The following is a 72,089-nucleotide window of genomic DNA, read 5'->3' as shown; positions in this document are numbered from 1 at the left end:
ATTATTATTTATATTCCACTTAATTGCAGGGAAGCCAAGCAGATTACAGTATTAAAACAATGTTGGGAAGGGACTCATGAGAAACGCAAGGTCTGAAATGGCATGATGTGTCTTTGCTCACAGAGCACATTCGGATAACCCAAGCTGGTTTTGACTATTTTTTGTACAAACATTTCCTAGTTGTTGTATTATAATATTTAATGCTATTTTTAGGTCTGAAAAATTATATAATTCTGTGTATTAGGGGAGAGGTGCAACAACGTGGTTTTTATAGAAATCCCATTGGATTATGATAAAATTTCAGACACCAGCTTCTTTCCAAAGGAGGCTCAAACCAAGGCTGAATATCCTTGCTGTCTCATCGGGATGCCTTAACTATGTATCCCCTCTGATTAGGGCTAGTGATACCATTAGGATGTTTTTCAGAAGAATTTCATCTCCTAGAGCAAGAGTGGTGAATCTGTGCCTCCAGATATTATAAGGCATCCCTTATGATTGCCCATGCTGGCTGAGGCAGATGGGATCCAGAGTCCAACCATGCATGGAGAGTTCTCCAGTTGTATCCTAGGATGATGATGATGATGATGATGATGATGATGATGATGATGATGATGATGATAGGATTTATTTATATGCTGCCCAATCACTGGGAATCCAGGCGGCTTACAACAGAGGGGATAATAGACAGTTCCCTGCCCTCAGGCTTACAATCTAAAAAGACATGACACAAAAGGAGAAGGGAATGGTAGGGGGGATCAGGTCCAGCAGTTCTTCTCTCCCTCTGAGGCCTGGACCAAGGCAGATGGACTGGAGGGAGGGCTCTTCTTCTTACTGAATACTGAAGTCTTCATATTTTTGGCATTTGAAGTAATGTTCATTTCTCTGTCTGCCTTCTTATACTCCATGCACAGCCCAGGGCAATGTTGATCATTAGAAATCCTGTGGCCCATCAGCTGTTGCTGGGGTCCATTGCCTCAGCCACAAGAAGCAGGTCCAGGACGTGGAACATTTATTGTTTTTAACATAATTTCATACTCACTTGCCACTATTTTTTTTAAAAAAAATTCACCAGTTGCCATTACTTGTTATATTTGGAGCGTCATGTTACTAGCCTGTAGTAAATTACAAAGGGGGCCAGAAGTAACTTCAATTTCCCCCAAATGACTCCCCAGAAGCAAGGTTTTAGGAACAGAAAACAAGTCATTCTCTCTCTCTCTCTCTCTCTCTCTCCCCCCCCCCCCCTCTATATGTGCACACTTTTAGGACACACATATACTACACACAAGGGCAGCTATGGAAGAACTAGAAGAGATCCTAAAGAGCAAAGACATACAAGTAAGCATGAAAGTTAGAATTGTACAAGCCGTTGTATTCTCCATCACCATGTATGGATGTGAGAGCTGGACAGTTAAGAAAGCAGATAGGAGGAAAATCAATTCATTTGAGATGTGGTGCTGGAGAAGAGTGCTGAGGATAGTGTGGACATTGAAAATGACAAATGAATGGTTCTTGAACAGATCAAGTCAGAAATCTCCCTGGAAGCCAAGATTATTAAACTGAGGCTGTCATACTTTGATCACGTCACGAGAAGGCATGAATAACTGGAAAAGGCAATGATGCTAGGAAAAGTGGAAGGAAGGAGAAAGAGAGGAAAGCTGCTTGGTAGATGAATGGATGCTATTAAGGATGCCATGGGTATGAATTTATAGGAACTAAGCAGAGCACTGGAGGATAGGGAGTCTTGGAGATGTCTCATCCACAGGGTCGCCATGAGTCGAGATTGATTTAAGGGTGCTTAACAACAACAACAACAACAACAAACAAACACCAGGGATGAATAACTGTAATTGACCTGGGGCTCTGGGACACTCTGGGGCTGTACATACTGCTAAAAAGGCCCCCAAACCCCACTAAAACCAGAAGTGGCCAGAAATCCACTTTTGGTTTTGAAAACAGATTTTTATTTCATGTTAATCAGTGCATGGGACACAATCCTATTTAAAAGGTGAACTGGTGCTTCTAGAGGCTATTTCTTCCCTTTCTTATGTCACAAAATGGGTGATTTGGGAGTCTAGAGGGGTTGGGAGCCAAAAAAAAAGAGACATGGAGGCTGCCTTTGACCCCAGGGCCATACTCTGTCCCTCTGTATGGGCTGGCAAGGACTGTCCCATGATTCGAGACAGGAGTCTTTCCTAGCCCTTATCAGGAACTGAATCTGCGACTAACTCCCTGAGCTGTGGTCCTTCTCATGACTGATGAGACATCTGGATAAAATCCTCTGAAAGCTGAGAAAAACCTGCTTGTATTTTTAGCACTACATTTTTACCAGACTGGGTTTTTTTTCCCCATAGAGGAGGATGACCCTTGGAAACATCAGCCAATGAAGCTAAGAAAACAGCGTAAAATACTGAGTGCTCTTATATAACTGTGGTTTTGGGTTACATTATTTCAAGAAAATAGTGCCAGAACCATTGCTGTGCATGGCATTAATAATCATTGTGCCCATTAAAACAACAACAACAACAACAACAACACAGGCAATCTTTTCCAACTCTGTGACTTTCATTCCATGTATAATTCATTTGTGACAGCTGGTTCTTTTTAAAGGATAGATTAAGAGAGTCATGCCTTGGTAAAACTTGGCTTTGCCAAAGGACACCACATGCCAATTCATAAGCTAGTTTACAGGCTTCCAGCTAATTCTGTAAAAACATTTTGTTGAGTCAGTTGGACTGGACAAAATGTAGAACCTAGCTTTAATTTAAATGTGCATTTTTGATACTTAAAACTTGAACGTAATAAAACCTACCAAAACAAGTCTGACTGAAAAAATAAACAAAAAGAAATGAGCATGACCATTAAGCCTTCATGGACCACCCCAAAAATATTATTTCCTATGCAGTCAAAATTCTTTGTCAATCTGTAATAGAAAGGAAGCCAGCAATAAAATATTGCAGGACAGAGGTTGGGTCTGCACTGCAGAAATAATCTGGTTTGACACCACTTTAACTGCCATGGCCCAATGCTATGGAATTCTGGAAATTGTAGTTAATTGTGGCACCTGAGCTTTTGTTCTGGTGCCATAACCAGTTACATTTCTCAGAATTCCATAGCATTGAGCCCTGGCAGTTAAAGTGCTGTCAAACTGGATTATTTTTGCAGTGCAGCTCCAGCCAGAGTGTTCTCCTGTTCTGTGTTCCAGCCAACCAGTGATGTTTCTTCCAGGGTACTGTATTTCGCTCCCACCCATCCACCCTTCTGTGGCTACTAAGCATAATCAGGTACCAAAAGATTGCTTGGGAGGTAAGAGTTTCCATTAGAGTGTTATTCCTGAAAAATAATGAGGTACACACATACTTGAAGTTTCTACAAGTACCACAAAAAAGGAGGGTAGGACTTTAAAAATTCAGACAAACAACAAGGCCAATGAAAACTCAGTATGCCACAGTAGCCACAGATTGTTAGTGATTAGTTGGGCAAGTGAAAAAAGAGAAAACTTAAAAGGGAAGCAGATTGGAATGTCCAGTTTTAGAAGCTTATAGTATCCTGGAGGCAAACAAGTCTAGTTGGCTAAAATCCTGAATGTGAGCACTTCTGTTAGGAACTGAGAAGGACACGTTGTTAGCTGCCCTTGTGTCAATCCTGACCCATGGTGAATCCATGGATGAAACATCTCCAAGAATGCCAAAACTCCCTGTCTTCAACTGCTCTGATCAGGTCCTTCAAATTCATGCCCATGACCTCTCCGATTGACTCCATCCATCTGGCATGTGGTCTTCCTGTCCTTCTTCTGCCCTTTACCTTTCTCTGCAATATTGTCTTTTCTACTGATCCATGCCTTCTCATTATGTGGCCAAAGTATAAAAGCCTCAATTTGATAATCTTGGCTTTCAAGGAGACTTCAGGCATCATCTGCTTAAGGATCCATTTGTTTGTCTTTTTGGCTGTCAGTTGTATCCTCAGCACTCTTCTCCAGCACTACATCTCAAAAGAATTTATTTTCTTTCTATCAGATTTCTTCACTATCCAGCTCTCGCATCTGTACATAGTAATGGTGAATGATTCTAACTTTAGCTAGATGGATGATTGGATGATTCTAACTTTAGTGCTCAGTTGTATATCTTTACTCTTCAGGATCTTTTCTAGTTATTTCATAGCTCTTCCCATTCCTAGTCTTCTTATTTCTTGACTGCAGTCACCATTCTGATATATGTTTGATCCTAGATACAAGACTTCTTTAACTATTTTGATATTTCATTGTCTAGGTTGAATTTACATATTTCTTCTGTGGTCATTATTTTTGTTATCTTTATGTTCAGCATTAATCCTGCCTTTGCACTTTCATCCTTGACCTTCCTTATTAACTTTTCCAAATCTGTGATGTCATCCATCAGTATTATGGTGTCATCTGCATATCTTAGGTTGCTGATGTTCCTTTCTCCTATCTTCAGTCCTCCTTCTTCGGAGTCTAACCTTGCTTTTCATATGATATTTTTGGCATATAAATTGAACAGATAGGATGATAGAATGCAGCCTTGCCTAATCTTGCCTATTGGGAACCACTTTGTTTCTCCAAATTCTGTGCTGACAGTAGCCTCTTGTCCTTGGTACAGATTTCCCATCAGGATTATCAAATGTAGTGGCTCTCTCGTGTCTTTGAGAGCATTCCATGGCTTTTCATGATCTATACAGTCAAATGCTTTGCTATAGGACACTGCTTGATTTTGGGCTATACCTGTGTTTAACCCACAGTGACACTGCTTGATGTTGGGAGTATTACATCTCGGTTGGTAAAAAGCTGGGCTTGACCTGAGCTACCTGCAGCTCTGGATGTCGCAAGCACCCATACCAAAGTCTGATGAGAATGTCTAGAAAGGCATAGCCCTAACCCAGATGAGTCAGATAGCTGTAAACTTTGAAATGTTGCTTCAGGGAATGATCAAACCCATCCCCTATTATCTCTAGGCAATTTAACCTGAGCAATGTCCTGATTTCCTAGATGCTGATGATTTAAATCCTGAACCTCCAAGCATGACACTCACACTGTAAGCATGAAACTGAAATTTGCTTACACGCCAGCATAGGTAGCACACAGAGGTTACAGCTCTGTACCAAGAGGACAAGCCCCTTGGTATTAAAGTAACGTAAAGACTGGTGGTGCATATGTTTGTAGGGAGGCGACGCCTGGTTTGGGGAAAGATTAAGAGGCTAAGGAGGCCCAGGTGGCGGAAGGGGGAGGGGAGGAAAGAAAAGGACTGGAGGTGGAGCCTGGAGGGGGTGGAGAGTGGTCCCCAGGGAGAATAAAAGAGGGAGTGGCCAGGCATGCGGGGAAAAGGGACGGACACGGAAGATCTGGGCGCGAAGTGGCGGCTGGAGGAGGGCGAGCGCAGTTATTGAGAAGCCCAAAATGGGACGGGACCCCCGTCTCGCTTCGGCGAAGGTCACAGAGCCGGAGAAGGGGTCCTCATGAGGAAATCCGCCTACATAATCCCTGGGAGGAAGGAGACTTCCCCTTCTCCGACGAAGAAGAACGGACGTCTCGAGGTTTGAAGGACTTGGAGGACGAATGGTGGGACCCAAAAGGGGATCACTGGGAAGTGGGGCCAGAACCCTCTGATGTAGAGAAGTCTGAACAAGAACCCCTGGAGAAGTATTCAGGGGCCCGCTGACCCTGGAGACAAGGCTGGGAACCCAGAGAAAGGGGAGCAGGACTTTAAGGGACGGCGACTCAGAGAAATAGTGGGTTAATAGTTTCTGGTTAGCTGAGTGGTGTAAGTTTGTTGTCCGCGTGGAGAACCCAAGAGGGAGGAGTCAGCGACCGCCATGCAGCCTACTACGCCAGCCCCACCCACAATGTTCTCCATCAATGAAGAATTAAAATTCAATTTTTAAATGTTTTTATTTATTTTATTGTTATCCACAAGCAATGGTTGGTTCCCCTCCCCTCCCACCTTCTTTGCTCGGAGGCAAACATGAAGACACGCACACCCTACTAGCCTTAAAGGGAATTATAATACAGTGAACTCTTGGTATCTGCTGGGGTTTGGTACCAAGACCCCTTGTGAATACCAACATCCATGGATGCTCAAATCTTTTTTTTAATATCTTTATTGAACATATAATCATATATGCATAAAAGAATTACAAAACAAACTCAAATCCTATTAAATACAATGGCATGGGGGGGGGGGGGTGTTACCCAGGCTGTTTTATATAAATTTTGGAATCAATGATAACCCTTAATGACCCCTGGATGAACTCTAGCAGCCTGTCCTCCATTACTGGCAAAGCGAGAGGACATGTACACATCCCCTAAGGGAGCACCCATATTAACATCTTAGAAGGTCTGGGAAGTCGCATGAAGGGATTATCATAGGACCAGGAAGAGCAAATGTTTGCCTTGCCTGAAGCTATCACCCCCTCCTCAAGTCTGTTGTCCGAACAACTTAAGTCATTGATATTATCAGATCCAGACATCCAGGTGAAAAGAAAACAATTAAACACCTTTGTTTCGGCCAAGCCAGCCTCTTTGCCTAAGGCCAGATTTGGCCTATAAAAAGTCCCCACTTTGGCTGCTCAGCGCGCCATTTACAAGGTCTACTTACTCCACGTCAGTTGGACCTCTGTTTTGGTAGCCGGCATTTCTGCTCAAACCCAGGGTGCGGAGCAGGCTTGTCTCACTGTCCATCACCCCATTCGCTTCCCGGAGGGAATCTACATTCTGGTAAGCATCTCCATTAGTAACGCCTGAAATCTGTTCCCATTTTCCAACCCTAATTTTCCTGAGTCCTGAGTGTGTGTGTGAGTGTATGCGCAACGCATGTGTTTTTCCCCTATTCCAATAAATTAGACATCTAGTTATTAATATCTGTCTCAGCTTTATTTATTGGGATCCCCTGGTCTACTCCGTATACATATCGGGAGGGTGATTTCGGTGGGCTCTTGTGGCCAGCCCCCTCTTGCAATATTTGGACCAATAACAACATAATAAAATTCCCCTACGGACCCTTGGCTACAGGGGAAGGGTCCCCTATATAAAATGGCAAAATCAAGGTTTATTTTATATATACGTGAATGCTTGAATCTGTGGATAAAGAATCTCTGCTTACAGAGGGTTAACTATACAGTTCAAATGATGTGTGAAACACAGCCAAAACAGCAGTTAAACAGGCAGGTTTGAATCGAAAGTAGTATCGGCAATGAATTTATAGCCTAGTTAAAATAAAATTCTTGGGGTGTATCTAAAGCAAGGATAAGTATTTGCAAAGAGTTGGGGGGCTGCATTGTGACTGAGCAATCTTGAAGAGCCACAGCTATCCCCACACCATTTTGAAAAGTTTTTAAAAATTAAAAAGTTCAAAAAGTTGGCCCAAAATAGATCTCTCAGGGGATGTAGAGAATACAGTTTTGCCATATTTATAAGGGTATGAGCAGCTTTAAGCCCAGGAAAGGTTGTTTGTTAAATGAGAAATCAGCCAAAAGCCCTGCATCTGCTTGTCCCTCTTTTTCTTACAATATCTAGAGATATCCAACACAGGCTGTGGCACCACTATGCAGGGAGTACATTCCTCATGCTGCAAATAGAAGCCACTATAATTAAATGAGTGGGGAAACCCATGGTGTAGGGTGATGTTGCATCATGTATACAACATTTCCAGTCATCGAAGTGAAAAAGGAAGAGGGAAAGCAGATGTGACACCAAACAGTTGACCTCTGCTGTCACATCTAGTTGTAGCATTGGCCAACCTATGAAGAGGGTGTGAACAAACTTCTCAGACTTATTTCAAAAATGAATTCTAGAAGGCATCACCACTGAGAGAACCTAATTTTCATTAACAAACTTCAGAAGACAGTAGCAGTTGAAGAATGGCTTTCCCAGAAATTCCTTGAATGAATGGGAACTGAAGTAGGATCTTTGATCCCAAATTATTTTTACTCTACCATCTTCCACTATTTTTTCCATTCTAGAATGAAGGGATACACAAATGATGGACTAGATTTCCGCCTGGTTATTTTTACCAGGATGTGTCATCTCATAGTACATGACTTAGTCAGGAGTTAAATATTTTAATGCCAGATCAGTTTCAATGGTCAAGAAACAGGTAAAGTTTAATTCATCATTAATGCTGATAGAACAAAAATGGACAAAAAACACAACTGTCTTTTTAAAAAAAATGCTAGACTAACTATCCTACAAGATACTCAAGTCATCTTTTTTCTTGGAGTAAACATTCAAGATTAACTGCTGAGATTAAGCCTCTGTATTTGGATCCTGTGGTGTTAAAACATCCTGCAGCTACTGTTCAACCAGGCTGTTCTTAGAGTGAAGACAGATGGAACATTTCATCAGGTGGAACAGCGGATTCATTACCTGTGGTGTGAGCTTCTTTTTAATTCAGTGCCCATTGCTAGGCTTACAGATACACATACCAATTAGACAAATACCGGTTCAACAACCAACCTTGGCACTCAGCAAGCCATGCTTCAGGCAGGCAGTTCACCTTTAAAAAATAAATGCACTGTAAGCAGCAGCATATGTACATGTATCCATTCAAACTGATTTGCTCTGAAAAACTTCAGAATTGCTCTCATCCCAGCTTTTACATATAATACAGTCGGCCCTTCTTATACACGGATTTCTTATACACGGATTCAAGCATACACAGTTTGAAAATGTTCAAAAAAAGTATAAATTTCAAATATCAAACCTTGATCTTCCATTTTTTATGTTATGTCATTATATTTAATGGGACTTGAGCATACACGGATTTTGTTATCCACGGGGGATCCTGGAACCAAACCCCAGCGTATAACAAGGGACCACTGTATATATAAAATGCCTGTGTAGAAAATGGTACCTTTGGGCAGAATACAAAGAATATGGTTCCTAATGGCCTTCAGTGCCTTTACTAATGTTACTGCTGTTGTTAGCTTTAGTGTATTCTAAGCATTGGCTTGACTGGCCTAAAGCAGTGATTCCCAACCTTTGGTCCTCCAGGTGTTTTGGACTTCAACTCCCAGAAGACACAGCCACTTTGGCTAACAGTCAGGAATTCTGGGCACGTACATCCAAAACACCTGGAAGACCAAAGTTTGGGAACCACTATCCTAAAGAAAACAGATCCTCCAATGTAACATCAGAAATAAACTCTTCTGGAGCATGGCCACATAGCCCGAAAAACCCACAAAAAACTATGAAACAGGTCCTGTCTGCTCTTGGAAGCTATTAAGGTTGACCGTGGTATTTAGATGAGAAACCACCAAAAATACCAGGTCCTGTAGGCTGTAAAGAAGGAGCTGCCTACAAAACCCCTATGAAATGCATGGGGTCGCCACAAGTTGACAGATGACTTGAAGGCACACACATACACACACACACACACACACATTGACTTTCCCACTATGAAACATAAAACATCAGCACTGATCTACCTGGCTAGTGTTTTTAAGGAAAAGCCTGTTGCAAAGCCACTAAGATATTGCAGTAACAGGTAAACATTAAGAAGGGTATGGACTGAAGAAAACATTCTGTGTACAATAATGGAAATACCTCAACTTCCCTGATTCAGCTGTGACTCTTCTTAGACATTATCTAGCAAAACAGTTTCCTATGTTGCATTCTCTGACTTGTCCTCACTCTCTGATCAAAACTGAGGAAACTTTTGTACACCACAGTTGCCTCTTTGCAATTTCATTTTACTTCTCTTCCTCTTATGGCTACTGATTCGCCATGCAGGAAGCCGCAATCTGGGTTTGAAATCTGCACATCCAAATCATACGTTTGGGGGCGGGGAAAATTGGAATTTAGCATACATGACACTCCAAATCCAGGAACAGCAATTCATGCTCTAAATGGATATTTTTAAAATGCCACAGTTTTTCAAACGTAGACATTTGGCCACTTCCCGTTTCATTTGGTCTTTAATTTTTTGGCATGTTTGACAGTTTGTACAGCCCCTAGAAGGGCCCATGCGACAGAAAATGGATCACTGCACTCACCAAAGTTGCCCACCCCAGGTCTGCATTATATTATCATTCCTATAGTGCAATAAAATAAAATAAAATAAAATATAAAGGGAGAAGTGAAAAGGGACAGTTGCTCATAAATAGGCAAAGAACATTCATCAGGGAGGAAAAGGGCAAGAGGAGAGTCTCAAGGGTAGTAAAGAGAGAGTGCTAGGAAACATACCCTGTTTCCTAAGTCTGTGCTTCACTGTACAGGACAGAAGGATTCAAGGCTAATCCAACCATTAACTGTGGTAGGGATTGGATGCCATCAATAATATTTTGTCAACATGCTGCACTACTTCACTGTGATGTGAGATTTGAGTGGGGATGTGCAATTGCTGGACCAGTGCCTGGATGCCATAACTGTGCAATTGCACAGGCCCATAGGCAGAAGTTGAATACTGATAAGACATATGCTCTGAGGATTGGTGCATCCTGGGTCAGGATATTGGGTTAGTGACCTGTCTTACATGGGAAAAACCAGGCATATAAATTGGAAATACTCTTGGATCCATCTTTGTTAGTGGGCTCCCAGATTGACTTTCTGGCTCAGAATTCCTGAGGCCAGTTTTCATGGAGTGGGATGAACTGGGCACAGGAATTCATTTTGTTACCCAAAAAGGTGGGGGGACTTGGGATCCCCACCAACAGTGACAGTGCCTCCTTGGTATTTGGGGGGTGGGATTTATTAGATGGACAGGAAGCCTGCAAGAGGATGGGTAACTGAAGGGGATCTTTCCACCTATGTATACCAGTATTAATTGCAGAGAGGTTCCAGTTTTGATGAACAAGAGTTGCATTTAGAAATGCACAAAGGTGCACACAAATGCTCAAAACCAATGCACCTTTAAGAACCATACGGAGCTAACAGGAAAAAAAGGTGTGAAAGGTTGGATAGTTAGAAATCGAAAGTTAGAGAGGGTGATAATTACCAGTCCTGAAGTGGGATTCCATGGAAGATGGAGCAGGGATCAGACAGCATCTGCAGGAGACACAGTGAGTGAGAAAGACCCTCTGTGAACACATGAAGCTAGAGCTGGGGCTGATATTTACATCCTATCCTCAAGGGGTACTTGGTGTTATCATGCAGTGTAACAAAGACCTAATGGTCTTCCCATGGAATTCCAGAACAGCTGATGGTTTTAACTTTGGAGAGACAAAACATTGATTGGATTTGAGACAACCCCTGGATGGTTAGAGGAAGGGGTGAATAGGGAAACAGTCCAAGGTGAGAAGGAAATATGATTTTTAACTGCTTTGCGATGGGACTCACTCAGTCTCTATTGAGAAAGGATATGCTGAAAGCCTGGAGGAGGATGGAGTGATCAGCAAACCCATTTCACATTTATTTTGTGCTTTCTAAGCCTTCCACGTGTCTTTGCAAAGCCTCCTAGTGTTTCAAAAGTTGTCGTGATCTCTTAAAAACATGCCTGGCTCTAGATATCAAAATATGAAAATATAAAACCCTATATTCCAGTGAGAGAGGTGTAGGGTATGCTAACAAGCTGCTCATAATTTCCTCCTTAGACTACTACAGTATGCTGTACCTCAGGCTGCTCTTAAAGGTAACTCTGAAGCTGCATCTCGTGCAAATTGCAGCAGCCAGTTTGATGACTGTATCACTTGGTAGAAATGTCTTCCAGTTTTAACTCAAGCTGCTTGTGCCAACATTTAACATCCTAAAAAGCTTGAGAGATTGCTTCTTGAAAGAGCACTTCATCTATCCTGAGGTCTGAGGTCTGCAGGATAGGTCCTCCTCTGCATCTCAGCAATGGGTGGAAACATATGGCAGAGGGTCTTCTTTACTGTTGCACCCCAGTTATAGGATGTCATCTTCTTGGCAGTGATGCTGGATTCTTTCCAGCTCCTAGGTCAAAATAAGGCTTTTTATTAAAGACTTTGGGGTTTAAGATTCTGTCCAAATCTGGAGAACCCATGGATACATAGGGCTAGCTGTAATTCCAAAGGCAAGAGAAGTGAGCAATCTCAGCAATGTAGAAAGAGTCTATGTAAATATTTGTTATTCTAAAAGTCTGAGGGCATATGTTTTCTGGACTGGCCAGAAGATACATCACTATCAGTTGCACTTGAGGAAGTGGTTTTCTCTTCATACCAGGAACATCTCTGTCTTGTATAGTCATTTTCAATAGTACTGGCAGAATTTTATAGGTAGTTGCAGCATTATCCCCCCCCCCCCTTTTTTTTTTTTTTTTTTTTTTACTTCTAAAGATGTTAAAGCACTTTACAGCTTCTTTTATCTCAGTTGCCAAGGGCACACCCAAACACTTTGTCAGCCAGTAACAAGATCAAACTACATGCCATACGGATAATATGTAATTAAAGTGATTCACAAGTCAAGAGAAAAAAATTCCCCTAACTCTCTATGAAAGGGTTCCAGACAGTGATAGTAAAGCAACACCTTCATCAAGAACAATCCAAGTCAGAAGACCAAGTAACATCTTTAGAGGGGGAGTTGCCATTGCTTCTTTGCTCCAGCTTGCCTGAAAACCTTTTGCAGCAAGCACAGTCCATGAACATTCAGCCTGCAAACACTTCTGCCATAATTTTCAATAAAATGCATCAAGAGGCCTTCCTTCCCACCCTGTTCTCTGCTCACATATATTTTCACTTTGTGTACTGCCAAGTCTGAAACAACATGTTAGTATATTCAAAAACCTACCCACTATTTTGTTGCTTTTGGTTACACCTAATAAAAGCATTCTTATGTCCTTCTCCTTTCAAGCTAAATGATGTTCTGGAGTAGTTCTAGAGCAGTGGTTCCCAAACTTCAGTACTCCAGATGTTTGGGATTTCAGCTCCCAGAATTCCTGTGCAGATTTCAGTGATGTAGATTCGAGTCAATTGAATCTGACTTAAGTTGGAGACAAAGGCGGGATACATACCTCCATTTTGTAGCATGGCGGCGGTGGCAGTAGGGTTAGGGAGTGTGCACCATTCACACGCTCCCTAACCCTAGTACATACTGGGAGCAAAAAATGGTGGCGCCCTGTCTACATGGGCGCCGCCATTTTGACATGACGGACGCCTAGCCCTTGCAAGTCCTGGTGCGTTTGTGATGCCACAAGTGCACCTTTGGCGCATTGCAGCGTCACAAGCACGCCGCAAGAAGAACCCCTTTTTGTGGGTTCATTTTGTTCCATGACAGAGCTGCATGGTTTAGCTGCTGCGGCTCCCTCGCAGAGCAAACCAGGGCAGTGGGAGACCGCCCTTTTTGGGCGGTCTGTATCCTGCCAAAGTAAAAATTTAACTCCTAAGTTTTCTGCCTAAGAAAGGGGCCTGTGGCTTTATAGGGATGGAGATATCCTGGATCCAAAGAGAAGTTGCTTTACTGATGATAATGGATTTTAAATTTTACTGCCTTTTGTCCCTGTCCTCACATGGCCAAAAAAAGTGTGCCCTCTGCCTGCCTTGAGATCCCTCCATATCAACTGCTGTATCTTGCTATAGCCTCATTTTACTGTATGGCTACCCCGCTTAAACTGTTAGTAGCATTTACTGTGCAACGTTTTCTTACAGATCCCACTAGTAACACATCTTGATTACTGGATGATGATGAAGAGTTCAAGGGCAAGATGGGTATATATTTTGTGTCTTGTTTTTAGCCTCTAGAGCAGTAGTCCCCAAACTGCGCCCTTTAAGAGGGTTTGGACTTCACCTCCCAGAATCCCATGCTATTGGCCAACATGGCTGAGGCTTCTAGGAACTGAAGTCCAAAATCTCTTAAATGGCACAGTTTGGAGACCACTGATCTAGAGGTATCTTTATTTTTTTGTGGGGTTTTCAGGCTATGTGGCCATGTTCTAGCAGAGTTTATTCCTGACGTTTCACCAACATCTGTGGCTAGTATCTTCAGAGAATGCAGACCTGGAAGAGAGTGGGCATATACAGTGGAACCTCGCCATATGCGCGCTCGCCATACGCGGCCTTGAGCATATGCGCTCAAGCCGCGGCGCATGCGTGGGGCGGAAGGGGCGGCGCGTCCCATTCAATTGAATGGGTGCGTGCGCCCGTTGCGCCCCGCGCGCACCCGCGCCGTCGCGCTGCCTCGCACGAGCCCCATTGTTTACAATGGGGCTCGAGCATAGGCGGAAATCGCCATACACGGCGGGATCCGGAACGGATCCCCTCCGTATGGCAAGGTTCCACTGTATATACTGTGTGACCCTGGGTAAGGAGGAGTGATTCCCATGATAATCTGTGTATTGTTCTGTTGTTGATGGCTAGGCCTCAGGGTAGGAGGATATGCAAAAAAGGATTAGTGTCTGCTAATTGGTGATCATTGTCTGCTGGAAAGCCCTTGACCCTGGGTGGTTTCTCATATGCATTTGCTGAGTCCTGGTTTTGGTGTTATTCAGGACTGGTAGCCAAACTTTGTGTACTTTAAGGGTTTCTTCTTTCCCGTTGAAGTTGTCCAAGTGTTTGTGGATCTCAGTGGCTTTCCTGTGCAATTCTGAACCATGCCAACAACTATCAGGTCAGAATGCACAGGGAAGCCATTGAAATCCACAAACACATGGACAACTTCAACAGGAAAGAAGAAACCAGGGTCACACAGTATGTATGTATATATGTATATGTATGTGTGTACACACACACACACACCCATCTCTCTTCCAGGTCAGCATTCTCTGAAGATGCCAGCCAGAGATGCTGGCGAAACCGAAACATCAGGAATAAACTCTTCTAGAACATGGCCACATAGTCCGAAAAACCCACAAAAAAACTATGGATGCCCGCCATGAAAGCCTTTGACTTCACGCTAGAGATATCTGTTTCAACCATATTAGAAATAGAAGGGGAGGTCAAATGAACATTTAGCTTAATCTAACAAAGCTGTACCTAGCGTCTGGACCACCTTTTCCCAGTTAACAAGCACAAAACACATTCACTGGGATCAGAAAGACACAAATGAATAATGGGTTTAGTGGGACCAAATGTTACAAGAAGCCATTTCTACACCCAGGGCAGGTTACTTCTAGAAGTAGCCAGAGTTAGGGTTTTTATTGTTGTTAACTTCCCTTGAATTCACCCCAGTTCATGCTGACCCTGTGGGTAAGATATCTCCAAGACTCCCTATCTTCCACTGCTCTTATATTTCAACTTCTCACAGATCAAGCAAGCTGTTCCAGTTCAAGAATTCTTGTTCCCAAAATGCATTGGCTATCTATGATTTTCTCTTCTGCATGAATGGTGCCCAGTGTATGTTGTTTTCTGTGCTAGGCTGCTGCAGACCCAGGGTCCATCAGAAACTGCAAGGGTCCCACATTCTGACAGGTCTTCTGTCTTCACGAAGGACATTATCATACAAGCTTCTTTCTCACCTCAGTCTTGCTGCAATCGGGGTATTAAAAGAGAATGAAAACATATTGGAGTTAGAGCTTTTATTTAGATCTGGCAAACTGGGGTGGTGGCAAGGAGAAAAGAAAATAAAGTTTAAAAACCAAGCCTGCTTTGGAATAGGGAGGTGACACTGGTACCACGTGTCTGCCCAATACCAGAATTGTCACTGCAGGAGTTATCGCACCTGAGGACAAGTGCTTTTTTGTTGTTGTTGTTGAGTCAATGCCAACTCATGGCGATCCCATGGATGGAACATCTCCAAGACTCCCTGTTTTCCACTGCTCTGCTTAGTTCCTGCCAATTTATGCCTGTGACCTCTTTATTAAAGAGGTCCATTCATCTAGTCCATTCATCTGGCATGCAATCTTCCTCTCTTTCTGCTTCCGTCCCCCTTTCCTAGTATCATTGTCTTTTCCAGTGAGTCATTCCTTCTCATGAAGTGGCCAAGGTATGACAACCTCAAGTTTATTATCTTGACTTCCAGGGAGATTTCAGGCTCGATCTGTTCCAGGGCCCATTTGTTTGTCTTTTTGGCTATCCATGGGATCCTGAGCACTCTTCTCCAGCACCACATCTCAAATGAATTGATTTTCCTTGTTTCCATTCTCCTCATTGTCCACCTCTCACAACCATACATGGTATTGAGGAAAACAATGAAAACAAGTGCTATAGGAGTATTTTGGGGACCTTATTCACAGATGTTCCTCGTCAATGCAAAGGAACTACAACAGCAAAGAAGCAACAAAATGCCCATGACATTGTGCACTGATTATTCCCAAAAGTACTATTCTCTAGTTTTAATAGCAGATTGAAAACCTGGCATGGTAAAATCCTACGCCTCTGATCAAACGGATATCTGGCATTCCCTCAGTTTACCCAAGCCAAACCATATTTGTTTAAAGCACATGCTCATATTATGAAACCCCTATTTAAAATTAACTTATCAGCCTCCACGTAGATACCAATTTAGTACAGACCTTGGGAGAAAAAACCCTACATGATGTAAATTTATCCTCCAATCACAGCCACTGACTTGGAGGTAATGGCATCAGTTTGTTCGGGCCATGCTTTAAATAGTGGCCAAATTTCAGAAAGCTTGCACTTGTTATATAATGATGCAATGGTGCCAAAAGAGCCCTTTATTGATCCAGAGAGTTTGGCCAAGAAATTACGATACATAATATGGCTGGCTAAATGGAAATTCTAGTAAAGTAATGGAAGTAAAAAGATGGGGAGAGAACCCTCTAAGAGCATATATATGCCTTAGGGCTAAATCCTATAGCATTCCTTGTCTTCTCACATCATAAAAATGCCTTCTTATCTCATTTCCCTATCCATCTAAACTGATAATTGATTAGTGATGATGAAATACGTACCAGTTGGTCATGGCCAACTGTGAAGGAACTTTAGTCCTCTCATAATTTTGGAAGGGCTGAAGCAGAGCACACCTTCATCAAAGAGGGCAATGAAAAATTCCCAAAGCTGTCTCTAACTGTAGTTAGGTTGAAACAACCGCCCCAGGTGGCACATGGAGGCAGGGCCAATGGTTATGGTGGTGTTGGAACTAGTACAAATGTTGGGTCTGGCAGTCCAGAAGTCATTGCAGGTTTGATCTATGTTTCATACATTTTTGCCTTTTGGGTTGACATATCCCCCAACCAGGATGTCACTGGATTATATTTCCAATTTCAGTCGTGTGATATCCTCCCAAGTGGTGGCCTCCCAACTCCATGGGTTTCTGGATTAAATGGATTATCTAGATCCATTTCAGTCTGGTTTCAGGTTATGGTTATGGGGTGGAGACAGCTTTGGTCACCTTGGTGGATGCAGGTGCATCACTGGAGGGGTGTGGGGGTTGCGGCCCACACCAGGTGACACTCTAAAGAGGGGTGGCACCAATGCTCCTCAAACATCTGCCTTTTGGCAGAAATGGGCTGTGGTGTTTGCCTGCGTGCCTTTAATGGGGTGAGGCTCAGTGGGAGGAGAAAGGAGATATCCCAAATTTTTTTTTTAAAATTAAATTTAAAAATTGTATTTCTTTTACATTTTCTTTAAAAACATCACATCAAACCAAAATTTCCCTTTAACCACATGAGACAATGCACATGTAAAAACATTTAGGCTGTGCGTGTGATATTGTCATTTAAAGGTATAATTTTAAATTTTGCTAGTTGTTTATGTCACAACTCTTGCCATTACCTTCAGTGACATATAGAAATTCTGAGTTATGAGTAACATTAGTACCAAAAATATTACTGTTTTTTGGTATAGAATGGGAGGAGGTCAATGGGGTGTGTATGTGTGTGACACTATGGATTATCGCACTGGGTGATACCAAGCCTAGGGCACGACTGAGTGGATGACCTACACAGGGAACTGGACAGGAGGAGTGTGTCCCTGTTGGTCCTGTTGGATCTCTTGGTACATCGAGCATGGTATCCCTCTGGTCTGCCTCTCTGAGATGGGACTTGGGGCACTGTTATGCAGTGGTTCCAGTGTTTCTTGGAGGGGCGAACTCAAAAGGTGGTGTTGGGGGACTCGATCCCCTGGACTTTGGCCTGTGGGGTCCCTTAGGGTTCTGTTCTGTCCTCTATGTTATTTAACATCTACATGAAACCACTAGGAGAGGTCATCAAGAGTTTTGCGGTCTGATGTCACCAGTATGCTAATGACACCCAACTCTATCTCTCCTTTCCATCTGATTCCAGCAAAGCTGTCTTTGTACTGAACAGCAGTCAGTAATGAGGGCAAACAGTGAAGAGGGCAAACAGACTGAAATTTAATCCAGACAAGACAGAGATGTTCCTGGTCAGTCATAAGGCAAATCAAGGAATAGAGATTTTACCTGTGCTGGATGGGGTTACACTCCACCTGAAACCTCAGACTCAGAGTTTGGGTGTTTTCCTCCTAGATTCAACTCTGAGCCTTGCTTGGCTAAAACTAGTGCACCAGCTGTGCCCATTCCTTGAGATGTCAGATCGGGCTACAGTGACACATGACTTGATTACAGTATATACTCATGAGTATGTCTAGAAATGTTAGTCAAAATTGACCCAAAAAACCTGAGTCAACTTATCCACAAGTCAATGGAAGTACTGTACTTTAACTCTTATTTTAACAAAGAACCATCCCTAGTGAAAGGCAAGAATGAAATCTGTCCTGGAAGCACTGACCTTATTCTACTCTCTCATCCATCCAGCCTTTATGGTGAGCACAAACGGTTATGACTGCTGGAATTTTGTAATTTCATTGGCACTGTTGTCCTTTGTTTCATCCTTTTGATCTTTTGTTACATGCCCCTAAGTTTTACCCTCAACTTATCCACAAGTTATATCAAAATCCAGAATTTTGCCCTCCAAAACCTGCCCTTGATTTATACATCCTGTTTGGACTACTATAACACATTCTACGTGGGGCTGCCTTTGGAAACTGTTCGGAAATTTCAGTGAGTCCAGAATGCTGACTGGGACCAGTTATGGGGAGCATATAACTCCCTTGTTGAAACAGCTTCACTGGCTACCAGTTTGTTTCTGGGCACAATTCAAAGTACTGGTCATGATCTATATTTGAAAGACTGTGAGACTGAACACACTGCCTGGAAAAGCCATCGTCCCGAGGTATCTTTTGTGGGGGCAGCTTGGAGGCCATCTGTCTCAGCCCCATATCTCCCCATCTAAATCTGCTAGAATCTAAGGTTGAATCCACACTGCAGAAATAATTCAGTTTGACACCGCTTTAACTGCCATGGCTCAGTGCTATAGAATTCTGAGTTTTGTAGTTTGAGGAGACATTTAGTCTTCTCTGTCAACAAGCTCTGGTGCAACAGCAAACCCAGGATTCCATAGTATTGAGCCATGGCAATTAAAATGGGGTCAAACTGGATGCTAGTCATGACCTATAAAGCCCTACACAGCTTAGGTCCAGAGACTGTATCTCCCCATATGAATCTGCTAGAGCCCTAAACACTTCAGAAGAAGGCTTTCTCTCAGTCCCACCACCATCTCAGGCTCGCTTGTTGAGGACATGAGAGAGAGCCTTCTTGGTGGCTGCTCCCAACCTCTGGAACCCTAGAGGCTAGGATACCCCTATCTCTGCTTTCCTTCTGCTGGCAGGCAATAAATGAGCCACCTTGGTCCAATTTAGGAAAAAGGCGGCATACTAAATAAACAAATAGATAGATAGATAGATAGATAGATAGACAGACAGACAAATACTGGTTCCCTTATCTCCATTTCTGTGTGGAGCAAGGATTATACTGTTGCACATTCGCCCAGTAGGCACCTGTTAAAGGCACAAAAGACCTGCCAGTTGGCAATCGTATCTGTTTGTGATGTGGGGGAAAAACAATGCCATCTTTGCCAATAGTCCCATCTATGGTTTCACGTGCTGATAAATATTTCTCTTTCAGAGTAGAATAGTGAAAAAGAAAGAAAGAAAAGCTGATGGTACTGACTGAAGCCAAATTGGGAGAGCATTATGACCTCCAAGCACAATTAGAAGTCTAGCTTTGACCTCTGGACAGTAAGAAGGATGATGACCCAGTAATGTAGGTGATGTTACGGTTAGTCACAACAGATGCTCTCAACAAACATACCAACCTTTACTGGCACTCTCTGGAACACAGAAATGCCAACAGGAAATCAGCTGAGAGGTTTCCTACTGTACGGCATCACTGGGACATACTGTTAAGAACACCATTTAAAATGTTGGTTTCCAGGGCAGAAAAATGAAAATTCCTGCAAATTGCAAAACACAGCTTTTTGCGGTATGTAACCATGTAGCTTCCCGTATATGTAGACTTAAGCCTACTTGCTCAGATGTTTGTTAAAATGGGATCAAAGTGCTACGGTTTTGCTATAAGCTGTAAAACATGCACTTCAGACAGTAGGCTCAAGTCTAGGAAAGCTCATGCTACCAGCTTCTTTCTTTCAGTTAGTCTCAAAGATGCTGTAAGATCCATTTGCGTATTGTTGGGGAGGTACTATCTCTGTTCTCCAAGGCTGAGAGAGTGTGACTTGCCCAAAATCACCCAGTGTAGATTTGAGAACGGCTAGAGTCCTAATCCATCACTCAAACCACTATACCATGCTATTTCCCTTATCTTTTTTGCTTAGGGATGCTTAGCTCTTCCCTTTTGACAATTCTTCTGCTAAAATTTGCCCACTTGGCTACTTTTTGCCCTGTGGGATATAAGATACATCTGCCTATATCTTAGTGATTTTCCCTAACGATAAATATCACGGTGGTTCTTGAACAGAAAAAGAGCCTTATCAGAAAGAAGTAGCTGCTGAAACTTGAGTGTATGCATACTGCAAAACTATAGCAGTTTGATCCCACTTTAACTGTCATGACTCTGTCCTATGTAATATATAGTGGTCATCATCGTCATCGTCATCGTCGTTGTCGTCATCGTCGTTGTCGTCATCATCATCATCTCTACTAGAACAGTGGTCCCCAGTCTAACATCAGTTAGTTCCAAACACAGCAGCCAGATTGGTTCCTGGTACATCTAAAAGTCATCATATCACACCGATATTAAAATCGCTCCACTGCTTGTCAGTTAGTTTCTGGGCAAGATACAAAGTGTTGATTGTTACTGTGAAGCCCTACATGGTTTGGGTCCAGGTTGCCTATGTGATTGCCTTCTCCTATATAACCCACCCCATATACTCAGGTCTTCTGGGAGACATTTTACTTCAGTCAGCCAGGCCCAGGCTGGCAACTGTTAACCAGAGGATTTTTTCATCAGCTTCCCCCAAATTGTGGAAAGACATGCTGGAAGAGATTCAATAGCTGGATACGTCACCCGCATTAAAAACAGCATTTAAAACCAATCTCATCTGGCAGATTTAAGCCCAATCTCGTCTGGTAGGCCTATCCAGATAGTTTTTAAATGAAATGTTTTTAAATTATGAATTGATTGGGGTTTTGGGCTTTTTTAAAAAAAAGATTATTTTATTGTAGAAGATCAATCAAGACAATATACATGAATTAAATAAGAAAAAACTTGGTAATTCCAACAAGAACAATACAACAAAACAAAATGTGGAAGGAATATTTCAAAGGTCAAAATAACAGAAGGAGAAATTAAATGTCTTCTGTTACTGTTTCGGAGTATGATTCCTGTATCAAACCTCTTCCAGAAACCCAAGTGATGAGCTGGTGCATTTGGACATTTGGTGTTGTTGTTGACATAGTCCAGGAAAGGGAACCAGGTCTCTTCAAAAGGTTTATGAATTGATTCTTTTTAATATGTATGCTTTTAAAACTGATGTTATACTCTTATAACCGGTTATGTATTTTTAATTGAGATTCCCTGTTTTTAATTGTTATGTGTCTATTTGTTCCTACTCTTTAATCTGTTGTTTCCCACCTTCATCCATAGGGAGAGACAGGTAAGAAATTAATAATACTAATACTAATTCCTAAGGTATCTCAATTTAAGCTTCAACTCAGGCTACTCTGGAACTATATAAGTTCAGGAGAGTGGATCAGAGCTCTCCAGCATGAAACCTAAAAACTGATCCAAACTACCAGTCCCATAGATTGGAGCCATGACAGTTAAAGATGGATCAGGCTGCTACAACTGTGGAGTGTGGGTAGACCCTCCTGAGAAACTGCTGTCCGTTTTTAAAAAATGGAAAAAAGAAACATCCAGCTCTAAGGAGATTACCGCACTAGGGTAAAAGCATTCCCCAATGCATTCTCATGGGCGCGAGCCTGGAACGTGATGAGGGCCAGAACGCTAGTTTACCGCACAGCGGAACACCGCCGTCACCGCCGGGCGTTCCAAATGTGTTCCAAATGTGTTCCCAATGTGTTCCAGGGAGGCCATTTCTGGGAACGGTTTCAAAACCGTTCCCAGAAATGGCCTCCCTGGAACACATTGGGAACACATTTGGAACACATTTGGAACGCCCGGCGGTGACGGTGGCGTTCCGCTGTGCGGTAAACTAGCGTTCTGGCCCTCATCACGTTCCAGGCTCGCGCCTGTGAGAACGCATTGGGGAACGCTTTTACCCTAGTGCGGTAATCTCCCAAGTGTATAACATATACTGTCGGCCTTATTAGACCATAGGGATCATAGCACTCTATCAATACACTGCTGCTGGCATTTTCATTTTGTCTAACTTTGCACTGTCTCAGTAATGCACATCGATCCCACCTGGGTAGGACTTTAGGAGACACAGGGAAGCTAATTGGTCAGGAGGCCAAAATCTTGATAGGCTGGGTTCCAATGCCAAAAGAGAAGCTTGAAAGTCTGGTGCAATTCTGTGATAAAAACCGAGGCCCTGAGCAGACAGGCCAACATAGCACAAGCCAAACCCATGTGATCCTGGCCCAGGTCCCAAGCTGGACTGGCCCCTGGGCTGGCATGGGGCTGAGTGGGTGTTTACATGCCTGCCTGCCACCACACCATGGACCCATTAATGCTACATACTCCTTAACCCCTCCACTATTGCTGCTAGTGAGAAGACACCCATTGCCACATCGGATGTGGCCTCTTGAGTCTATCTATCTGCAGTGTGGTCTTCTTCTCTTTCTCATGTCCCCTAACTTCCCAGCATCATTGTCTTTTCCACTGATTCACACTTTCCCATGATGTGTCCAAAGTACAACAGCCTCAGTTTCGTCATCTTGGATTCCAGGGAGATTTCTGGCTTGATCTGCTCAAGAACCCATTTGTTTGACTTTTTGGCCATCTACTGTATCCTCAGCACTCTTCTCCAATGCCACATCTCAAATGAAATTATTTCCTTCCTCTCTGCTTTCTTTACTGTCCAACTCTCACATCTATGCATGTTGAAGGTGTTGCTCAGACCATCCCCACTTTGGTGTTCAGAGTTATATCTTTACTTTTTAGGATCTTTTCTAGTTCTTTCATAGTTGCCTTTCCCAGTCCTAGTCTTCTTCTGATTTCTTGACTGCAGTCTCTGTTCTGATCAATATTTGATCCCAGGCATGAGAAATCCTTGACTATTTCAATGTTCTTGTTATCTAGGATGAATTCTTGTAGCTCCTCTGTAATCATTATTTTTGTTTTCTTGATGTTAAGCATGGCACTTTCCTCCTTGACCTTCTTAAGTAATTGCTCCAGATCTTTGTTTCTGCTAGTAATATTGTGTCATCTGCATATCTTAGGTTGTTGATGTTCCTTCCTCCTATATTCACTCCTCCTGCTTCTGACTCTAAGCCTGCTATGCAAATGATATTTTCTGCATACAGGTTGAATAAGTAGGATGATAATATGCAGCCTTGCCGGACTGCTTTACCAATCGGGAACCATTCTGTTTCTCTGTATTTAGTTCTAATGGGAGCCTCTGGCCCCGAGTTGAGGTTACGCATCAGAACGATCAGATGTTGTTACTATATACATGCTAACCAATATACAATATACTTGCTAACACTGCTTTCCCAATTGGGAACCATTCTGTTTTTCCATATTCAGTTCTCTTGTCCTGAGTTCAGGTTATGCATTAGGATAGTCAGGTGTTCTTACTTGTACACTTGCTAACCCAAAACACCAGTGTTGTGACACCCTAAAGACTTAACTTTTTTTTGGCATACTCCACTTCACCGTATTACTAATTCACAGCTGAATGTTTTCTCTTGAAAAATGCTGCACTTCAAGTCACGTGAAAAGATACCCAATCTCGAGAGCCCACCTTCACTCCTCCTGACTCAGTCTAAGCCTGCTGAGTATGATATTTTCTGCATAGAGACTGAATAGATAGGGTGATGGCATGCAGTCTTGCCTGATCACCTTGCCAGTTGGGAACAATTCTGTTTCTCCATATTCAGTTCTGATGGGAGACTTTTGTTCTGATTTCAGGTCACACTTCAGGATGCTCAAGTATAGCGGCACTCCCATTTCTTTGAGGGCATTCCATAGTTCTACATGATTTATGCAGATGAAGGCTTTGCCATAGTCAAGAAAACACATGAAGATAGTATAATAATTTTGTTCCTCAACATCAAACCCTTTTCTCTACTTTCCTTGGCTTCCAGATCCCCCCTGCCGCCGCCCCAGCCTGAAGCTCTTGCTCTCCTCACTCCCTGCATACTCTGCTGAATTGTCTTCTCAGCCCAGATCTTGGTTTGCTTCTTGATCTGTCTATCCTGCTACATTCTGCTGACAAGATGAGCTTCTACATACCTTTCTCTTTAGTGCCACATTTCTCTGAAACCATGCTTTTCTTGCCTGGCCTATTGACCTAATCTTGCAAATGTTTATACTGGCAGATAGGATAGCTAACGATTTTAAAAAGCACCTTCTTGGGGAGAGGGATCTGTACTTTTGCACCCTTTGACGTACAATGCACATTGGCTGCATGTGTGCGTGCGTGTGTTATCTCTGTCTACGTTTTGTTTGTGAATATATAAATAGAATTGGCACAGTGTGCGCAAGCAACCCTGGGGAGAGCTCAGCACTGAATTTGCGCATGCATTCGATATGTGTGAACTTTTGCAAACAGGTGTATTAAATTTATTGTGAACAATGGTACACGAACCAGCAGATTCAAATTATGAAGGGAAAAAGATTCCACCTAAACATTAGGAAGAACCTCTTGACTGTAAAAGCTGTTTGATATGGGCATAGACTGAATCAGAGTATGATGGGTTCTTCTTCTTTGAAGGTTTTTAACAGGTAGGATGGCCACCTTTCAGAGGTGCTTTAATAGTGTCTTTCTGGCAGAGGATTGGAATAGATGACTCTTGAAGTCTCTTCCTACTTACTCTATGACTCTAGCAATTCTGTAATTGTTTTTCCTCTTGGCAAAGTACCTTGACCACTATCAGATGGCTGTCCCATGAGCAGCTGTTTACAAGGACTTGTAAATATATTTCAAAATAATCCCATTTTAGTCAGGATTGGCTCAAGGAAAATGAATTCAACCTCCCCCTACCCCTAGTTGAGCAGTGCATATTTTGGGATTTGGAGAAAATGGGGGGCTGGATGGCTGTGGCATTCCTTCTACATATGATTTTCTTAACTATATGCGAAGTTGAAGGCTTTCCTGGCTGGAAACTCTATGATTCCAACTCTATGATTCTATGATTCTATGATTCTATGGCATCCATAGTTTTTTGTGGGTTTTTCGCGCTATGTGGCCATGTTCTAGAAGAGTTTCTTCCTGACGTTTCGCCAGCATCTATGGCTGGCATCTTCAGAGAATGTACAAATGATATTTTCTGCATAAAGGTTGAATAAATAGGATGATAATATGCAGCCTTGCCTGACTGCTTTACCAATCGGGAACCATTCTGTTTCTATGTTTTTTGTTCTAATGGGAGCTTCTGGCCCTGAGTTGAGGTTACGCATCACAAGGATCAGATGTTGTTACTATATACATGCTATAAAATGGCAAAAACAAGGTTTGCTTTTTAGATTTATATATATATATATATATATATATATATAGAGAGAGAGAGAGAGAGAGAGAGAATATTTTCAAACCGTGGCTGCTTGAATCTGTGGATAAAAAAATCTGTGGATCAGGTGGGCCGACTGTACTGCACTTCAAGGAATGTGAAAAGATATCCAGGATGGTGCAGTGGTTTGTATGTTAGAGACCAGGGTTCGATTCCAGGCTTGGACACAAAAGCCCATGGGGTGACCTCAGGCAAGTCACACTCTCTCAGCTTCAGAGGATTGCAATGACAAAGGAAAAGAAAACCCTATGTAAGGTTTGCCTTAGGGTTGCCACAAATCAGAAATAACTTGGAGGCACACAACAAGAAATCCTGGTTTATCAGAGACACATGATAAAACTAGTCACAAGTGCCAAGAAAAGCATTGGTGTAATGCATGCATGCAGACAAGTAAAGAAGAGGCAAAACAGGTAATACAGTGCAGCATTATGGGTGTTGGACTGGAAGTGGAAGAGACCCAAGGAGAAACCAGGAGTCTGCCATGAAATTCATCTTGAGCCGGTCACTCTGCACCTAATCCAGTTTACAAGGCTGTTGTTCGGATGCAACACAGTGGGGGCGGAAAAGAACAATGCAGCCTGGCATATTAATATACTAAGTAACACATGTTTGGTACATTTCTTCATACCTTCATAAAGGCAAATGGCAATGTTGTTCCTGCTTCTCCGGAATACTGTGTGGCCTTTCCTTTTCTAATCTGAGGGGGAATGTTGTGGTTGTGTGGTTGCGTGGGCAGAGATGCCAGTCCAATGCTCAAACTGCTATGCTACATTGACTCTCTACATTGACAGACAAAACTACCATCCTCAGCATGCCATAGCACTGTGCCCTCTCACAAAACTACAAATCCCAGTATTCCATAGCAGGAGCCAGAATGACATAGCATTGAGCTCTCTTAGACAAAAGTACAACTTCTAGTATTCTGTTGCACTGAGCCAGAATGACATGTACTTTTGGACAAAACTACAATTCCCAGCATTCCACATCATTGAGTTCTCAGACAAAACTACAACTCCCAGTATTCCACAGCATGAAGCCAGAGTGACATAATAATAATAATAATAATAATAATAATAATATAAAATTTTATTTATATACCGCCCTTCTACAAAATCAGGGCGGTGTACAACACTCCACAAGATACAATACATAAAAAATTATACATTCAGACATAGTATTGAGCTCTCGGACAAAACTACAGATCCTAGAATTCCGTAGCATTGAGCTCCCTGGCAAAAACTACACCTCCCAGCATTCCATAGCCCTGAGCCAGGGTAACATAACATTGAGCTCCCTGGCAAAAACTACAAATCCCATTATTCCACTGCATGGAGTCAGAATGACATAGCATTGAGCTCTCTGGCAAAAAATACAGACCCTAGAATTCCATTGAGCTGTGTGGCCCGAACTACAACTCCCAGGGTCACTAAGCACGGAGCCAGGGCAGCTGAAGCGGGGCCAAAGTGTGCTAATCTTGCAGCGTGGACGCAGAGGGCCCTTGCGACCTTTCCCTCCCTTGATCCCACCCGAGGCCCCCGTGCTCCAGGGCTGCTGCTCCTTGATCATCAGTCACTCCTTTGCAGCCACAGATCCAGCCTGCAGTTCACGCGCCAGCCTCCTGCTCTTTCCCCGGGGACTCAGCTGCAGCAGAAGCTGCGCTCTCATTGGCTGGCCCGGGACGTTCGAAACACACCCATTGGCTCCGACGCAGCTTCTCCTCCTGCGGGAGGGTTTGCCACCGGAGAAGGCTGGGCCTTAAGGAGTGATCCGGTCGCGCGGGAGGTGCATCCACGCTGGCGCTGGCCCTGCTGCAGACGGATCCGACCCGGGAAGAGCAGGAGGACCTGGCCCCCGGTGCAAAAGCGGAGGACCCTCCAGGCAGCCAGGATTAGGGCTCCAGGTACGGGGGAGGGAGGGAATGGCAGAAGCGGCAGGAAGCTTTAAAGGGGCCTTTGCTGGGCTTTCCGGCTGGCTCAGTTAGAGCTCCGCTGGGTCCTCCTTTTCCCGGACGCGCCCTCCATTTCAGCCTTCTGGCCCAGGAGGGATTCCAAAAGGTCCTCCATTTTTTTGAGCAAGGCTAAGAAGCACATTCAGGGCGACTGGGTGCGTCCTCCTTTTCCCGGACCATGTCCTCCATTTTAACTTTCTGGCCAGGAGGGATTCCAAAAGCTCCTCCATTTTTGAGCACAACTAAGAAGCATATCCAGGGAGATCAGGCGCGTCCTCTTTTTCCAGGACCCTGCCCTCCATTTCAGCCTTCTGGCCCAGGAGGGATCTGAAAAGGTCCTCCATTTGGAGCAGGACGAAGAAGCATGCACTTACATTTTTATGAGTGCTTTTAGCTTTTCTTTGCTCACGTCCTCCATTTATTCTTTGAATGGCCTACATTTTGAGGTGCCTTGTGCTCCTTGTCGGTGAGGGCATCCGCCCCCCCAGGACCTGTCCTCCATTTCAGCTTTGTGTCCAGGAAGAATGCCAAATGTCCTCCATTTTTGAGCATCACTAAGAAGCACATTCAGGGTGACCAGAGGTCCTCCTTTTCCAAGACCTGTCCTCCATTTTAGCCCAGGAGGGATTCCAAAAGGTCCTCCATTTGCAGCAGGGCTTAGAAGCCTGCATTTGTAGTTCTGTGGGTACATCTACACGGTAGAAATAATGCAGTTTAACACCACTCTTAACTGCCTCCAGAAGCCCTGGGATGTGTAGTTTGGGGAGGCACCAGTACGCTTGGGCAAAGGAGGCTCAAGTACCACTACAGATCCCTGGATTCCATAGGATGGAGTTACATCACTTAAAAGTGGTGTCAAGATGCCCTTTTATTTCCACAGTGTAGATGCACCCTCTGAGAGTTTCGAGCTTTTATGTGGGGCCGCCCTACATTTTTCATCAATGTCCTACATTTGGTGGTGCCTTGTCCTCCTTTGGGGTTAGGACATTGGGTCAAACTGCAGGGAATGCACCCCAGGCTTGTGTTGCTTGTTGTTGTGGTTGTGTGCCTTCACGTCCTTTCTGACTTTGGGCAACTTGGGGAAGCTTTTTTTCAGAGGGCCCTGGCCATCCTCTGAGGCTGAGAGAATGTGACTTGCTTAAGGTTGCTTGCATTGTTGCCATCAAGTCATTTCCGTTTTAATGATGACCCTAAGGAAGATCTATCCTTAGGTTTGGCAAGATTTGTCCAGAGTATGTTGGCCATTGCCTTCCTCGGAGGCTGAGAGAGTGTGACTCGCCCAAGGTCACCCAAGGGGTTTCATGGCCAAGCCAGGATTCGAACCCTGGTCTCTCGAGCCCTAGTCCAACGCTCAAACACCTCTGATGAAATTTGCAGAGGAAGCTCCAGAGGTTTGTCTTGGGTCCCTTTCTGGGAGAAAGGCGGCATGAAAGTGAAATAAATGCATAAAAGTAAATAAAACGTTTCGAAGTTTGTAGTCCTCGTGACTATAAGCAAAAGACAACTGCTGTAAAACAATTTGCATATAGATACTGTAGATAGATTTTGCTCCACATTTGATTTTTTTTGAAAGGTGTAAGGGGGGAAAAAACATTAGGTGTGTCTTCAGTGAGGAAATAAACATTAGCTACTCCTGCTATTAAACTGAATAGTGGGAAGCTGCTCAGATGACACAGCAAGACTAGACTGCCACACCTTCAAAACTATGCAAAAGAGGAAATCCTTCCAGCAGGTGAAGCACGTAATTCCAGCTGAAATGCTCATCAGTGTGCTTTGAGTGTTGGACTATGACTCTGGAGACCAGGGTTCGAATCCCAGTCCAGCCACGAAACCCGTTTGGTGTCCTTGGGCAAGTCATACTCTCTCAGCCTCAGGGGAAGGCAATGGCCAGCCTCCTCTGGACAAATCTTGCCAAGAAAACCCCAGGATAGCCTTAGGGTCTCCATAAGTCGGGAATGACTTGAAGGCACACAACAACAACCCATTGAATTGTGTTGGATTAACTCCTGAGAAAGACTTGTTTCTGTGGGTCTAGGTGGCAGTCTTTCTTCCAGGCGTAGTTCCCTTGCAGATTCTTGTGAAGTGGGTGTGTGCGCACTGGGTGTGTGCATGGGGTGCCTCCATTGGGAGCTTTTATTGTTGCTGCTTAGAGGGTGATTTCTTCTGGCATGCATGTGAAAGAGCGGCCTCTGGTGCTTGGCCTTTGTTCACTCTAAGGCTCCATGCATACTGCAGAAATAATCTGGTTTGATACCACTTTAACTGGCATGGCTCGGTGCTGTGGAATACTGGGAATGACAGTTTGTTGTGGCACCTTTGGAGAAGGTTTCCCAACGCTATCCACAGAATTCCATAATACTGAGCCATGGCAGTTAAAGTGGAGTCAAACTGGATTAGTTCTGCAGTGTGGCTGCAGCCTAAGAAGATCTCCTATTGTAAGCCATTTTCTCACATTCTTTCAGATCATGAATGTGTAGCCTTGATGGAACGTGAAATCTCAGTGACTGGCCAGCCTACAACATTTTGAACCATCTTGGCTGCTAACTTCCTGTATCCTTATGAGGTAAGTAAAATAAAATACAGTTGGCTCTCTGCACTAGTGCAGAATTCTGAGAAAGCAGGATTCATTAGAAAAGACAATAATGCTGGGAAAGGTGGAGGGAAGCAGAAAGAGAGTAAGAATGGATGGACTTTATTAAGGAGGTCACAGGTATGACTTTGCAGGACCTCAACAGAACAGTGGAGGACAGGGAGTCACGGGTATGAATCTGCAAGAACTAAGAGAAGTAGTGGAAGACAGGGAGTCTTGGAGATGCCTCACCCATAGCAGATAGGAAGAAAACAAACTCATTTGAGATGTAGTGTGCAATGCAAAGATACACAACTGAGCACAAAAGTTAGATTGATGCAAGCAATTGTGTTTCGTATTACAATGTGTGGATGTGAGAACTGGACAGGTAAGAAGATAGGAAGAAAATCAATTCATTTGAGATGTGGTGCTGGAGAAGGGTGCTGAGGACCCCATAGACAGCGAAAAGGACAAACAACTAGGTCCTAGATCAAGCCGAAAATCTCCCTGGAAGCCAAGATGGTTGAGGCTGTCATATTTTGATCACATCATGAGAAGGTATGAATAACTGGAAAGGGTAATGATGCTAGGAAAAGTAGAGGGGAGGGGAAAAAGAAGAGGGACGCACACTAGATGGAGGGACTCTTAAGAAGGCCATGGGTATGAATTTGCAGGACCTGAGTAGAGCAGTGGAGGACAAGAGGTCTTGGAGATATCTCATTCATAAGGTTGCCATGAGTTGGGATCAAATCGAAGGCAGTTAACAATAAAAAATGTCAGGTGTGACTTCTGGGACTCTTCCAGGTGAAGTATAATGTTGACGCATTCTTTCCAGAGTTTGGAAGTGGTCTTAGTAACGTGATGCAGGGGCACTTGGGTGAATAGGAGCTCTTTCAGGTCTTCCTATGGAGGACTTGCCTCAGGCGACATCAGTGAGTTTGCCCGATGTGTGTGTGAGACAGCACTTTTCCACTGTGTGAACCTGCTGAATCATTATGAATGAACTATTCTTTGCTTGTTGTGGGAGACACCCATTGCATAGTGGTGTAGCATGTTAAAAATGCAGTTCTTTCAGTCCCTTTCCTTTGGCTGTGCAGGATGGGGCTGGTGTCAATTATAGATCCAGGATCTGAATGGCCAGAGGTTCCCCATTCCTAGTAATAAATAGACAATTCAGATGTTGACCCAAGAAACCTGGTTGTAATCCCTGGGAAGCTCCTAGGAAGATCTCTACGCAGTCAGTCCACCTCATAGAGTTGTTGTAAGGACAAAATGGAACTTTCCTCTTTGGTGAAAGTGAAGAATGCAAATTAGGCTTTTGTTAAATGAACGAGAACATAATTTTTACTCAGGATTTTAGGGGCATCTTCGTATCTTTTGTAATACAGTATTGAAGATGCCAAAATGGAAGCGAGTTTCATATAAAATGAATAAAAATTGCTTCAGCACGTGTAAATACACTGAGTTTAGGGGTGCAGTAGGTGTGAGAGTGGAAAATCACAAACACTGTTGTCTTTAACCCGAGAGAACACCTGTCTAGGAATCTCTAGGTCTTCCAGTGGCCAACATCTGCCAGAGGTTGTTCACAGAATTGCACCGGAGGGCCTACAAATGCATAGAACGGTGGTGTTACCTCTAGGAATTTCCAAATCTTCCAGCACAACTTCTGGCAGATGCCCACCACAGTGTCATGCTAGAGATTCCCAGAGAACACATATTCAAATCTATGAATAATCAAATCCACAGAAGTCAAAGCTGCAAATGTGGAGGATGGTCTGTATCAGGATTGGGTGGAAAGGCCTTCTATTGCTGTGGCCGAAAGCATTAGAGACTGATTTCATTCAAGAATGTAGACTGGAACTGCTTTAGCTATCTTAGAATCATAGAATCATAGAATCATAGAATCGTAGAGTTGGAAGAGACCACTAGGGCCATCCAGTCCAACCCCCTGCCATGCAGGAAATCCAAATCAAAGCATCCCTGACAGATGGCCATCCAGCCTCTGTTTAAAGACCTCCAAGGAAGGAGACTCTATCACCTTCCGAGGAAGTGCATTCCACTGCCGAACAGCCCTTACTGTCAGGAAGTTCCTCCTAATGTTCAGGTGGAATCTCTTTTCCTGTAGCTTGCATCCATTGTTCCGGGTCCTGTTCTCTGGAGCAGCAGAAAACAAGCTTGCTCCCTCCTCAATATGACATCCTTTCAAATATTTAAACAGGGCTATCATATCACCTCTTAACCTTCTTTTCTCCAGGCTAAACATCCCCAGCTCCCTAAGTCGTTCCTCATAGGACATGGTCTCCAGACCCTTCACCATTTTTGTCGCCCTCCTTTGGACACGCTCCAGTTTCTCAATGTCCTTTTTGAATTGTGGCGCCCAGAACTGGACACAATATTCTAGGTGGGGCCTGACCAAAGCAGAATACAGTGGCACTATTACTTCTCTTGATCTAGACACTATACTTCTATTGATGCAGCCTAAAATAGCATTGGCCTTTTTAGCTGCCGCATCACACTGTGCACTCATGTTCAACTTGTGGTCTACTTGGACTCCTAGATCCCTTTCACATGTAGTTTCATTCAGCCAGGTGTCACCCATCCTATATCTGTGCATTTTATTTTTCCGCCCTAAGTGCAATACCTTACATTTCTCTGTGTTGAATTTCATTTTGTTAGCTTTGGCCCAGCTTTCTAGTCTATTCAGGTCATTTTGAATCTTGATCCTGTCCTCTGGGGTATTAGCTATTCCCCCTAATTTGGTGTCATCTGCAAATTTGATAAGTATGCTCCCAATTCTGTCATCCAGGTCATTGATAAAGATGTTGAATAGCACTGGGCCCAGGACAGAGCCCTGTGGGACCCCACTGGTCACTTCTCTCCAGGATGAAAAGGAGCCATCTTCCTCAGTAGTGTCTGTTTGCAGCTCCCTTTGCAGTGCATGTTGTGGTTGTCAGTGGCTATAGCATCAGTCACTTCCTATAACTGGGGAATTCACATTACTGTTGAGATGTGATCAGATCTGTTCAACCTTGCAGCAACCCCCCCCCCCATGCTAATCGTGTAACTACATTTGCATCATACAGGAGGGCCAGATGGTGGAGGTACACCCCATGATAGTGTCTACGTGCTTTTGTGTATGTGTGGGAGGAGCCCCACAAAGACATGCTAGTAAGTTACTGATACAATTTGGAATAGCAAATATTCCACACAAATAAATTATTAATTGTGTTGCTGTTTTACAGGCTTCATACTTATCATCAGTTTACCTTGCATTCCTGGGCATCTGAATTAGTCTTTCCCTTTAAATGCCATAAACCCATCCCCTCCCTCTGTAAGAATCCCCCTGTAAGCTTCAATGTCCGCACTTCAAAAAAATCAATATATTTTTTAATTTTGATAAATTGTGGTAACTAATGGTTGGGCTTTATTTATTTCATTTGTATGCCACCTTTTTCCTAGAAAGGGATCCAAAGCGACTCCAAGGCAACTATAATAATTGGTATTATGATGTTGGTATTAACATTACCAATGAATGGGTTTGATAACTGAATATGAGAGGTATATTAATATTTGCAAATAAATGGATAAATTGAGAATGGTGGAAAAGGATATGGCATTGTACCCACATGAATTGAAGGGATTCTTGGGTGTCACCACAGCTCACTTTCTCAAAATGACAAACATACATACCTAAAGAATAGAATCCCAGAAAGACAAAGTCAGCCTTCCCCAGCATGGTGTCCTCCATATGTAGCTTCCATTGACCCCAGATGGCCTAGCATTATGCTTAGAGAGATGCCTTCCAATACTTGAAGGACACCATTCTGGGGAACGTTGGAGTAGGATGTTGTGTGACATTGCAGCACCTGTTTCTTGTGGTTATAGAAAAATAAGAAAGTGCTCTTTCATCACAGAGGATATGAAGCACTGATGAAAGGTTTACAGTAGATGATCGGAGGAGAAGTCTGATGTTAGTGGGAGATTGCATAAAATGATTCAAGGAATGCTTTTCATTATTTTAATTAGAGAAATGAACCTGTCATTATCAGCAATGAGGGAGAGAAAGGAAGCAAATTAATCTGATTTTGGCATTTGTGCTGCTACTGTTGGAAGTGTTTAAATAGTAGGTGCCATTGCTTCTGCCTTTTGTTTTTATTGAACAAATAATATTTATTAATAATTTCAAAAAATTAAAACCAAATTCAACATACATGCACAAACAGTAACATAAACACAATTACATAACCAACCCAACAAATGCAATCACTTCACAAATAAATCACAATATTATATCTTCACCTCTTCTTAAAATACTTCCCTTTCTTCTAACCACCACCAAAATCATGTTCAAATTATTCCTCCCTATAATACTTTATCATTATTAATTTTTCATTAATTATCTATCATCTGCTTTATATACTCTATATATATTATCAATCATGTATTACAGTGGAGCCTCCTCATACGCTGCCTTTTTATAGGCGGCTTTGAGCATAGGCGCTCAAAGCCGCCGGCGCGCGCGGGGCGGAAGGGGCGGCACGTCCCATTCAATTGAATGGGCGCGCGCACCCTTTGTGCCTTGTGCGCCGCCATGCCGCCGCGCACGAGCCCCATTGGAAACAATGGGGCTCGAGCATAGGCGGATTTTTTTATACGCGGAGGGATCCGGAACGGATCCCTCGCGTATAATAAGGTTCCACTGTATATATCCCCCTCTCTTTATTATAATTAACAAAATAAGTAAACACAGATTCTCCTTTAAATGTCAAATCCATAATAGTAGTGTCTCCCCTTCATTTCTCTATGTGGAATGCAAAAGATTTTCATTTTTTCAAAAATATCTCCTCAGAATCTCCCTTTATGTAATTAGATAATTTGTCCATTTTTGTCAACTCCATTGAACAACTCTTGCCGCTGTGATCATACAGCTTATTAAATCTGTGTGTATTCGCTCTCTTGTATCCTTTAAATTTATCATGTTCAACAGAGATAATTCTGGTCTCATGCCTAGTTTAAATCCCCAAATTTTATACATCCAATTATTCAATACCTATATCAGTAAAGCTAAAGATAGTCCTTTGACATGAATATCCAGTTGTAATCGGCTGTAGGGGGTGGTGCTCATCGCCATCACTAAGCCAAAGAGCCAGCGTTGTCTGAGGACTACTCTGGTGGTCATATGGCCAGCATGACTGCATTGAATGCTGTTACTTTCCCTGGTACGTACTTGCATTTGCATGCTTTTGAATTGCTAGGTTAGCAGAAGCTGGGACTAGTGAAGGGAGCTCATCCCATCATGCAGCATTCAGGCCTCGAACTGCCAACCTTCTGATCTTCCAATCATCAGAACTGGCATCTTAACCACTAAGACACTGCAAGACATGCTGTAACCTAAAACCATATAAAGTAGAAAGGTTACATAAAAGATGCAGGTAGTTTACATAAAATCAAATTATCAGATTGGTTTACAACACTGTAGATTATTATTGATTATATAATTACAGATCTATCGTATATTGCCATTAGTCCTCAGATTATCCCTTCTTAAGCACAAGGAGACAAATGTAGACAATGCCTTGTCGGCATACTTTACATCATAAAATAAAATACAAGTCCCTTGTAGTACCAAAAAAAAAAAAAAAAAAAAAAAAATTCAAAATTTTAATTCCTGGTCTCTGTTGTTAAATGCAATTATTAATTTTAATTGCATTTTGTTTTTAAATACAGTTGGTCCTCCACATTTGCAGCTTTGGCTTTAGTGGATTTGCTTATTTGTGGTTTTGATTAATATGTTCTCTCTAGGATTCTCTAGGTCCTCTAGCCCAACTCAACAGAAGTTGACCATAAAGTTGTGCTGAAGAACCTAGAAGTTCATAGAGAAAACACTTCTCTAGGCATTTGTAGTTCCTCCAGCATGATTCTGTGATCAGCATCTGGCAGATGTTGACCAAAGATTTGCACCGGAGGAACTGGACAATCCTAGAAAGGTGTTTTCTTAGGTAAAAAGTACAGTATAGTGTTTCTTTATTTGCGGTTTTTCTACATTCATGGGGGTTCTTTGCTCCTAACCCCAGCAAATGTGGAGGGACCACTGTAAAAGGAAGAGAATTAAGAGCAGACTGCAAGTCTTTGGAGTCCAGCTTTCCTTTTTTCAACAATGGCCATCCAGTTCCCCTAAGCTCCCACAGTCGGGTCAAAAGATGACCACCTTCCTCGTGGTCTTTCTCTGTAGCATATGTATACAGATTTATACTGCCTCTACATATGGAAGCTTTATTTAGCTGTCTTTACTAGTTGCTATTTGTTGCTGTGTGCCTTCCAGTTGTTTCTGATTTATGGCGACCCTATTAGTAAACCTCTCCTTAGACAATTTGAGTATTGTGCTCCTACTTCGTACAGTAAAAGTAGCCAGCTAGAGATGGCCATTTCATGTTCAGAATGATTTGTATGCAAAGGGAGACTGTTAACTTGCCTCTGCTCAGTATATTTATTAATTGATTCCACTGTTCCTGAAAGGACCCCGAAAGCAGCTTAGAAGTAAGACTTTATCATTTGTGCATATAAATGTTAAACTTTATTATTTGAAGTGTCATACTGTAGGTTCACGTTATTCCACCGCATCGTAAGCATGAAAATTTTAACAAACCAACTTCTCATCTGCTTCTGTGGGAAGCTTTGTATTTTCGGCTTGTCAGCAGACATAACTCAAGCTAACTTTATCTTTAAGAGGGAAGTTTTGAAGAGCAAGGGTCTTGGACTGCGAGTTATTTGTAATAAGCATGACACTTGAGTCTTGTACATGGACAAGTGAGTAAAATTGAGCATATAAGGAAATAAATGCAAAATGGGCTTACTAGCTTTGATTTGTTGTGGAAAAAGATAGTTGCAGCAAGGGCAGGACAGCAAGTTACTGGTTTCCAGATCATTTTTTGCTTCCAGAGGTCAAAACCAGCCTCATTCCCCCCAAACTGTGTTGTGTTTCATATTTCATATGATAAAACCACACACACAAAAGAGCTTTGTTTCTCCCTATGAATAAAAATACCATGCAGCAGGTGGCTTTTTTGGAGAAGGGTCTTAACAAATCAGAGGTTCTTTGGGTTGTGATTTCAAATGGGGTGAAATCTGGGTGCGTTCTGGTGAACTGAGAGAAAAAAGTTGAGTGGGTTTGTCAGTAGAGTTTGAGCAATGCATCGTTGTGTTTGGCAGGAAATGGAAAGTCTTGATAATGTCCAGTTCTGGAGAAAGATGTCCAGTACTGGAGAAATGAACCTCAGGCCTTGAATAGTTTCCCCTTTTGAGATAAGCATTCAATGCTGATTATTCAGTTGTATTATATTTTAGGATTGGTCTAACAAGGTGGATTACCAGCTTTTTACTTTCAGGGCTTGCTTTCCACATCAGGTGGTTTGCTGAGTAGCATGTGAATGTCCACCAAGGAATTTCTGTGAAATGTTCTAGGTTGTATTCTAGAGTATATGCCCCACTGTTGACCTGCATCAATGGCAGATGCATCCTAGAACACACACACACACACACACACACACACACACACACACACACACACCTTTCTTTCCTACTGCTGCTGCATTTTGCATTGCATAAGCAGTGACAGGGAGCACGTTTTTGATGCCTTGTCTACTCACAAAGGAATCTCTTCTGTTTACAGGGAATCTCAGGGCTTCCAAGAATACAGTTTGGATAAATTTGCAGAAAGGTGTGTCACTGTCTTTAGTCCCGTGTGAGTCTCTGTGGGAATCTATGATAGAGAAACCACAGTTGTAAAAGATATCTAGACAGTATAAGAGTAGAACTGAAACGAAGTAGAAGTACAGTAGGCCCTTCTTATACACGGATTTTTTATACACGGATTCAAGCATACACGGTTTGAAAATGTTCCAAAACAGTATAAATTTACCTTGATTTCCCATTTTTTAAGGGACATCATTTTGCTATGTCATTATATTTAATGGGACTTGAGCATACACGGATTTTGTTATACACGGGGGATCTTGGAACCAAACCCCAGCATATAACAAGGATCCACTGTAGATCACCCACTGAGTGGGCATGTCACAGAACTTTTTGAATACAGTCAGCTCACCGTATCAATGGATTTTTATCCATGGATTCAAGCATCCACAGTTTGAAAACTTTAAAAAATATATATAAATTCTAAAAACTATACCATGATTTTGCCATTTTATATAATGGACACCATTCTATTATGCCATTTTATTTAATGAGACTTGAGCATCCACAGATTTTTGTATCCACGGTGGGTTCTGGAACAAAACCCCAGCTAGCTGAATCTGTACAGCCAGCATATTTAGCCATCACTTTAAGAATTAGAATACACTTCGGAGCTGGTTCTTGAGAGACATATGTTGATATTAAGGCTTCCGTTTAGTAAAGTGTACTTTTTTTTTTAAATTGCAGTTGTCTGCAACAGTGTGACGTTAGCTTATCTAGAATTGTAAACTCTCTCCCCCCCTCATTTTACCACAGCATTTATCTCAGAGGTTACACTATATCTGTTAAACTTTGTAACACCTCTTTCTTGGATACTTAAATTGGGTCTTTTTGCTGTTTGTGAGTAATCCCCTACATTAACACAACTTTTTATCTCTGAGATTACCCTTTTGTAGCTGTATCACATCACTTCTAGGACTGTTCATGCAACTATCCACATACACCAGAGCATTATTTTTCTCCATCAAATAAGTCTCCTTGCTGGATCATTCGATCCTCTTGCTGGATCATTGATCCTATCACTTCGCACCAAATTATAAGGATGAAATACTGCTAAGCCCCATATATAGTCAGACAGCTTGCATAAGAGGTAGGTTGCCTAAGGGACTACATGTGGCTCCATCAGGTCTTGCTATTAGTGTCAAAAAAACAGTGCTGTGCTTTAAATTTACCTTTAAATATGGGCAACTGGTGATAATTTAACCACTGGACAAGTTACTCTAGTAATACTCAGTGTGCCAGCAGGCTCTAGCGGTAGCAACACACACCTCAGGAACGTGGCAGCTTCCCAGTGAGCAGGGTTTCTCTACATTTGTACTTGCGTTTTTGTGTAATTCAGTCCTGGATTTCTGCTATCAAAACGTAGTAGCAGTCGTAGGGCATGACCTGGTTGACACAGTGATATGAAATTTATTTCTTGAAGTGTTTCAGGAGAGGTAAATTCCCGAAGTGTCTCAATTTTTGTGAACGGTAAACCAGCTGAGACACATGTCTATTGCCACTTCCTTTCCAACAAAGTTCAACAAGTCAGTGCTGTCCTTTATTACTGCATGCAGCTTATTCAGCTTCCTGTTCCTACCCAGGAAGACTTCCAGTTATCTGAAGGAGTGGTGTGTGTGCTACAAAAGGAAGTCCAACTAGAGACCGCAGATGAGTTGTACTTTATTCAGTTGTCTGAGTCGGTCTGTGTTAGTAGTAGTATTGGAACACCAGCAGTTGGTGTAATAATTTAGGAATACAAACAGCTGGTGTAATAATTTAGGAATACAAACAGCTGGTGTAATAATTTAGGAATACAACCAGTTAGTTCAGGATGCTGAAAACTCGAATTGGGTTTCGATCCAGCAACCTCTGGGTTCCAAGGTAAGCATGCTGACAAAATGTTTTGATGAGAATGCCTTCAAGTGGGACTTATTTGAAAAAAATATTGTTATTCCTTAGTAAGAACATTTATTCAGGTTAAGTATCCCTTATCTAAAAATCTGGAATACTCCAAAACTGAAAAGTTTTTTCATGGGTGGCTGAGCTACTCCCACTTGACACTTTTGCTTTCTGAGGGTTTGATGTACACACACTTTGTTTTGTTTACAACATTATTTAAAATACTGTATTAAATTATCTTCAGGGAGTTTGAAATCTGAACCTATTACACCTATCTTAAAATCTCTACACTGGCTGCCTATTAGCTTCCGGGGACAGTATAAGATGTTGGTCATTACCTATAAAACCCTGCATGGCTTGGGTCCAGCGTACCTGAGGGAACGCCTCCTCCCATACAATCCTTCTCGCACTCTCAAGTCCTCTGGGAAGAATCTCTTGCAGTCCAAGAAAACCAGACTGGTACTGACTTCTAAGAGGATGTTTTTTGTTGCCGCTCCAAAAATCTGGAATGACCTGCCGGAAGAGATCCACCATATAACATCTTTAGAGGCCTTTAAGAAGGCAATAAAAACGGATCTCTTCCAGCAGGCCTTCCCAAATTGACCTCCTCGGAATGTTCACTCTCCGGTTGGGAATTATTGGCAGGTTACAAACCGCCACTTACGACGCGCTCCATGCGTGCTAGGGTTAGGAAGGGGTGTGGTAGGGTTAGGAAGAGTTGCCCCTTCCTAACCTGCCCTGGCCCCAACATTTTGACATCTTGGACGCCACTTCCGCGTTTTTCGCTGCGCCAGGAAGCCTCACGGTCAGGCCGCTGGGGCTTCCCTCTGCAGCGAATGGCGGCGGCGGCAGACAGCCTGCTTGAGGGTGGTCTGTAATGCACCATTGTTTTTAATGCTATTTTAAGGTGGGAGGGAGATAGGGACTTGGATTTTATATGCTTTGCTATATTTTTACTTGTGGTTTGTTGTGTTCTATTTTTATTGTTCTTATGTTTGTTGTTGCCCGCCTCGATCCAATACAGGGAGAGGCGGGATACATACAAATAAATAAATAAATAAATATATTATTATTATTATTATTATTATTATTATTATTATTACATGTACAAGGTGCATTTGAAACATAAAAAAAGAATTTCATGTTTAAATTTGCATCTTCAAGGCTGCATCTGCACTGGAAAAATAGCCCGGTTTGGCATCACTTTAACTGCCATGGCCCAATGTGAATTGTAGTTTGGTGGGGCACCAGGTGGAATTCGCAGAATTCCATCGCATTGAGCCAAGGTAGTTAAAGTGGTGTCAAACTGGATTATTTCTCCAGTTCAGATATAGCCCAAGATATCTTAATATTTTTGCAAATATTCCAAAATCTGGGAAAAAAAATCTCAAACACTTCTTGGCCCAAGCATTTTGGATAAGGGATACTTAACCTGAACTTAAAAAGATCACATGGTGAACTTAGTGATATGGTGGAGGAGAAAATGTTAACTGTATTTTATGTAATATGTAGGGGAGATTCTGAAAAGTTGTGATGCAGCAGAAATTCTCATCTTTTAAAAGTTCAGTATTGAGCTTGCTGCCTGCCTAATTATTTATGGTATTAATAACATGACTTCATAAATATGCTGTCAGTTGTTTTGAAACATTGTAGATGCAGTGAATTAAGTGCAATAATATCAAGAGAGAACTGGATTAAGTTCAGATTACTCATTTGATAATTCACATCTTTCTGAACAAGTATGCATGCCGGTTACTTGCTGGAGCAATCACAACTTACGGGTTGTGTTGCAGCTGAATAAAACTTCTTTGTTATGTCATGACTCAATTTGGAGTAGTTTGATTATGCAGCTTACATATTTTTGCACTAACAACAACAACAACATTTATTTATAATGTTCTTTTCACCAAAGGGCGGAACAGCAGACATAGATCATAAAGAACAAAACTATAAAATACAACACTATACTAAAAACAAAATCCTCAGCATCCCACCCATGTCGGTCCTAGGCACACTCATCATCTTAATCCAATGAATCAAAGAGGGAGGTCTTCAAGCCTTTATGAAAATGGACAGGAAAACGGGCACCTCCAGCCAGAGATGCAAAGAAAGACTGTTCCACAAATTCTAAGCCAGATCCTGAAAGTCTTGCAGCCTTGACAGAGTCGTATGTGTTGGTGAAGTTGCCAATAATCCTTTGCCTGTAGATCTTAAATTCCTAGATAGTATGGAGATAAAGAAGTCAATTGTAGAATTCCTTTCCAGTTCTTTAGGGAGGAAAATTAAGTGAGATCACTTAAAGACAAGGGCCCAAAATTATCCAGTTGAGACCGCTTTGACTGCCCTGGCTCAATGCTACGGAATTCTGTGAACTGTCTTTGTGAGATATTTAGCCTTCTCTGTCAGACCACTCTGGTGCCAACATAAAGTACAGTTCCCAGGATTCTCTAGCACTGAACCAGGGCAGTTAAAGCAGTCTCAAACTGGATTATTTCTGCAATGTATTTTGGACCAAAACTGCTATCCTATACCCACTTACTTAGGAGTAAGCCCCATTGAACTCAGTGGACTGATTTCAGAGTAAGCATGAGCAGAATATGTTGTAAGGCCGCCTTAATGTAAACATTCTGTGATCAGTCTATTTGGAACTTTGTGAGAATTTGAGTAAAAATGCTTGAAATTGCATTAGAATTGGTTGTGACTTGTAGTCAGCATATGAAATGCTGGTTTGTTGGTACATTGTGTATGAAATGCCCTCTTGTTTTTTTCTTCCCTAGAATACTAGACCGTTTACCTCATAAGCCTACAATGGCAGTGGATGTAGCCATGCAGCTGCACTTGAGGCCATCTTTGCGAAGAGAGAGCTTTGCCTATAAAATAGCTCCAAAGCCCAAGAAGCCTTTGCGACCCTGCATCCATTTGAACAGTGCTGCTGCATTAAATGAACTGGGAACAGAAGTAAAAAATTTGCAACAAAACAGAGTGAAAAAGCGGGTATCCTTTGCAGACAGCAGAGGCCTCGCTCTGACAATGGTTAAAGTATTTTCAGAATTTGACGAGCCCCTAGATATTCCATTTCATATCACAGAACTCATAGACAGCATTATGGGCCTGACAACAGTGGAAAGAGATGACTTTGTCTTGGATTTTGTACAGCCTTCTGCTGATTATTTGGATTTCCGGAATCGTCTCCAGGCTGAATACGTGTGTCTTGAGAACTGCATGTTGAAAGATAAATCCATCATGGGCACAGTGAAAGTCAGGAATCTTGCATTTGAGAAGGCTGTGAAAATCCGGATGACATTTGATACGTGGAAAACCTTCACAGACTACCCCTGCCAGTATGTTAAGGATACATATGCAGGTTCAGATAAGGACACATTCTCCTTCGATATCAGCTTGCCGGAGAGAGTGCAGCCCCACGAAAGAATAGAATTTGCAGTGTGTTATGAGTGTGATGGAAAGGTGTACTGGGACAGCAATAAAGGTCTGAATTACAGGATTGTCCGCTCTGAACTCAAATCTGCTCGGGAGATTTCTCACCCTCAAGGTGATCCTGGTTTTGGAATTGCCTTTGACCAGTTTGGAAGTCCTAGGTGTTCCTATGGCCTGTTTCCTGAATGGCCTAGCTATTCGGGGTATGAAAAACGTGGGCCTTATTACTGAATCAAAGACTTGGAAATGGGTTGTTGTTTTTTTAAAAAAACATTTGGAAGTCAAATATCACTGTTGCCAAAGGAGGTGCGTGTTTGTAGTTCCAGAAAGTGAAACAAAATGACTCAAGCAACTCCTAACTGCAAAAGGTTTTTAAACATGGAGGTTCTCTGGACTATCGGTCGTGAATTGAAACATCTAAGAGAAGGCAAGATGTCCTTATTGTCCTGGGCTGATGCTGACATTTTCTTCAGCATTTAACACTTCAGTTCGGCCTGGAGGTACATTACAGTATTGTGCAGGGAAACTATTCTCTATCTGAGCTTATTATATTCTGGAGTTTGACTTGACTACACGTCTTTTTAAAATGTTATTCTGTGCTTGACAAGGAATAATAATGGAGAGACTAACTAACCAGTGAGTGGGTTTTACGTAGGACTTCCAGTTTTCCCCTCCTCTGGTTATCCCATGTGCTCGAGGCTTTTGGATGGAAGTGACTGTAATTTTAGCTGGCCTTCTGACTCTGTTTCCTTCCATTTTAGGAAATGCCTTCATTTGTGGGAAGATACCAGGGTGCTTACTCACAATTCAGCCTGTGCCTTTCTTATCCTAAGAACACAATATGTATAAATTATTTGCTGTTGCAGAGGTGGAAGAAACAGCCTGTAGCTCGGTCATGTAATCTTGTAGCATCATTGTTAAGGGTTAGTTAGCATAAGTGAAGAGCTGTTATATTATTAATGTGCCTTGACAGCAATGTTGGGTTGGGAAGCAGGGGTGTGAAGAATAAAGGATATATGTACATTTAAAAGCCTAACTCTTCATGCTACCATGCTTGCATATAATGGCTTTGAGCCTAGTGGGTAGTTGTCTGGTTAGAGATAATTTTAACACTTTTTTCATGAATTTTATAAGATGGCAATAAATAGGTTCTCCATAACAAATTAAAAAGAGGTCTCAAATCACAGAAGGAGCATCTATTTAGTCCAGTTTCCTTTTATTTGCCCCCCTTGCTGAGATACATCAGTTGGAGACCTGAATCCAACTAGAGTAGACCCAGTGAATCATTTTGTTGACTCGTGAGTCAACACTTTATGATTTAGGAGGTCTACTACATGGTTGGGAGTACCACAAGAATTTGAAAATGTTATCTTTTGGGCTGCGACTCCCCCAGCCCCCAATCCCTATGCCCCAGGAATTCTCCTACTTATAGTCTGGAGAAGTAACTTTTCCATGCTTTGTCCAAGAGTTTTACACTTGCTGCTTTACTCAGATGAGTTCTTCTTTACTTCCTCCTGTAGAACTTGCTTATGACTCTTGGGTTAGAAGGTACCTTCGCATCCATGCAGTGTTGGGTGTACTGGATAAGTAGTAGTGAGAATCAAAGGATGAATCTGCAGAAGAAACTTGATGCAGACCAGCCTGCTTGGTATGATGGGGGATCCTTGGCATGGTAGCTTGCCATTAAATTTGAGGAAATCTCCCATGGTATTGCTGGTGCAGGAGTAGGACTCATGTGGCTTTCAGGTGTTGTGGGGATGTAAGCCCAACATTCCTTACCGTTGGCTATCCTGGGTAGGGCTTCTGAGCTTTGTAGTCCATCAACATGTGAAGGGCTGCATGATTCCCACTCCTGTGCTGCTCCTTTTTCAGGTGAAAAGCCAAGCATTTCCTTAAATGAGTCATGTTATTTTGCCTGTTTAGTTTGCATACACAGAATGTGAGTTCACATTCATGTTTCATGGTATAGAAACAGTAATCAAAGAGCTGGATTTTGGAAATGTATGAGTACCCAAGGACTTACGCATGCTGTGAATCTTTTTTATTTTAATTCTCTTCAGCTTAGAGATCAACCCTTCTACTAAAATAAGCTTCTTGAGAGATGCTGTTCCTACTGCTCCCCCTTCTGTAAAAATAGGATTTTCATCAGCCTGTTCTGGAGAGAAGACACTGGGGCCTTTGTTGCTCTAATAAAGGAAACTATGTCTTAGTGATGCAAGTCATAATAAAACTAATATTTTCATAATATGTTGTACCTTGTGCAACCATGTTCCTTGCCATTGGCTGTACTTGCAAGGGCTGCTGGAAGCTGGAACCCAACAACATTTGGAAGGTTTCATTTGACCCACCTTTTTCTTCTTAAATGGAGGAACAGGGCTAAATCCAGTATTGGTCCTAGGTAGAGAAGAGTCATTCAAATAAATTTGAATTTAGTCCCAAGTCCAGATGAATTCAATGGTCCTCCTGCAGGCAATACTAATGTATGATGCAGCTGAAGGTTAATAGAACCGGTTGGAAATAAGGTGTAATCTCTCACACTTACTAGAGATGCTGTCCAGTGGAACACTGCAGGACTTAACATCAGAATAAATCCTTACAGGATTGCTGTCAAATAAAATCAGTTTTTAAAATAAAAGCTTGGGCTTGCAACTGGGAAGCTTATGATTGCTAGTACTTCAGTCTCTCTGTTTATTCATAGAAGTATTTCTACAAAAGGTGTAATAAATCCTCACATTCGAGAGTAAATTATGCCACTTTGGGAGAGAGCTGAAATGCAGCCTTTTTGATGCTCACATTGTCAGCTCAGGAGCAGACTTGAGGGGTTCACAACACCAGCTCAAGATCTTTATGCAAAATGCTTTAAATTCATTTTGTGGAAAAAGCTGAGCTTTGGTTAGCAAATAAATTAGTCCTTTGGTTCAAGAACTTGCAGGTCGTCTTTACATGCATGGTTTAGACAAGGTCAGGCATAAATGTGAACCTTAATTTTCCATGCTTGAACCACACCAAGACCTTCAGTGGAGAGGCAAGGATCATGAACGGAGGCTCTGTGGATATCATCCCCACCACTATCGCCACCACATACGAACCCATATCTGCAAGGGACCATGTGTGGAACCTGGATCCAGGAATGAAATAAATAGGGCTGTAATTTTAAATGAAGGAACTCCAGCAATATTGGTACACAGATCAGTCGAAAAGTCTAGATCCATTGCCTTTCCCAAGTCTGTGTTCCTGGAGGCACGCTATATGGACCACACTCAAATTTCTTCCATAGTTGTTTATGGAACTCCTTCAAGTGCCTTCACAAATAGTGTGTTATTGTGAAATTATTCTAAATTGTGCCTTAAGGGGGTTAGGGATAATTCTAGTCTCTGCAGAAGGCATGCATGAAAGAGAAAACTGCCAGGCAGGAGCTGGAGATAATACTGTGAAAAGCAAAACCAAGTTTGGTTATCCCAAATGCACTTTCATTTCAGCCTTCTTATCGGTTGTTAAAGCTAGCTTGCCAATTTGAATGTAACTAAGGAATGATGTTCTCTCTTCCAGTAAATGCTTTGGAGTGCCTTGCATGTTTTTACATATTTTGTACACATCTGAAAAAAAAGAATGCACTTTAAAATCACAATGGATTTATTTTCTGTAGTACATTTTGCAATGTCACAGTGTTTTTGTTGTTTTTATCTGCTATTAAATAATACAATATTACAAGGTGCTACTGTCTTTTTAAAATATTGTCCAAAACTGTTAGAAATCTGAACAAATGGTTTTTGCTCTCATGTGGAGAGAAATAAAAAAAATGGATGAAAAGAAGAATAGGTTGTTTGTATGGAATGATTAAAGATGCAAAAACGAATACTAAAATTTAGTGGGGCTTTTGCTTTGGATAGATAAATACAAGACTGCACTATAAAACATAAACCAAAATCCACAAAAGAATGATACCATTATTGGCCAGCCAAAATGCAGAGAACACATAAGCTTGAGTTTTATTTCATTTTGCTGTATCATCATCATCATCATCATCATCCCATGTTTCCTCCAAAATTGGGACTCAAAGCAGCTCACAGTTTCAAAGCATATTATTTATTTACAGTATAGTTGTTTGTTTTATTTATTTCATTTGCATGCCACCTTCCTTTCAGAAAGGGCCCAAGGTGGCTCACAGATAAAAACATTTTTAAAAACATTCCAATAAAATTTAAAACAGTTAAAAATCATCTAAAAACCGTACAATTAAAACCATACAAAAGTGACCATTAAAATAGAATTTAAAACTGTTATTGCCAGCCAGCCTATGCAATTTTCTGTGCCTCCACAAAACTGAACAAAGTTGTAACACACCTTTTTGATTAAAGTTTAATTTTAAAGGGCAAAAATTGTAAATAATGCAAAACACAATGCCTGTGGATTAGGCATGGGAACTTTGCCACCTTCCAGATAATGTTTGATTGCAACTCCCAGCATTTTTCCCTATTGAGTGTGTGTGCTAGGACCAATGGGAATTGAAGTGCAATATTTGAAGGGCTTCATGATTCCTGTCCTTGGGTAAAAGTGCAGTCCCTTGTTAGTTAGAAGTTGGTCCCACTGCATAAATACATAAAATAATGACCACAGTTGATCTTTCCTTGTGTTTGAGCCAAATACCATCATCCTGCCCAACCATTATGGCAAGGTGGTGCAACCTTTATTTCAGAATTTAAGGAGGAGGAGAGTTGTGATAGGAAAATATTGCTCCTGAATTACGATTAGACTTTCGTCATAGAAAGCACTGTAGCAGCGAATGGTGCAATATTTTTCAGCCTCCCCTATACATCCAGTTTTTGTTGGCCACAATTAAAAAAAGGAAACCTAAGCAATTGCTCTCTATTTTTATTTTTATTTTTATTTTATTTTTGCCTTTAAATTTAATGGCAATGCAATCTTTATTTCGGAATTTAAGGAGGAGGAGAGTTGTGATAGGAAAATATTGCTCCTGAACTATGATTAGACTTTCCTCATAGAAAGCATTGTACCAATGAATGGTGCAATATTTTTCAGCCTCCCCTATATATCCAATTTTGTCGGCCACAATTAAACAAAAGGCAACCTATGCAATTGCTCTCTTTTCTTTGTCTTTAAATTTGAGGCTGTAGTCCTAATCCTGTTTGCTAGGGAGTACCATATATCTCATTTAACACAGTAGGACTGTGAATAAATATACTTAGGATTAGACTGTTAGCTGGATTGGAGCTGGGGAGTGTAATCCTATACAAGACTCAGAACTAAGATCCATTGTGTACAGTGAGGTTTGATCAGTGTCTGGTAAATCTGTGTATAGGATTAGTCGTTAAGTCTTTAAAAGCAATGGGATTTAAGTTACTTGCAAGTTTTCACAGTTCTGTTGATTCTGAATAAAAGGTTAGGCTGGAGAAAGACCAGTGTATTTCTCATTTAAAACAGGCAGGGACACCTGGTTCTCCCATCATCCCTTACCACTGGCTATGCTGCTTAAGGCTGATGGGAGTTGGAGTCTATAAAATCTAGAGGGACACATTCTCCATCCTAGTTTAAATATTCCAGGATAGTGTTTCCTTTTGTCCTTGGAAGTACTTTCAAAATACTTTTATAGAGGATCAGAAGCATGATAGGTGTCCCTATGCATTTTAAAGCTTACCGTAAGTAGAGAATTGGAACAAGTTACCTGTAGAAGTTAGGACATGTGAATACCTAATAAAGGGACATAAAACTATTAACTCAGATTCACTATTTTATTAGATAATTTGAAGTCCACCAAGATGGTGGTCCTACGCACACACTTATATGTCTCATAGTACCCCCTTTAAAGTTGCCATGTCTTATTTGCTAAGTAGGTATGTATAGGACAGAGCTGTAGATATTCATTAATTTCTGCATTTAAGAGCATGTCTGCACCTAAGTTTGATTACACTTTAAGTGGCCTAGTTCCATCCTATGGAATCCTGGGATGCATGGTTTTATGTAGTACAGTACTTGGATTTTACTGCTACTGAACAGCAGTGTTGAAGTTCAGGGAAGAGTACCACTTTCTACTTGTTAGTACCTCAGTCAGCAACTACTACTACAAGGGGCCCTTGGTATCCTCTGGGGTTTGGTTCCAGGATCCCCTCTCCCATGGATACCAAAATTCATGGATATTCAAGTCCCATTAAATACAGTGGAATAGTAAAATGGTGTCTCATATAAAATGAAGCCCTGGTGGTGCAGTGGTTAAATGCTGGTCCTGCAGCCACAATGTTGTAAAATCAATCCTGTAAGGCTCCAGGGTCCACTCAGCCTTCCATCCTTTTGTAGTTTGGTAAAATGAGTACCCAGATTGTTGGGGCAATTGGCTTACAGATTGTAAACTGCTCAGCGAGTGTTCACTGATAAGCGGTATAGAAATGTATTTTCTATTGCAATTTTAACATGAAAAAACCCCAAGCTTTACTTTTGGAATTTATATATTTTAAAAAATATTTTCAAGGCATGGATGGTTGAATCTGTGGATTTAAAAAATCCATGGATATGGAGGACTGACTTAAACCGGAGTTTCTGCTGATGCCCATTTTTAAGAAAGGCATGCTGCCATCTACTATTCTATCCTCCCATCCGACTCCAGTCTCATTTTCAGTTCAGTTGTTATTATTTTGTGTTAAATTTGGGCATGCCATCTTCAAGAGAAGGGAGAGCAATAAACTACTAATATTTAATCATTATTTTGCCCAAGCACAAAATAGGTGTGTTAGGGCTCGAACAGACAGGCCAAAATAAAGCCACTTCAGGACACTTTGGAGGCATGCTGTTTAAATGACACATGCATCTTAAGAGACCAGAAGCTGTGCCAAAGCTGCAGTCTAGTCCTTAGGACTGGAGCATGACTTTGGCGCGGCTTCCGGCCTCTTAGGACGCATGCGTCATTTAAACAGCACACTTCCAAAGTGGCCGAAGCAGCCAAAATGGCAAGGAACTTACTTTCTATTTCTCAGGTCCATACTCTTATGTTTATAGATGCACCCTTCACTTCAAATTTCAACTGGTGATTAGCCGTTTCTGCAAGTGAGACCTGTCTGGGTATGGATGTCATGGTAAGCTAGGATTCTACCTTATTGTTAATAAGGTAGTGGTGCTATAAATATTGCCAGGTTGTTCTCATCCAAGCAGGAGATTGTTCAACGAACTATTGTATCATCATCTACAGCTCCCATAAATTATATTCTATATATTGCTGAAATTCTGAATTATACTTCATGTATCTGAGCTGTATGTGAAGTTTATGAGAAAATGACCAATACATCTGGCCAGATGTTTGGAGTTTTTTTCCTTCTTAGTTTCTACTCATGGGTCATATGGCTACTTTTATATTTTTATATATAATTATGCATGAATTAGCCTTTAAGATTCCATAGAATTCTCTCTTGTTTAAGTCCATGGTGGAAATCTCAGAGCAGTCTTCTATCAATTTCTTTACACCCCACCAACCAGAACCAAGGCTTTCTTGATGCACTCTTCACACATGTACACCAAGCATTTCTTTTGCTGAACTTTTGTTCCTGACACTGCATTCTGTGGTGGAAGAAATTGATAAACATGCCAGTTTCAGCAAGATCAGGGTGACATTCCATAGCCTCATTCTTATTATTACTCCACACAGTAGTCAACAGAGTGGACCCTTGGCATCCGCTGTGGTTTGGTTCCAAGACCCCCCATGGATACCAAAATTGTGGATGATCAAGTCCCACTAAATACAATGGTGTAATGAAATGATGTCCCTTATATAAAATAGCAAAAACAAGGTTTGCTTTTTGGAATTTATATATTTTAGGAATATCTTCAAGCCATGGATGGTTGAATCCATGGATATGGAGGGCTGACTGTACATTGAATCAATAGGACTGACCTATGTGTTAGCTCACTATTCAATAATTGAGTCATTGAATCTACTCTAATTGGGAGAAACCATGAATTCTAGCCCCAAATTCTAGTCCAACCGAACAAACATCATCCTCAGAATGAAGGAGATTAAAGATCACACTTTTGTTCTCCAAGAAGCACTTAGATACTGTTGGAATTTTCTTGTACACAGATGTGGGTGGTGCCTCATGGTGGTACATTGCCGTCGGCACACCACTATCTTGTCAGTCTTAGTTGTCAGTGTATAAATTAGTTGGGCTGGGCTGGGTAAGGGAATAACTGGATTGCAGTGAAGAGATATTCTTACTTGCCTGAGGGACAGGTTGAAATACAAATCAAAATGCAAAGATAAAAGACTTAAACAGGCACAGACAATGGGCATCTAAGACGTTGGATAATGCATGGAATAGCTGTCAGTGTGATTTTGGCAGGCAGGAAAGTACAAAGCTAGTGTGGTATAGAGAGCTGTGTGTTGGGTCTGAACCCGGGGAAACCTCATTCAGATCTCTGCTCAGGTCCAGGCATGAAGTGCACTTGTACCACGGGCAAGTCAGAATCTTTCATAATAATCTACCTTGTAACTACAAAATGCTGAAAGTACCATCAGCCCTCCTTATCCATGGATTTTTTATTCATAGATTCAAGCATCCAGAGATCGAAAATACTTTTAAAATATACAGATTTCCATAGGCAAACCTTGATTTTGCCCTTTTATATAAGGGGCACCAAGCAGCCTGTTTTAAGGAGAGCACTGCTTGATCCATATGGAGAGGGGCCTAGAAAAGGTGGCCTAAAGAAAGCTCATCCCTAACAACCCAGTTGGCTAGCCACGGCCAACAGGCATCTTCTGATGCGGTCAAACAAAGACAAAGAGACAAAGGCACACACCAGCCTCCAAAGGTGCAAGTAGACTAACGTTTGTATGCTGGAACATCAGAACCATGCAAGATTCTGCAGATAGTGGATGTCCTGCGCGTCGTTCTGCCCTAATAGCCCATGAACTGTCACGACTTAACATCGACATCGCTGCTCTTAGTGAGGTTCGTCTCCACGAGGAAGGCAGCCTTAAAGAACACGGTGCTGGCTACACACACTACTGGTCTGGCAAACCCAAAACTGAAAAACATCTTTCAGGTGTAGGCTTTATGATCAAAAACTCCATTGCTTCCAAACTCGAAACCTTGCCAACAGGACACTCTGATCGCAATATCTCCTTACGCCTCTCACATGTTGTTCTCTTCAGTATATATGCCCAAACTATGCAAGCTGACCCTGTGGAGAAAGACAAATTCTACTCAGACCTATGCCACCTTATACAGAAAGTCCCTGCAGAAGACAAAATCATTATCCTTGGTGACTTCAATGCCAGAGTAGGAAAGAACTTTGAAGCCTGGAAAGGTGTTTTAGGCAAGCATGGTGTTGGAAACTGTAATGATAACTGACGCCTCCTGCTAGAGTTTTGTGCAGAACAGCAGCTGATTATTACAAACACAATTTTTCAGCAGAAAGATTGCCTGAAGACAACCTGGATGCATCCCCGATCCAAACACTGGCACCTCATTGACTATATCCTAGTGCGCCAGAGAAATATTTGCGATGTCTGTCATACCCGAGTGATGCCCAGTGCAGAATGTCAAACAGATCATCGCCTTGTAAGATGCAAACTAAATCTTCATTTTAAGTTCAAACCTAAGAGGGGTGGCATCCTAAAGAGGAGACTCCAAGTCAACAATCTTCAACAAGCTGCAGTGAGAGACAACTTCCAGGCAAATTTGCAAACAAAACTTGAAGACCATCCTGTAGACTCTTCTCCTACAGTGCTTTGGCAACATATCAAAAACAGCATCCTGCAATCTGCAGAAGAATCCTTAGGGTTCTCCCTCAAGAAAAATCAAGACTGGTTTGATGAAAACAACCAAGAGATCCAGGAGCTTTTGGCAAAGAAGAGAACTACTCACCAGGCACACCTCGCCCAGCCATCTTGCCATGTAAGAAAAGCAGCCTTTCGCCTCGCATGTAGTCAACTCCAACAAAAACTCCGAGACATTCAGAACAAGTGGTGGATCAATTTAGCAGAAAAGACACAACGTTGTGCAGATCTCGGTGATTCCAGAGGATTTTATGAAGCTCTTAAAGCAGTGTTTGGACCTACATATCAGATCCAAAGCTCCCTATACAGTACAGATGGTCAAACACTAATCATAGATAAAGCTTCCATTCTGAACCGATGGGCTGAACATTTCCAAAGCCTCTTTAGTGCCAACCGAGTAGTCCAAGACTCAGCTATTCAACATATGACACAACAATCGATGAAGAAGGAATTGGACATAGCTCCCACTTTGGAAGAAACCGTTAAGGCCATACAGCAGATAAAAAATGGCAAGGCTGCCGGGATTGATGGAATTCCACCTGAAGCTTGGAAACATGGAGGTCATGTACACCATGCTAAACTCCACGAGCTCCTTGTGAGTTGCTGGGAAAAAGGTATACTGCCATCAGATATCCAAGATGCAGTCATCAACACCCTGTACAAGAAAAAAGGAGCAAAATCGGATTGCTCAAACTATTGAGGTATAACACTGCTCTCCATTGCTGGAAAAATCCTTGCAAGGATACTGCTGAACAGATTAGTCCCTGCTATTGCAGAAGAACTTCTTCCTGAAAGCCAATGCGGCTTTAGAGCTAATAGGAGAACTACGGACATGGTATTTGCCCTTAGACAACTGCAAGGGAAATGTAGAGAGCAGAACAAAGGACTCTATGTAACATTTGTCGACCTCACCAAAGCCTTCGACACTGTGAGTAGAAAAGGTCTGTGGCAGATCCTGGAACGACTAGGATGCCCCCCCAAATTCCTCAAAATGATCATCCTGCTACATGAAGGCCAGCAAGGTCAAGTCAGATATGGCAATGCTCTCTCGGAGCCCTTTCTAATAACTAATGGTGTGAAACAAGGTTGTGTTCTCGCTCCAACTCTATTTACAATCTTCTTCAGCATGATGCTCCAAAGGGCTACGACAGATCTCAAAGAAGAAGACGGCATTTATATATGCTACCGTACTGATTATAGCCTGTTTAACCTAAACCGCCTGAGGGCCCGCACTAAGACTCTAAACTATCTAGTCCGTGAGCTGCTTTTTGCTGACGATGCTGCCCTCGTTGCCCATACGGAAGCAGCTCTGCAGCGCCTAACATCTTGTTTTGCAACAGCTGCAGAGCTCTTTGGACTGGAAGTCAGCCTGAAGAAAACCGAAGTTCTCTACCAGCCTTCACCTCAGGAAGAACACTACCATCCCCACATCACTGTAGGCACATCTGTGCTTAAGTCCGTCCAGCAGTTCACCTACCTGGGAAGCATCATCTCCTCAGATGCCAAGATTGATAAAGAGATCGATTACAGATTAGCAAAGGCATATAGTGCATTCGGAAGGCTTCACAAAAGAGTCTGGAGTAACAAACACTTGAGGCGAAGCACAAAAATCAGTGTGTATAGAGCCATTGTACTGTCTATTCTCCTCTGCGGGTCTGAAACATGGGTCACCTATCGCCAACACCTACGACTCCTTGAACGCTTTCATCAGCGCTGTTTACGCACAATTCTAAATATACACTGGACTGACTATGTGACGAATGTTGCTGTCCTTGAGCAAGCAGGGATCACCAGCATTGAGGCCATGCTATTGAGGACACAGCTGTGCTGGGCAGGACACGTTTCTAGGATGAAGGACCATCGCCTCCCAAAAATAGTATTCTACAGTGAACTCGCCACGGGTCAGCATAAGAAGGGCGCCCCAAAGAAGAGATACAAGGACTCCCTGAAACAACTTCTCAGGCTTGGCCAAATTGATCACCAGCAATGGTCTGCCCTGGCCTCGCATCGGGAGGCATGGAGATGCACTATCCACAATGCTGCAGCCTTTTTCGAAAGCTCACGGTGAACAAGTCTCGAAGAGAAACGACAACGCAGAAAGAACAACAACCCAGAAACATCACCCAAGGAGACTTTCCGCTGTGCTTTCTGCAACCGGACCTGTTTGTCTCGGATTGGCCTTTTTAGTCACCAACGTGCTAGTACAAAGCGTGGAATGAGTCCTTTCTGAATCTTCATTCGGGAAGCAAAGCCAGAGACCATTTTACTATGCCATTATATTGAATGAGACTTGAGCATCTACAGATTTTCGTATCCACAGGGGGTCCTGGAACCAAACTCCAGCAGATACCAAGGGCCCACTGTACTGGATTGAAGCAAGGTAGTAACAGATCAGATCAAAAGTGAAACTGCCTGATTAATCTCATATTAGTACTTTCAGGAGAGCCAGTGTGGCATAGTGGTTTGTGAGTTGAACTATGACTTTGGAGATCCAGGGTTCAATTCTCAGGCTGGCCATAAAACCCACTGGGTGACCATGGGCAAGTGACATTCTCTCAGCCTGAGGGAAAGGCAATGGCAAACGTCCTCTGAACAAATCTTGCCAAGAAAACCCCATGATAGGGTTGGGTTGCCATAAGTTGGAAATGACTTGAAGGCAGTACTTTTATCCTAAAATGAAATTTCTTATAGAAAAGTGAGTGAAGGAACTGGGGCGTAATTCTTTAACTTTTTTACCTGCAACAAGAGGAAAACTTTTAAAAACTGGGACTGCATAGGACGTATTTTACCTAAACAGCACCTAATGTTTTTCCAAATGCAACAGCACAAAGGTTCTTGAAAAATTCAGTGCTTTCTGTCTAAAAAGGGGACTGGTAGCCTAACCTGGCTCTCAGTTTCCTTTTCTGTTGCTAATAGCATTTACATTTTATTTCCTGGAAATTACAACTCTTTGTCTTCCAAAGCCCACATGGCCAAAAAGGAGGAGTGACTGGATATCCCTCCAGACCATCTTAACTGAGAATAACAACAGCAGCATCTTTATTATTATTATTATTATTACTCCGCCTCTCCAATGAGATTGAGGCGGCTTACAACAATATTGATAGTTTCTTTGCAACTGTCTTCAGCAGGGGTTTGCAATTGCCATCCTTTGAGTCTGAGAGAGTGTGATTTGCCCAAGGTCACCCAGTGGGTTACATGGTCAAGCCTGGATTGGAATCCTGGTCTCTAGAGTCATACTGCAAAGCTATACCATACTGGCTCCTTATATTGCACTGTAACAGTTGAATATCTTACCTACCCACATCAGTCCACTCCTGATGGAGAAGGCAGAAAGCAGTCAAATGTTGCTTGCACCAGTTCTATTGTGGTCCCTAGAAAGAGTGGGCCAAAAGTGAAAAGCATTTGAAAAAAAGTATTCACCTTTACTAAACAAATGTACATGGAGAACAACTTTAACCATCTGACAACAGCAACAACCAATTCTCTTATACTGTAATAGTGAAACCTTGAGAATTTGTCCAAATAATAATAATTAATAATAATTTTTATTTTTACCCCGCCTTTCCAAATGCATGATCAAGGCGGCTTTTATCTTTTATCTTTTATGACTGATCACATTCATTAGGAAAGTAATGATCTGTCTGGCAATGTCCTTTTGACTCGTATCTCATAGGTTTTCTATCCAACCTTTATATCAGACAACTTAACCACAAAAGTTTTACAGAGCCAAATTCACAGAAAGTATGTTTCCTATTTAAGACTTAGCTGGGACAAGCCATTGACTACAGGTTCTTCCAAAAAGCTGCACACTTTTTGTTAGCAGAGTCTAGCTACTTGACCTGCTTACAAGTTAGTTATAGCCCTTACTTTTAAACTACTGATTTTTGATGTCAAAAAATCACTTTTATAAGGCCATCATTTTAATAACTTGTAATTCAGAAGCTGGCTTGTGTATGTGAATCATCCATTTCAAGGGGGTTTTCCATAAGGGCATCCAGCCTGGACTGCTCTTTCCCAATGTTTTGCATAAAATGCTTGGGTGTGTGTGTGTTTCTTCCCATCTATCTATCTATCTATCTATCTATCTATCTATCTATCTATCTATCTATCTATCTTTAATGTGTGCTTCATTTAAACTATTTGGTGTCTCTCCAGGCCGCAGTGAGTGGTTCTCAACCTCTGGCCCTCCAGATGTTTTTGACTTCAGCTCCTAGATTCCCTCAACATTGACCATCCTGGCAAAGGCTTCCAGGTGTTGAAGTCCAAAACAACTGGAGGATCCACAGTTGAGAACCTCTGCTCCAGGGACACCCATTTTCAGGACCCCAAAGGCCTTCTCAATGCACAATCCTTCCCAAGCGTCTCTGAGATCCTGGGATTATACTACACTTTGAACTTCCAAATACAAACAACCCCAGCCTACATGTCTAGCAAAGTTTTCTTAGTTCACTCCAGTATCTTGGATAAACACTGTAGACCAATGTTGGCACCACAGTCTCATCACAGTTCTGCTCTTTTTCAGCCTGGGCTTGCTTCAACCAGAATGGGTCACAGTGGGTTTCCCCCCACCATGCTAGTGTGCCACCTTCTGAGCATCATTAACTCTCATTCATGTCACTCCTAACCCATTGCTTTCCTGATCTACAGCATCCCATCCCAGATCCTTACCTGGGGCAGGTAGTCACTAGCACCTGTAGGTGCCAACAAAAGCATTAGCAAGCATGGCTTCTTCCAAGCTATGCCAGTCTCCTTTGTGACTATAGTCTCACAAATTACAAGTGAGATGAAAAGCAATATAATGTGCTTGTCACAAATGAAGCACACAGAGAGAGAGAGAGAGATCAGCAATGCCACATCACAATAATATGGCAGGCACCTTACAAGTTGACAGATTGTTTTTTGTTGTTATATGACAATGCCCTGTGTCAAGCTGACATTCTGAATAGAGAGCCTCTTATAATTCCAAAGGATGGCCTGCCATAAGCCACAAAGAAAATCCTTTTTTTAAAGGGATAGAAAACAGGAGAGGGCCTCAATACCCTAAATACCCATTTGATCTTGGCAGCTAAGCAGGGTCAGCCCTGGTTAGTACTTGGATAAGGGACTGCCAATGAAAACCAGATGCTATATTTCAGTGAAATAAATTGACAAAACACTTTTGAGTATTCCTTGCCTAAGAAAACCCTATGAAATTCAAAGATGTGAAGGCACAGTGGCAGGAGGAATAGTACTTTCCAGCTGATATTCCCCAGAAACTGGTATTACTGGATAGTGATACTGGAGATGATGATGATGATGATGATGATTGATGATGATGATACACAACTATCATGATTTGTGGCCACGATAGCCTGTCCTCTATTCCTCCCATGACTACTATACTGATAATCTGAAACAAGTAAATGATATTTTTCTTCCCCACCCATGTTACAGGAAAATATTAATATCTTGCTGAAAGTCAGCCAACACGGCTGTGCATGGAAGATCATTGCTGAGATTCACATGATGGTGGCAGGATGCCAGGGGACTAAAAGTAACCTAATGAGATTGAGATCAAAGTCACTTTCTCTATCCTGTCCTTGAGGGGTTGTTTTTTCCCTCTCTTTTATTAGCAAGGTTGAGTTTCTGGGCCCTGTTTGCCATGGATCATGTAACCTCCACTACTACTATATACACACTCATTGGTGTTCTATGACTGGCAACATTAACCCCTAGTTAACATGGGAGTTTAGTAGAGCCAGGCAATTTGGGGGAGCTTTGTATATTTCAAAGTTGTACTGAAAACTCGATGCTACTGTGGGTGTTGTGATTATGTAAGAGCAACTGGAAGACCCATGATATTATACAGCCCTTGCACTTTCCAAATGATGCTGATCTTGGGACAGTGCAAACTTGCAAGCGGTTCAAGATCATCTCAGATCTCTACACAGGACATTTCTCACTATGAGTGTTTATGGGAGTTGTAGCCAGCAACGTCTGAAGGACCCCACTTTGCCCATTTTGTGCTAGCAGGGCATAAATATAAAGGGCATGTCCTTACCTCCACTTCCAGGGTACCACTGAATCACAAAGTATTTGTGTGTCTGACAGAATGAGGCTCTCCTATTGACTGACTGAATCTGGATATAGCACCTGTGTGAGGACCTCCAGCTGTGCTTTCTGCATAAGGTTGCTGTGGCAAAACTTTCAAATCAAGGCAACACAATTTGCATGTGAATGCAAACCAGCTCTACTTTATTGGCACACCTAATTTGTGTTTCTCCAGTGTGTTACCAAAGCACACAGGGTGAATGAGCAACAGATGGCCTGGCTAATAATAGAGTTTGCCTCTATTAAGAGAAGGAGCAAGGCCAAAAATGAGAGGGTTGCTGCTTTTACATATGATTGACTCTTTTCTCCAGTTTGATTCCATGTTCTGAATTTCTCATCTATCGTCTCACTCCAACTGCTGCTTCTACCTTTTTGTTACTATCATGTACCATCAAGTCAGCTCTTACAATCTCATCACAGCATTTTCTTGGTCCACCTCTTGCTGCTATTTTATTCCAAGACCTCTTTTCCTGTTCTATACCAGTACTCACCTGATGTAAGACCAGTGGGTTAGCTAGAGGTCAGTGCTCAGGTTTAAAGGGGCACATGGTTTGAAATGTGAGGATGGTGGGAACATGGTTGTCACCTCCCCTCTAGGATTACATTTTGGAAAGGTTATTTTTTTATACACCAAATGGCTATACTGGGCAAGGTATGTTGGGGATTGTGATCCAGGATTAGAGGCATTGCCAGCGGCATATTCTCTCCTCCACATTGTATCTACAGCACCAAGCAAAGCTGGGGTAGCAACTGGCTGTCAATACCAATTCAAATACCATGTCATGACCTGCTTTGAGAACATGGGCATGGGCTCTGAGACTGAAGCAGTGGACCTGCTGCTGAATCAAAGCAGGAGGCGATTCCAGAGCCACATGTCTCAGAGACAGACCAGACTGCAATAACAGCTCCGACAGAGAGTCCTGCCCATTCAGATACAGGAGACCACTTACCCCTACCTACCTCTGCCAAGCAGAGATAACAAAAGGGAGGACATGAGGAGGTCTCAGAGGATTTAAAGAAAGCAACAATTAATTCAGCAGCAGCTACACTATAAGTTCCCAACCCTGCCCCCCAGGATTTGTTGGAGATTATCTGATCTGTCTGGCACCCAGTTGTATTGTTGAACTCTATGCTTGACCTGGACTGTGTTTGTTGACTCAGGATGCGATGTACCTGATGTGGACTGTTTTGTTGACTCTGGATGCCATTTACCTGACTTGGACATTGCTGAACTCTGTTTGGGACTCAAGGTTTGTACAGTTGGCCCTCAATATCCATGGGGGATCCGTTCCGGACCCCCCCCCTCCTCTATGGATACCAAAATCTGTGGATGCTCAAGTCCAATTGTCCTTAATGGCAGCATGGCCACACAGCCACTCTGCTATTAGGGACAATGGGACTGAAGTCTCCCTTTCCTTCTCTCTTCCTCTCTGAGCCTTCTGCCCTAGTTTGGCTTTTGAAGGCAAAGGTTAGAGCCCTGTCAGCTGAAGGGAGCCGGGGCCAAAGCTTGAGTCTTGGTACCCACCCACCCATCCCTGGCCCAGTACCCAAGACGGAGCCTCCAGGCTCTGAGACCCAAGCCCCAGCACTGGCTCTGGCTCCCTCCAACTGACGAGGCTCCAACTTGGCAAGGGTGATGCGGAGGTGGAAGCAGGAGCTCTGTTGGCCAGAGGGAATCAGAGCCAACACTGGGGCTTAGGTCTTGGAGCCTGGAGGTTCCACCCTGGAGGTTCCATCCTGGGTGCTGGGTCTGGGAGGCAACCTCGAGACTCAAGCCCCAGCCCCAGCCCCCTCTGGCCGATGGGGCTCCAGCCTCCATCCCTGAAGCAAAGCCAGGGCACAAGCCTTGGAGCAGGAGAAAGGGGGAGAGAGGAAGGAGGGAAGGAAGGAAGAAGGAGAAAGGGGAAACATCAATCCAGTTATCTGCAATAGCAGTGTGACTGTGTGCACGCTCCACCATTGGGGACAATGAAGGGTTGTCATCCATCAATGCTCAAATCCATGGATGGCAAGTCCGGGGATACCGAGGTCCCACTGTATTTGCTAAAGTAAAGTAAGCGCTGAACTCTAAGCTACTCTGTGACTGGCTTGTTCATTAGCTACTGGCTATCAGCCATGTAGCAAGCAGCCTTTGGCTGGGCTGTGTTTGGGACACACCAGTTCCAGATTGACATTGCTCTTCAAAGACAACTGATATGTCCTGGCTGCAACATATCTTCTCTTTAAAATTTTTGACTTTCACTCATCTTTCTCACTATACCCTCCTTACCCAAGTGACAAATAGATAGATGGTTTGAGTAAATACCGCAAATGACTTTGGTCTCACAACCACAGTGCTCTACAAGCTACAAGGATGCTGAGGACTCATGACTCCTTGCAAGAGGAACACCCACAACATGTAAAGAACATTTGGGTCTCCTTGATTCTAGCAGTATACCAGGCATCCTTAGCATCTTTTAAAATGATACTCCACACCTATGCAGTGGAAGCCCTGAAGGCATCTGAAAGTGGTATCCTCAGCTCACCTGTGGAGCTCATGAGTGAGTAAAAGTGGGAAGCCAAGCTACGTTTCAGCACCAGGAAATGGAAATATAGGCAGATACCTGTTTGTGGAGTGTATACCTCAAGGCCTAGAAGAGTTAGTCTCCTAGGGAGTAAATGGCTTTTTCAGATGTAACAGGGTACTTAAGAGGTCCTCTTGCTCTAGTTTTGTGTTAGCCACTGCCTTGGTCTAGAACAGTCAGACTCCTAGAGAGTAAATGGCCTTCTCAGATGTAACAGGCTGCTTAAGAGTAAAGTACTCCTCAGTTGTAGGTAGCTGTAAAGACTGGGTTATCCATGAAGCTGAGCGTGGATGAGCTGGTGAGATCAGGCTACATAAGCTTCCAGATGATATCCATTGGTTCCTGGAACAAACAACACAGGTTCTTGGTTTTGGGGTAGCCACTGCCTTGGCTTGACTGACCTCCTACTCTGAGTCCTGGATTGCAGCTAACACCTTGCACTTGTTCCGTTCCTACATTGTGGCTACTCCCCTGTGTATGGCCTCAGTTTCAGTTGCTGATACTGCTGTTGGGTTAGGATGACTTTTGACTGCCTCAGCCTGTTTGACTTTATCTTCTCCTTGATACCCTGTGTTTCTGGATCACCAGAACACTGTGAATATCAGAGTCTTCCTCTGCTTCCACATTGCCTTCGGATCAGGGACCAAGACAGGAGTAGAGCAGCATAAGACAGTTCCTGACTTGAAAATCCAGGTTTGAGGCTGCTTTGAATAGTACCTATCCACTAGGATAAAGTGGTCAAAAACAGAAGTCCAATGTATGGAAACAAATATTAGTATAGCACACTGTGATCTTTGTGCTCTGGTGTGCCTGTGTTTCACACTTGCAGTAAACTATTCAAACATGAGTAGGACTCATACCTTTGCCTGTTTCCTCATCTCTAACCTTCTTCTCTCACATTTGTAAAAATATGAGGGGGGCGGGGAGAAGATACACTCAAACTGGCCAAGAGAGACATAATCCTGTTTTTGAAGATAACACTCTCAGATTTTTGTTACACATCTGAGCAATGTAGTCTGAACTGAACCTGCAGCAACATTCCAGAGCCATTCGTTTGACAAACATCAGACTCTGCTTTCAGCTTCCCAAAGCATGTAATTCCCTGTCATTGCCCTTGCGTTTGGCTTTCAGGGTCACACAAGGACAAACATTTATGCTACTGTGGGGTTTGCTGCAGAGGCAGGTTAGAAAGATCGGATCCAATGCGACCCTGAGAAACTGGTCTGGGTTTTTTCCATGGCTATCTTGGCAGGAGAGCAGGGCTCCTAACTCTTTAAAGATATAAATAAACATAAGGAAATGAAAGTTAAAAATCTATGTGTGCTGTGAAATGTCTACCGAAAGATTCCTTTCTTTCTTTGTGTTTGTAAATATAGAATATGACTTTTTGTACTTTGGTTGACATCCCTTCCCAGTTTCCATATAATTTAATTAAGATCTCCAATTGTTTATTCAGTTTGTGTCGTCAGTGATCCAAATATATGAATAACAGCATAAAAACTGGGGCCACAGTAGTACTTTTGGTACATTTGAAATATTTCCTAAATGGAGATGGGGAGGTAACTGGGAGCATGTTCTCCTTTCATTCCTGTCTCTTTTCCTTTTATATGAGCATTATTCCTCTGGTCTACCATTGAATGGGTGCAATTTCTTTTCGTGATTCCTTTTCCCTGGGAGTAGAAATACCTGAATACATGATTGTTTTTAGATGTAGAATACATTTTAGCTTTAAAAAGCAGTACATAAATGGGTGCTGTAATGGGAGAAAAGTGGGATACTAAGTAAGTAAATCAAGAATGGCAATCAAGGAAATGATAGCACTGGGTTAACACAGTATTTCCCAGATGTTGGTTCTACAGATGTTTTTAACTTCAACTCGACAATCAAGAATTCTCAAGAATTGAAGGCCAAACATCTGGAGGACCAACATTTGGGAAACACAGAGGCCCGTTACAGACGGGCACCCTAGGACGAACTCAGTTCGTGCTAGGGTTAGAAAGGGCCGTCTCTTCCAGACGCCCCTCTCCCTAGCACTAACTGAGTCCGTATGAAATGGCGGCGGCCGTTCCACACGGCTGCCACCATCTCGACATAGCGGACGCTCTGCATCCGCACATCGCGCCCTGGATATGACGCCGCTAGTGCATGACTAGCGCCTCACGGTGTCACATCCAGGGGCCAGGGAGGAGTGCGATTTTTGCGCTCCTTTGCTGCACCCGGGAACCACGCCGTTTGGCTGCTGTGGTTCCCGGATGCAGCAACCGGTGGTGGCAGCAGACCACCGCTTTTCAGCGGTCTGTAACCCGCCAGTGTTAACCTATTACTATCATTTCCTTCCTTGCCATTCTTGGTTTACTTATTTCTGCCTCCAGTCCCCCACTTTACCCACTCCATTTTTAGGGGGCCATAGAAACATTTGTGGTCCAGGGAGGAAGGATCAAAATGGAGATGGGTAGGTCCAGTCTATCACCTGGCTTCTATGACATTAGTCTTGTTGAAGGTGACCAGACATCTTCTTTTTCCATTACTTGGCCTCCATTTCAACCTTCTGTCCAGGAGGAATTCCAAAATCTCCTCCATTTTGAACACCACTCAGAAGCATGAATTTATATTTATGTGAGTGTTTGAAGGTTTTATTTGGCAATGGCCTACATTTTTCTTGGATGGACTACATTTTGCGGCACCTTGTCCTCCTTTGCAGTTACGACATCTGGTCACCCTGGTCTTGTTAACATATCTTGACTGTTTTGAGTTAACCCTATCTGAAACAGCCCAATTCCAAATGGTACTTGGGGTGCATCTCATTGTAGAAATAATGCAGTTTGACACCACTTTAAGTGTTCTAGCTGGATCCTATGGAATCCTTGGATTTGTTGATTTACAATGGCTTTCTTGGCCAAAGAGTGTTGTGTCTCATAAAACTACAAATCCCAAGATTCTCTAGGATGGAACCATGGCAGTTATAGTAAGGGGAAACTGCATGGTTTTTACAATGCAGATGCACCCTTGGATGGCCAAAAGCAAACTTTTCATATTATTTAGAAAACATTGCCCATGGAATACTATTACTTCTTATCTGTTTAAAGACCACCAAATCAAAACAGTTGGATAGCAAATATAATAATTGGTGCTTTAAAACAAATAATTAACATAATAGCTGGGAATAAGCTGACAAGAGAACTCTAAGGAGGTTTGCATTCCTGCTGTTCATCTACTTCTTTTGTTTTCATTTTTAAAATTTTTATAAGTAACAAAATGAGTCCCATAGATAGTAAATGACAAAAATCCTTTTGTCTCAGTGATAAGTTTCTAAAACATTGTATTACAGTCACTAGTGTTGTCTTTAAAGTTGCAGGACATTAAGTTTATATGACAGTAAGGAACAGTTTGTGCTTTAAACTGTTTTCTGGCTTAGTGTGCATACAAAGGAGGACAATTGAATTAGCGGTTTCAGTATATGAAACAGCCCTCTGGCAACATAATCTTTCCATATTTGTTTTCCAAGGAAGCCAGAGTTACAGAAAATTGCCAATTTTCTGGCATCCTTGCTTTGTTGACTCAGCATCTCCGTTACCACTATGTCCAAAATTTTATTATGCCACCCTAGAATGGGTGGGGAAGGTTATGCTCATGCTGGCAACAATAGGCATCACTAAGGCTGCATCCGCCCCACAGAAATAATCCAGGTTTACACCACTTTAACTGCCATGGGTCAATGCTATGGAATTCTGGCTACTGTAGTTTTGGGAGGCATTTACTTTTCTTTACCAGAGACCTCTGGTGTCCCACCAAACTACAATTCCCAGAATTCCATAGCACTGAGCCATGGCAGTTAACGTGGTGTCAAACTGGATTATCTTTGCAGTGCGGGCACAGCCTTAGAGAGAGTTTTTGGATGCAATGATAATCAGCAGAGTGAATCACATGGAGAAGAAATGGTTTGGGGACAGGATCGACAATCTATAACCATGTGTGTTTCAGAATAATAATTATTTATAATGCCCTTTCCACCAAAAAGTGGAACATCAAACATATGTAATAAAAAACAGATGATTAAACACAACACTATAAAATGCTAAAATAATATACTAATATACTAGAAGCAAACTTATTATCGGCCACTGCCCATATTCCAAGTTGACACCCCTTTAATTGCCATGGCTCAATATTATGGAATTTTGGAGATTGTAGTTTTGGGAGACACATTAGAGATACTCAGCAACTCAATCCAGTGAATTGAAGAGGAAGGTAGGTAAGATCCTCTTCCAGCCAGAGGTGCAAAAGAAGAGTGTTCCATAAATTGAAGTCATCAGTTTCAAAGTTGACTTCTAGCCTTTTCTTCCACCTCAAGTCTTCTCTTTAGCCAACAGTTCTCCTCCATGTTAAGTGTGCCGTATCCAGCTGCGTCAAAATCTTTCAGCAGAGGAGCAAAACAGATGCTACAGTGTGCAGAAGGTGGGGATGCATTTAGACCACAATTAACATCCAATGCAGCATGAACTGCATTCGGTTACCTTTGCAAGTGCCATGGGACTCTTGTTTTCCTGGAATAGGCTAACAGTGCTTCCTTGCTGGAAATACATATTTTGGAGGAATACAGTGTCGTCCAAAATCTACAAGACAGTGATACCATTATTGAGACAACCAAAATGCACATTATACACATGTTGCAAGCTTTTGAAACACCACTGGTTTCTTCAGCAGGCAAAGAGGTTAAAAATGATACAGGGGACATATATATATATATATATATATATATATATATATATATATACACATACATACTAGCCCTGCATTTGGTCAAGATGTTGTGGTTCTTGTCCTCAGTTCACACAGTGTGGTGGGATATTCATGTAGGCGGCTCCTCCTCCTTTTGGCCATGTGGATGATGGAAGATTCAGTCCAGGAAATAAACCTTGAATTCCATTTGCAAGACAAAAAGGTACTGCCTTTGAGAACCAGTTTGCCATTGAAATCCACAAACACCTGGACAATTTCAACCGGAAAAAAGTGAACAAAATTTGGCTACCAGTCCTGAAGAATAGCAAAATAAGGACTCAGCAAATGAAAATGGGAAACCATTCAGAGTCAGGGGCTTTCCCAGTAGATAATGATCACCAGTTAGCAGACACTAATCCTCTTTTGCATTAGCCTCCCAGGCTGAGGCCAGCCATCAGCAACAGAACAATACACATGCAAATCACTCCTGTCTTCCCAGGCTCACACAGTATATATACACCCAAGTTTTCCAGGCAAAGCATTATCTGAAGGTGCCAGCCACAGATGCTGGCGAAACTTCAGGAAGAAACTTTTCTGGAACATGGCCACATAGCCCGAAAAACCCACAAAAAACTATGGATGCCGGCCATGAAAGCCTTCAACTTTACATTGCCGTAAATCCTTGGTGAGGCTGCAAACCCCTTTCTTAGGAAGAATGAATGAATACGCTTCCATAACATCTGAACTGACAACAAGAACATCTTGACCAAATCCAATAACATCCAAACAATTATACCTTTGTGAAGTCGATGGCTTTCATGGTCAGCATCCATAGTTTTTTGTGGGTTTTTTGGGCTATGTGGCCATGTTCTAGAAGAGTTTATTCCTGAAGTTTTGCCAGCATCTGTGGCTGGCATCTTCTCATAGAAGATAAACTCTTCTAGAACATGGCCACATAGCCCGAAAAACCCACAAAAAACAATGATACATTTACTGGACCATCCGAAATGCACAATTGCATGTGAGGGCTAAAATGGGGTATCTTGAAATCCAAAAAACATCTAGGGGTAGCCATGTATCCTCAATTTTTTTTCTCCTGTATCATATTTTAAACCCCTATGCCTGATGAAGAAGCCAATGGAGCTTCGAAAGCTTGCAACATGTAACTGCGCATTTTGGTTGGCCCAATAACGATATCAGGCTTGCATCCTTCTCTTGGCCACTAAAATGAGTACCCAGATTGTTGGAGGCAATTAGCGTACACTTTGTAAATTGCATAGGGAGTGCTTAAGTGCGGTATAGAAATGTACTTGCTATTGCTATATTGCTATCATTGTTTGATGGGTTTTGTTTTTTGTTTTTTTTTGCTGTGTGGCCAACACAGCTACCCCTGAATTTTTGGAGGGATTTCACGATACCGCACTTAGCCGCAACAGAGGAATCGCTGTATTATGGGTTTTGGATGATATTGTACTTTGCTATATGGCCAACACAGCTATCCCTGGATATATTTTGGAGAAGTAAGTCTTATTGAATTTGCTGAGACCACCCTTCAACACTCTTTTTCTGTCTCTGTGGACAACATTTCTATTCAACCAGTCCAGCAAGCCCGCAGTCTTGGTTTTATCTTTGACTCTTCTCTGTCGTGTATCCCTCAGATCCAGACCACAGCCAAGACTTGTAGATTCTTTTTGTACAATATTGCCTAAATCCGACCATATCTCTCTGCCTCTACTGCCAAGATCCTGGTCCATGCCCTAGTGGTATCACAACTTGATTACTGTAATGTCCTCCTGGCTGGGCTTCCTCTTTCTCACCTCCGTCCTCTAATCTCTGTCCAGCATTCAGCTGCATGCATTATCACTTCCACCCACTGCTCTGACCACATCTCTCCTGTGTTGGCATCCCTTCACTGGCTCCCCCTCCCTTTCCGCATTCAGTATAAGCTCCTGCTGTCGACATTTAAAGCCCTCCATGGGCTGGCCCCCCTTACTTATCAGACCTTCTTTCTCCTCACCTTCCCACCAGGGCCCTCCGTTCTGGTAGTCAAGGTCTGCTGTCCCAGCCCAGGATTTTCTCTGCCCCATCCCGGATTCGCCCCTTTTCACTTGCTGCCCCTCACTCCTGGAACCTTCTTCCCCCACAAGCAAGAGCCATCACTTCTTTAACTAGCTTCAAAACGGAGTTGAAAACCATTCTGTTCAGAGAAGCCTTCCCAGGCATTGCATAATTGTCGCTTACCATCTGATGTTCTTTTAGTGCCTGTTTATCAAACCATTTCCTGTATTGCTATGTATTGTATTTGTATTATCCTACTTGAGAGTATATATTTTCCCTGGATGAAGATTAACCTTCCATTTTGAAGCCAAGCCCTCCCTCCAGTCCATCTGCCTTGGTCCAGGCCTCGGAGGTAGAGAGGAACTGCTGGACCTCTTACCCTCTCCCTCCACCACTCCCTTCTCCTTCTGTGTCATGTCTTTTTAGATTGTAAGCCCGAGGGCAGGGAACCGTCTAACTAAAAAGATTGCATGTACAGCGCTGTGTAAATTTACAGCGCTTCATAAATAAAGGTTAATAATAATAATAATAATAATAACAACAACAAATCAAGCCTGAACCCTCACTAGCAACCAAAATGAGTACACTGAGCGTACTGTGTTTTGGACACATCATGAGACAACAAGGCTCACTAGAAAAGGCAATAATGTTTCGTAAATTTGAAGGCAGTAGGAGAAGAGGAGGACTGTATCAAAGGCGGAGAGACTCAGCCAAGTAAGCCACGGTCCTAAATTTGTAGAACCTGAGCAAGGCTGTTGAGGATAGGGTGACTTGGAGGTCTTTCACTCATAGGATCCCCTAGGTTGAAGTCATGCTGGTGCAAACAACAACAAACTTATGATATATGTTATTAAAATGTGATATTAGCCATTAACATTCTTAACAATCCAGCACAGAATATTATTTCTTGTCATCATGATACCCTGCAAGATTTGTACTTGGCATCTAGGAAAAAGCTAAGTTGGTTGAGGATCAAATTTTATTTACTTATTTTATATGTATGCTGCTTTTCTCCCAGAAGGGACCCAAGGTGACGAACAGATTAAAAATATTTTTTTGAAAAAATTACAATACAATTTAAAACTGTCAATATCATCTAAAAACAGTATAAAGTTACATTAAAATATGCAAAAGTTAAAAGGCATAACTAAAACACCACTTTGGAGCAGTGTCCTTCCATCCCTTTCAGCGCTGGATCAGGGCCACAGCAACTGCAAGCCATGGCCCCAATCCAGAGCTTTGCCAGCACTAAAAGGAACAGCAAAATTCTGCTCCTTTTAGCACCGGCAAAAAGGCACCCTTACTGGTGCCAGCACAGTTTTTTGGCGCTTCTTTGGCACAGCGCATTTAAATGCTGCACCAAAGACATGCTGTGACATCCCTGCCATGCAGTTGAGCACATGGCATGATGCCAGTGTCAGGGCAGTATCAGGGCATGCGGCATGCCCCCACACCACTGCTAGACTGGTGTATAACGCCGGTCTGTTCAGTCCCATAGTTCATAAAAACCACCCTGGCAAATCAAGCGTATGCTCATCCAAGGAAGCCTATGTTCCCTGAACATCACCTCAGAAATGGGAAATGGGTTCTGAATGTGAAGAACTGTTCAAATGAAGTTTACAGTAAAACATCATCTGCCACAGGATAGGGAAAAAGTCAGAAATGCCAATTTGATTCTTAAGGCTAACTTTGGGCCTAGGGGGGAAAACAGGAGAATACTGTATATGGAATGTACCCTCTAGGCTTTGAAACAGTTCAGATCATGTTGCTGTTGTTGTTAAAACTCTCCTGTCTAATTCCACAGAGTTGGACACAGGAATGTTTGAGCAGGGGGATGCTTCACCCCAAAATGGCTGGACGAGGTCCTCTCCAGCGTTACCTCCATCTCAGCAAACACAATAGAAAGAGAGATGGGGCAGGACACAACACTATTTTCTGAAATATATTATTGTGTTTTCTTTGTAAGTCAGCTTGGTATAGTGATTTGAGTGTTGGACTGTGGAGTTCAGAGTTTGAATCCTGGTTTGGCCATGAAGCCCATTGCGTGACACTTGCCAAGCCCCCTCTGAAGAAGCTTGCTGGGGAAAAAAAACCCATCATAGGTTCACCTTGGGGTCACCATATGTCAGAAATGACTTGAAGGTACACAACAACAACAGCAACAACAACAACAACAAAAACAGGCTATGTTTAGAGCAGAGTTAGGCATAATTATTTTCGGACTATAACTCCAAGAATTATTATATTATATTTTATTTATAAAGCGCTGTAAATTTGCACAGCGCTGTAATCCCAGACACTAGTCTAAAAAGGTAATAGTAGTGTGGAGTCCCACTGGTATAGCTCTAAGCAGAGAAGGGCCAGTAATGGGTTTAAGTTCCCACTTGTTCTGTGTGTACAAAGTGCCCTTTCTCCATAGCTTTCTCCATTCCTCATGCCCTTACAATATGAAGCTATTGAGATATAACTGCATGCCAGATGCACTGTCATCTGAGCCACCATCTCCCTGGTGGGGCTGAGTGTTGAATTACACTATCCCCTCTACTCTGTTGTGTTGATATGTTGTCATTCATGCCAAGCCAGCTTTAAGCAATGACACCCCTCCCTTTTGAAGCCCATGGATGTGTCACCAAATAAAGATCAAATGTTATTAGAATCTTCTTGACATTTGGAAATACAGTGGACTCTTCCTAACCGCAGGCTGGAATCTAGGGATTTGACCACCTAAGGACCGCCAGAGTTCATATTATGCATCGCACATACATCATTGCCACTGAATAATATAGAGTGTGACCATTTCACATTTTTTGCCATCTGCAAGAGGTCTGGAACTGAACCCTTTAATATGGGAAGGGTCCACTGTATTTGTCTCATTGTCTCTCCCTTCAATGAAAAGGGACACCTTCATTATGTTTGAAGTGACAGCCTAACCATGCTTGGAGGACACAGCTACTATGGGTTGGAGGTGGTGGAGTGTGATAAGTATCACCAAAACCACTTTTTCTCAAGGTAGAGCCAGCAGGCGTAGTGGTTTGAATGTTGGATTATGGCTCTAGAGACCAGGGCTCGATTCCCGCTCGGCCATGAAACTTATTGAGTGACCTTGGGCAAGTCACATGCTCTCAGCCTCAGGGGAAGGTAATGGCAAACCTCCTCTGACCAAATCTTGCCAAGTAAACCCCATGGCCTTAAGGCTGTCTTAAGTCGGAAATGACTAGAAGGTGCTTAACACAGTAATCTCCTTAGTCCCTTTCAAACTATACTCTTTATACTATAAAGACTGAAGCAAATAGTATGCCTTTTTCAGAGTTTTGTTAGCTAAGGAGCAGGCAAGGGATGGAGAGCAATCATTAGTTCTTATGGCACCACACCACTTACAATTTCTCTCACAAAAGAAAATACTGAACCAGACCTGGCCAACTGGTTTGATCACTTCGGCAGTCTTCCCCTGCCCCCCTCCTGTTTAAGCCCTACTCTTAGAATGGA

General features: G+C 42.4%; 1 protein-coding gene across 1 annotated transcript; it reads left to right on the top strand.

Moving 5' to 3' along the window:
* The first annotated feature begins 27,616 nt into the window (after nucleotides 1-27,616).
* LOC149323361 (protein phosphatase 1 regulatory subunit 3B-like) lies at nucleotides 27,617-47,140 on the top strand. The gene is made up of 3 exons (XM_089488837.1): nucleotides 27,617-27,703; nucleotides 30,214-30,314; nucleotides 42,731-47,140. Exons 2-3 carry the CDS (start codon nucleotides 30,310-30,312, stop codon nucleotides 43,617-43,619), a joined length of 894 nt encoding a protein of 297 aa, XP_089344963.1. The 5' UTR covers nucleotides 27,617-27,703; nucleotides 30,214-30,309; the 3' UTR covers nucleotides 43,620-47,140.
* The last annotated feature ends 24,949 nt before the right edge of the window (nucleotides 47,141-72,089 follow it).

This window comes from Sceloporus occidentalis, unplaced genomic scaffold (assembly GCF_023333645.1).
Source record: "Sceloporus occidentalis isolate IW3139 unplaced genomic scaffold, rSceOcc1.0.p SCAF_1, whole genome shotgun sequence".
In the NCBI taxonomy this organism is placed as follows: domain Eukaryota; kingdom Metazoa; phylum Chordata; class Lepidosauria; order Squamata; family Phrynosomatidae; genus Sceloporus; species Sceloporus occidentalis.
This window is presented reverse-complemented; position numbering and strand designations above follow the sequence as displayed.